Consider the following 72,089-nt stretch of genomic DNA (forward strand, 5'->3'; position numbering starts at 1 on the left):
TATAGAGCTGTTGTGAATTAACTGAGCTAAAGTATATACTGCACTTAGCATAATACTTAATGCTTAGATGACACTCAACTGTTATTAAAAAGTGTCTAAAATACAGGCCGGTCCGCAAGATTATTTGAAGTGTAAGACAGCTGACCTTGTATTATAATGGCAGTGATAGCAATTATCTTAGTGCCATTTGTTGGGCACCTACCGTGTACCAGTCACTATTCCGAGCTCTCTTCATGTATTAACTGAATTAATTGTACTGATAACATTACTAAATCCAACCAATCTTAATAACTTATTTCTAGGAAAAATGGCTTCTGAAATTTTAGATTTACAAGAAAAGAAAGAGGAGAGTCCAGTGTAAGTAAATTCATGAGAATAGGGTAGAAATGTAAGTCAGCATATTGATGGAAGCTGAGGGAAATGAACAGAGCAGAGGTCTGGGTGTGGGTTTTAAACAGAGGTATCTTGGAGCAGGGTTTTCAACCATCCTTGAATTTATGATAAAATTTTCCGTATCTTCTTTCTGAGGACTTGCTAGCCAGGCTTGGGGGGTGGGGAAGGGGCAGGATTTGAGGCCTGTCCTAATGCTCAAATATATATATATATATATTTTAATGTTATTTATTTATTTGACAGAGAGAGATCACAAGTAGACGGAGAGGCAGGCAGAGAGAGAGAGGGAAGCAGGCTTCCTGCCAAGCAGAGAGCCCGATGTGGGACTCGATCCCAGGACCCCGAGATCACGACCTGAGCCGAAGGCAGTGGCTTAACCCACTGAGCCACCCAGGCGCCCCAAATATACTTTTTTTAATAAAAGATTTTATTTATTTGGCAGAGAGAGATCACAAGTAGAGAGAGACAGAGAGGAGGAAGCAGGCTCACTGCCTAGCAGAGCTAATGCTCAAATATTTGGTGTGGGTGAAAACTTACTATCAAAGAGTATGGAAAATGCTCTCACTTCTCAGGGTGCCAGTGGCTTAGAAGAAATGGAAACCTGGCCTCACTGGTTCCATGATTCCTTCCCAAATACCCAGAGACAAATGTGCATGTGACTTACTAATTAGGTGGAACCACCCTAATGATTTGATTGCTGTTGTGGCTTCTACGAAGAGAGTGTTTGATTCATGTAAAGCAATCAGAACTATAATCCAGTACTAGCAAGTGAAGACTGGCAAGAGTGTCAGTCCCAGGGAGTACATCCCCTTTGCTCACTATGTACAGGGGTGACCGGGATAGGAAGAAGGGTCTGTTTGCCAAAAGACTGCTTAGAATTACTGTCTATTATCGTGGGCAAATGTTTCATAAAGTAAAACAGTGACTTCCTCCCAGGATAGCTTTGAGAGCTGAGGACAGAGGAGGAAATTATTGAAAAGAGTTCCCTTGATGGTGCTTAAGCTGATCCAGGCTTCCCTAGGGGCTGTTGTTATTTTCCTTGTGGATGCTCTTCAGGAGGAAATTGAGAGAATAGGCAAGCATGTTTGTTTAAACAACAACAAACAAAAACAACAACAACAAAAGCTGCAATGCTGCAAAATCCCATACTTAATGTCAACAGCAGCCTCAAATTAGTGGCTATCAGCAAAGTGCTGGGTGTAATTACTTTTTAAAAATTCTTAAATAGACAAAATGTTAGATATAATGATTTTCATATTAGAGATGAAATTGAGGCTGAGGGAGGTAAAGCAACCTGCCCAAAGTTCAGCAATGGGATGTGAACCCATTTCTGTCATTTCTACAGTCTGTGATTAGAGCCATTGTGCTATAGCTCTGTGTCCTGAATACCATGACAGACCCAAGCAGTGTCGAGTACATTCTGTGTGGAAAGGCCTGGCCATCCCAGTGACAGCTTCCTGACTTAGAAGAGACTGTAGAGACTCCATAGGTTCTCAGTCAGCCTGCACAGTGAAATCACCTGGAGACTTGAAAACATACTGATGCCTGAACCCCACTCTCAGAACCTCTGATTTCACTGGGCCAATGTGGCATTGTTGTGGAGACGGGAGGTATTTATAAGGTCCCCCAGTGGTTCCAGGACGATCCGAGGCTGAGAACCACTGACCTAGACCAGCCTTCTCTGACTGCCTACTCTTGTGACCCACAGACTGTCCAGGCTCAGCATCCCCTGGGAGTTTGTTAGAAATGTAGACTGCTAGGACCCACCGCCCATGATCTGTCTGCATACTAAGGTTTAAGAGTGGCAGTGCCCAGCTGAAGGATGGAGGAGTTACACAGCAAACAAAAGAAGGGAAGGGTATTCTGGATAGATGTGTTAATATGCAAATGCTCAGAAGAGAATTGTTCAGGAACTAGAAATAGGTCTTTGTGGCTGAAGCACAGATTACTGAAGGATTATAGGATCCAACTTCGCATGCAGGCTAGACATGCTTCTGCCCCAGGACTTCGCACTGCTTACTCCCTCTGTCTGCAGGGTTCCTCCTCTGTCACCTCAAATGGTATCTTCTCGATAAGGTCCTACCCTGATGACCTCCTTTAAATTGTAAACTTTCCTCCAAATCTTCACTCCCAGATTCCATTATTTGCTCAGTTTTACACAAAACTTGTTACCTTCTAACATGCTAAATGATGTAACATTTCGTCTTCATCGTCGTTTTTTTGTTTTGTTTTGTTTTTTGTCTCTGCGTGTCTCGGAGGGAAGCTCAGCGAACGCTCAGATTTGGTTTGTTTTCCTTGCATGCAGTCTCCAGCGCTGAGAGCAGTACCTGGCATTTAGAAAGGATGCTTCCTATATATTCGTTGCGTTAATGAATTAAGTTACGAAGAGCTAAGGAGGAGGTCATGCTTACTTTACCTAGAACTTGATTGTGAAGTCCTTCAAGAGCCTCTTCAGGACTTCAAGTGGATAAAGAACAAGATGAGATTTGCATTTGATTTTAGGAAGTCCGTCTGGCTGCGGTTTAGCTAGTGGACTTCAGGTGTGGGCAAATTAAGAGACAGACAAAAGGCAGGAAAGCCTGCTCGGTGACAGTAGCAGCCCCAGGTAAGGGGCTGGAAAAGCTGCGATGCAGTAGGGGCCCCTTAGGGGGCAGCATCAGTGGGGGCTAGGGAGGGGAGTGAAGAGGAGAGAAAAGTCATCCAGGGTTTCTGCTTTAGGCAACTAGAGGGATGGAAAGCCATCACTGAGCTAAAGAGGGTTGAGGAAGAACGGATATGTGGAGAGGAAAAGTAAAGCTACTTCCATGTGTGAAACTCTAAACAGATAGAACCTGAAGGGAACTTGAATTTCACATTCCTTAAACAACGATATATATTTAACTGCTGATGCTGTGGTAAGTCCCAATGAGTAAGTGATATTCGTTCTGAAAAGTACCTACTATGGGCTAGAGATACAGTGTGAACAGGGCAGGTAGGGAGCCATTGGTCTGCACTTGCAGAATTCATAAAGAGAAATCAAATGTTGTGGGAATCAGAGCAAGAATGAAAGACCAAAAGAGAGATTACTTTTAGTTGGGAGTCAAGGAAATGAAAACTTTCTGGTAATGGTAGCATTTACATGGCAGCTTCAAAGAAATGTCAGGTTTAGAAACATTGAAAAGACAGAGGAATCAAGGGCATGGAGGCCAAAAAAAATCTAAATCATACGTCAGGAATAGCAAGTAACCTAGTGTGTCAGGAATTTAGACGTGGGGTAAGGGTGTGCAATGAGAGGCAAACACAGAGATTCCAGAAAGCCAGGTACAAAATTGTCAACTATAAGATTCTCTAAAAAATTAGCCCCAAACCTAATAAGTGATCAGTAGGTGTCCATTTAGTAGGTCTGTGGATCATTTTTTAATGGGGGTGTGGTTACAAAGTGCTGTTTTTGGAAGATAAAAAGATTTCAGTAAAGATGGACTCATCATTAAGTTAAGGCAAAAAGCTGGGAAACAAGGCTATTTTAGTGGTATACTAGTCAGATAGGCTATCTACTGTCAAATAATCCTTCTATTTTAGTGTCAACACCATAAAAGTATCCCTCTGGCTTTTCCAGCAGTCCACTGCAGGGGTTCCTGGTCGGGCGTCTCATAGAGACAGCAGCTCTCCTCCAAATTGCAACTCAAGCCTCAGCCTCCTTATATGTTTGGCTTAGTCATCCTTTAGTTCTATGGAGTCTACTCCACTCAGCTCATAGAATGCAGAGGAGAAAGAGAAGGTGAGCAAACACGCACACCCATTCCATTAGCTAGATTGCAGTCACATGGCTTCGGCTGGGTGTGAGGGAGGCTGGGACATCATCTAGCTGTGTGCTCAGAGAAAAAAGGGAACCGGTAGTGTGTAACTAGTCAGGCTCCGCGACAGTCATGAAGGTGAAAGATAATGAAAATGAACTGAGGGAATAGAGAAGAACATACTTGTTCAGTAAATATGGGGAAAGTAGAATTGACAGTAATTTGCTACTGAATAATTGGGCATGAGCTGGGAGGGTGGGCAAATGACACTGTTTCCAAATGTAATTCCCATCAAAAAGAGATATTTACATCACAGGCCATTGAAATTATAGGTAAATATTTCCCAGATACTTTCTACTTGAGAGAGTGACAATATTGTAGCAACTCACGGGAAGATTCCCAGGGAAGTTTACAAGCTTTTTCGTCAACATGAAAGCTTTTAATTCTATGTTTGTTTGTTTGTTTGTTTTTAAAAGAAAGTTACTTCACTGTTCATGTGTTCTATTAGTTAAAAGTTTAAGAAAGCATGAATCCACATTTGTGAGGCTTAGGAATACTTATTGCTTTGCTAAGGGATAAACAATGAATGAACACAATGGGAAAAACCTGGTATTTGCTTTATGTATCTACCTTGACGGATTGTTCTGAGGATTGTGCAGACAATATAGGTAACATAACTAGCATAATGTTTAGCTCCTAGAAAATAAAAAGTAGCTACTATTATTGTGTGAATATAACAAAGACAATTATGGAGGAATGGGTCTAGGTTAGGTGAGCTAGCCACGAAGTCATAAATCATGGCATGTTTACGTAGCATGCTGATACTTTAAAAGTCTAATTTTGCTGGGTTATTTCTCAAAGGAACGTCCAATTCAATAGCAGCTCCCCAATACAGAGTTCTCAGCTGAAATTTGTTTTGCAGCAGCTCTATTGCACAAATTGAGGCAGCTGTGCACAGCATGTGTTTCATTTCAATGACTATATCGTGAAGGGTGTTATGCAAAAGGCCACTAATCAGGGAAAAGGCTCTCTTCAATTGGCAACTTCTCAGGGCCACATGCAAAGGGAAATTTGCATGTTTCATTAAGAAAGAACCATCCTATTGGTTTGTGTACAACGTGGATCATTTACATTTTCTGTTTTTAAAAAAATGCTTAGATGGTTATTTCCAATCCCATGCCTTCCCTCAGTTCATTAGCCTGAATAAACTAAGTTCCCTTGGCGGAGAAATTGATTGTAGAACCGTGGGTTTCTTGGGGCTGGTTTTTGCTGCATACCCAGATAACCTTAATAAGATTAGCCTTATCTTTTCCTATGGGCTTTGATGATGGCAATCTACCATATTCTCCAATTAAAATCTTTGTCACACTTGACTTTTGTTTTGCTTAATTTTTACAATGTGTTCAGCTTGAAGAATAAAAGTAGATTGATCTGTTTTACTTCTTCTGAGTTAAGTGGTTCCTTGCACAGATTTCCATACCCTGGCTCATGTTTGTGAATCTGCACTGAAGCAGACGGTGCTAATCTATATGAATCTATTTTATGGAGAAAGAGGATGAAACCATGAATATTAATATCCTATTATCATGTGATGATATTCTAAACACATACAACCGTAAAAAATCTCAAAATATGAAAGGAAAGGATCATGGGGTCACCTGTATAATTTCTGTCCCAAAGAAACAAAGCTAGGAAAGAACATGAAAACAAAATATGATTCCAGGCCTTGCCATAGTAACAAACTCGTTCTGAGGCTTCAATTCTTAGTTAAAGGGTGAAGTCCTAGGTGGTGCCAGAAAAGTAAACATGGCATCCTATGTGTTTTTGGATCAATAAGATGCAAGACATTCACTTGATGAGTTTGTGAATGTTCACATATATTTTAGTTTAGGTGATAAGCTATTATAGAAATCAAGTATGGGGTTGGGATGTAGCATTTTTTCTTTTTCCTGGGAGGAGTTATTAGAAATGGATCCAGTATTTGAGCATGGAATTTTGGATCTCGTTAATCATCTTAACTCCCTAATTTTTCTCCAAAAGAAAGGTCCAGAGAGAGGAAACTGCTTACCTAAGAAACTGCTTCGCCCCATCATAGGATAGGCCATATTTGTAATAATAGGACCACACATGCTCCTCTCTTTGAATAAACATCAAGGCTCTGCTTATTCTTAGAGAAAATATTTTCTCAGAGGTCATGGGGCAGTACAGACCATGGTACAAACAGGTTTCCTTTCTTTAGATGTGACTTCATCTCCTGATCTCTTTGTTTGCTATACTGGTCATTCATTCACTGCTGAATGAATGAACCTATGTGGTAGGTTTTCTGCCAGATTTAACAGGACAGCAAAATGGGTGAGGGAGGCTCACCGAGTATTGGGCTAATTACCAAGTGATTTTTCCCGGAAAACAGTCTGTATAGTAGAAATGCATTTGGTACAATGACTGTGTGGGTGGAGAATTATAGATACAAGTTTATGAAGTGCCATTAAAAACCCCCAGCAGTGATCTGATTCTAACATGCAGTGTTTACTTCCCTTCCCAACCCAAAGAAATTAAGGAGATCACTTACTGTGAGCCACAGAATATGAACCAAACATTAAGCATTTCCTGAAAATAAACTCTCTTGGCCAACAATTGTGAGAAACTGCTCAAATGAATACTGAGGGAAAATGAAGATTTTTGTAAGAGCTGGAGAACAGACAGTTGTTAAATAACCCAGTGTCTAAGAGAAGTGATTTTTAAACGTTGACGTTTAGTTTCAAAACCAAGTTATTTAAAGGGCTCTAATAGCGCATTAAAAAAATCTTGAAAATCAGCATTTTCTTTTACAGATTTGCAGTTTTGGTGCTTTATCAAGGGCAGATGCCCGAGATCATAGATGGGATCACAACTTCACATCAAAATAAATCTGCTTAATTTTGAAATAGTTTGCTTACAACATCAATCCCCCTCTTTTTTTTTTTTTTAAATAAAATAGCTTGATTTTCTTTGTTAGAACAGGCTAATATTACTCTACCGCTGCGTAGCAGAACTGACATTCCACCAACTTTGTACGAAATTATACCTCCTGGTTTAATTTTCTAATTACAAGTGACATGTGGAATAAATTTTCTAATTACAGATGACATGGGGAACAAAAAGTTCTTGGATGAGAGTCCGGGAAAGAGACCAGTTAATGTAGAGCTGCTAGGTGCCTGTCTGGCTAGCGATGGAAGTCCTCTCGTGACTAGAAAACTCAAGCCACAGATCTGGTCTCCACAGAGTTGTTTGTTCATCCAGAAATTATTTATGATTTGCCTCCCAGGACTACAAATAAACCAGAGAGGCAGAGGAAGTCCCTGCGAAGGGAAGTTACTCTCTGTAGGGGAGACAAGGAATGAGCAAATCATTACAGCGTACCTTCAGATAGAGTAAATGCTGGTGATAGGAAAATTACATAGGACAATGGTATAGCCTGGAAGTGGTACAGAGTCCCCTTAGTGAGGGTGGTTAAGAAGGCCTTCTGAGAAATTGAAGATCAAGGCGAGAACAGATTTAGGCAGAGGGAATCATAAATGCAAAGCCTGACTTGGAGCAAGCATGAGGCACGGAGGGTCAGAAAGAAGGCCAGTGTGGTGAAGTATATTGAGTAAGAAGGTAAGTGTTAGGATATGAAGCTAGAGATTTGATAGGGGCCTGAGCAGGAAGAGCAGGAATTCTCCAAGAGGGGTCCCTAGACCAGCAGAGGCAGCAGCAGCATCCCTAGGGAATATGTAAATGATGTAAATTCTCAGGCCCCATCCCAGACCCACTGAATCAGAGGCTCAGGAGAGTGGCCTGGCAGTCTAAATTTTAACCAGCCCTCCCAGTGGTGTGTGCCTTGAGACCCACTGAGCTACATATAGACTTGTTTGCCATGATAGGGAATTTGAGTTTTAGTCTTCACTGGAGAGTTGTAAGCAGAAAAGTGAAAAAATGTGATTTAGAGATCGAGAAGGTAACTTTGGCCTTTGTGAGAAGACTGGACAGATTGGCACTTCCTCTTTTATGTATGTATTCTGACTAAAAATTATAGCTCAGTAGGAAAGAACAATCAGCAGATTCATGCTGAGCTCTGTTTACTTTTATTGTGAGGGATAATTGTGTTCAATCTCATGCCTGAATTCCAGATGTCAGTACCTGAAAATGCAAATAATAATTCCCTACTGTGCCATGTCAGATAACTGAAATTCAAACACACTTGTGGAAATGCAAACCCATTATCAATTAGTTTTGGGTACTAATGTCTTAAGTGAGGCAGATTTTCTAACTGAAACAAACAATTGACTTTAGCAATGAAATGTAATTTAGGACAGTTATAAATTAATAAGTTAGTTGTCCATTTTAATCTGAATATCAGCCCAAATTTGGAAGGGTGTGTGTGTGTGTGTGTGTGAGAGAGAGAGAGAGAGAGAGAGAGTGTGTGTGTGTGTAAAATGTGCTTCCTAGACTGGAACTTACCTTCCTACCATAAAATTCCTCTGGATATTTATGCAGTCTCCAAGGGATGATACAAGAGTGTTCTAGAACAGATCTTCTCAACCACCTCTTATTATCTGCCATTTTCCCTTTGCTTCTTCTCCACTTCCTTCACTTCCTGTAATATGCCTAGTAAGGTTAAATCAGGATATGTTATTTGTGCCTTAACTACCACAGGTATACCTATAGCACCTCCCATTACTAGAAGTGCTGCCTTTTGTTTTATGTCCTCTACCTCTGTGCCAAAATCCCAGTAAGCTAATGCTAAGGCATTGAAGAGGCAAATCCTGCACACTCTGCTGGTGCCACAGAAAGATGAAGCCCAAGGAAGTGCTGCCTCTGCTTCTCCAGATCTTACATTGTGAGACAGACCTACTCTTTCTATTCCTGCCTGTGCCCCTGTTCTCCATGGGACTCCAACAGGATGCCTGCCACTTCTACTTCCTCAAAGGCATCCACTTTTTGTGCTTTGGAGTAAATTTCCTTTCAGAACTTTCTCATTCGGCAAGCTTTACATCTTATGCTCTTGTAAAATCTAGTGTCTTGTGACCTACTGCAGTCTGGTTTGGTGACTGTGTAGGCAGATATTTTATCCCACTGCCACTGCTCATTCTCATCCTGAGTATTCTCTTCTCTGTTTCCTTTGTAAGATCTTCTGTTTCCTGAATTTCAGGAGACTTGAAGTTTGGCCACTCCTTGCTTTTGGGGGTGGGGAGTTGAATTTGAAAGGACAGCACTGATACAATGCATACAGTCCTTATTTTGGCCAGGGCTTTCTAATCCTGTGTTTCTAGAGGCAGTGTTCACAGGAGTAAAGAGTATGAGAGTGAGACACACCTGGGGCCACATGTGTGTGAGTGACTTTGATCGAGTTGTTCTCTCTCTAGCTTTACTCCTTTGTTTTGCTGGAGCACATCCTTCATTTCCCAAGAAATAGTGCGTGAGAGGTAAGGTTAATTTTTTTAGAATTTTTTTAGAATTTTCATGTCTGAAATTATCTTTCTTTTATCCTCACATTCAATAATGATATTTGGAAATATAAAGCCCTTCAGATTAAAAACCACATTTTCCTTAACATATTTAAGGCATTGCTCCATTGTCTTTTTTTTTTTTTAAAGATTTTGTTTATTTATTTGACAGACAAAGATCACAGTAGGCAGAGAGGTAGGCAGAGAAGCAGGCTCCCTGCTGAGCAGAGAGCCGGATGCGGGGGCTCAATCCCAGGACCCTTGGTATCATGACCTGAGCCGAAGGCAGAGGCTTTAACCACTGAGCCACCCAGGCGCCCCTCTCCATTGTCTTTTCATTTCCAGTGCCATTCAGATTCTTCATTCTTTGTGTGAAAGCATTCTCCCCACTCTGGAAGTCTCTTGCAGCTTTCCTTTCTCCCTAGGATTCTGAGATTTCACTGTGAAATGCCTTGGTGTGGGTTTATTTTTACCCATTATGTCAAACCATCATGCTGGTCAGACTTGAAATCTGAGATTCATCTTTCATGTATAGGAAATTTTCTCTAATTATTTTATGGATGGTTCCTTCTCTGTTTTCTTTATCTTGTTGCTCAAAAAAAATTTTAATGTGACACAATTTGGAATCTCTGGGTACTAGAGGTTTGTTGACTCTGGTCTTCTCTGTAGGGTGATTGGATGGATTCTGTTCTTGGGAAACTTATGGCATCAATATCCTTGGAATTTTCTTTTTGTTTACAGTCCCCAGATAAGACTCTTCTGTCTGCTTGACTGCCAACTTCTGGAAGCTGAATGGCTGTGGAAAAGGGCTGAGGTCTGAACATTCAGTCTATAAATGCTCTATAATTACATTGTTCTCAGTGTGGGGCCCGACTCACAACTGTGCCTGGTGTCTCCCAGTTCAGAGATCCTCTGTTTCCTTTCCCCCAAATAAAGCTCCAAGCTCCTGCCAAGATGGAGCAAGAATAAGGGGAAAAGACTTTGTGGGAGCCAACTGCTTCTTAAGCATTCCTTCTACAGATCTTGCAATTGTGAGCTGCATCTTCTCTACCCCTTCTAGAAGTATTTGGTGCCATTGATTTTTGAGCCTGCTGGGAGTTCTGCAACATAAAGCAGATTGCTTCTTGCCTTTCCCTGCTGCTGGTTTAGAAGTTTGCCTTCTGAGCCTACTAAGTTACTCACTACCCATCCATCCACTTTCTAGCCTGCAACCTTTTCGTTTATTGTGTTCCTCTCCCATTTTGCCCTGTAAGTTCATGCAATTAAAAAAAATAGCTTACTTGAAATTTAATGGGGTTTGAGAGAGAACAGGATTAAATGCATGTGTTTAATTCACCCTTTGAAATCAGAAGTGCTTTCGAACTTATTTCCTCCCCTCTAGTCTCTGAATTGGGTTGGAAGGAATGGAGAGTTTTACGAATTATGGCATCTCTATCCCTACGCTTCCCCATTAGAAAGCAGAAATAGCTACAGTAAGTTTTGATTTAATTTTTTCCCCTCTGTGTTAACATATGGGCATGGTCCAATTCTATTTCTGTGTAAGATAAGATGAACAGGATGTATTTAAATTTAAGAAAGAGGAATGGAGATTAGGTAATGGCAGAAATCTCCTGACTGTGGGATGTTGAAGTGCGTTATCAGGGGAATCCGCTGAAGCTTGTGAGTAGCTGAACTGACAAAGAGCTCAGAGCAGAAGCAGGGATTTTAACTTGGCTGGCGTTGCCTTTTAAGTGAGGCGCGGCAATTAGCACAGGAGCAGGGATACTCACTCTTCTCTTTGTCTGGATTAAGAAATATCTGCAGTTTTAAGCAAATGCAATGCTCATTGATGGCTGTTTGCATATTGCAGAGTTGTCTCCAAGATCAAGTCCCTTATATCCAATTAGGGCCTGGGCATCATTTCCGAGAGTGGTGGGACTAGTGCTGGCAGATGGGCAGTGACTCCGTGAGGGTGGTGGAGGGATGGAGGGGGGTCCAGCAGCTGCTATGAAAAACACTGAGCACGTAACAACCTACCCATTACTAATATACCTTCCAATTTCTTGTCAGAGAAGTGGCGGCTGATTACTCCTCTGCTTCTACAGAGTCCTTATGTTTACCTGCTCTCCCTTCTATTTTTCTTCTCTGTTATTTGTCATGTCTAGTTGCAACATAATTTCATCTGGAGGTGTTTTTTGTTGTGGTGGGTTTTTTTTTTTTTTTTTTGGTGGCTTTTTTCTTTTTTATGTCGAGGGCTGGGGTGTTGGGGTGAGCAGGAAAGCTTTTGTTTTTTTCAAGGAGGGGATTACGATTCTTTTAGTGTGATTCACCCATGAGCTTCCTTTAATTGTGTGTGTGCTCCCTCCTATCGTGAGGCAGGTGCTGCAGGGAGAGCGCTGTCCTTGCTGTGCCAGGAAATCAGGTTGGATTTATGGTTAACTGCAAAATCAAACTCAAGGAAATAAAATCGGCGTTGACTTCTCTGCACCCGAAGCCTGGACACTCCTTCCTTGCCTTTTTGGGTTTTGATTTGGAAAGACAGCACACTTATTTCTTCATCGTCTTCATCATCATCATCAACAACAAACAGGCAGTTTCTTCCTTCTGTATATGCAGCCTTGTCAAATGGGTGCCACACTCTGCCTACGGTACAAAGCGTATACATACAGTGTACCAAGTACAAAATGGGAGCCATTGAAAAGAGCTTAATAACCACTTCTAGGAGAGAATCAAGTCTGGAGTATTGATGGATCTATGAAGAGATTTAGAAACAACACACAAACTCAAACGTAGTAAAATGTTTTACTTGGGAAGGTCAAACAGGGAACTTTTTATGTGCTACTAAAGGGTTTTCTAAGTTGCTTCAAGGTTACTTTCTGCTATTATCTTTAAATATTGCAAAGTATTGTGACAGGTAGGTCTCACAGACATAGGTGTAAGATAAAATGCTTACTTGGGATACCTGGGTGGCTCAGTTGTTAAGCATCTGCCTTTGGCGCAGGTCATGATCCCAGGGTCTTGGGATCGAGCCCTGCATGGAGCCCTGCATTGAGCCCTGCATTGGGCTCTCTGCTCAGCAGGAAGCCTGCTTCTCCCTCTCTCACTCCCTCTGCTTGTGTTCCCTCTCTCTTTACCACATAAATAAATAAAATCTTTAAAAGAATAAAAATTAAAATGCTTATTTATTTGGCCAGGGTTTTCAAATCCCACTAGAGGCAATGTGGCACCGGACTACAGAGCATGGGTTTTGGAGGGAGATAGGCGTGGGGCCAAATGCGTGTGAACGATTTTGATCAAACTATGAAACTCTTCAAATTTCAGGTTCCTTTTTTGTAGACTGGGAATGCTGTTAGTGCTTCTCTAAGGATTGTGGTGAAGCTGAAATGAACAAATATAAGGAAACTGCCCAGGACATATCAATGTGGGGCAGCTACTGTCATCACTGTGACTGGTAGTGGAGTTATTATTATTCAAACAGCAGGATTGTCGGGATAGCAAAAAGGAGGGAGGAGGCACTTGAGAAGTGGTTTGGGTATGAGCAAAGATGAGTGAGCCCAGCCTGCTTCTCCTGTAGGATCTGGTGGAATATCTGTGTAAACTTGGTCCCAAGGCACAGACTAGAAAACGATGGAATTTATACTAGTTCTCCCTAGAATTTCTTGTATTACATGCCAGACCTCCTTGATAGGTGTAGCTGTTAATTTCATTCACAAGAGCATGTCTTCCTTACCTGTATCTAATCTCAACTGGTCTGCAGACTCAACCGGCAGTGAACGTTGATACTGTGGAGAGAGTTCCAACAGAACAATAAAAAGCATGAAACATATTGTTTTAAACTAAACTATTTTATTTATTTTTTTAAAAATTTTATTTATTTTTGCTAGAGAGAGAGACAGAGAGCAAGCACAAGCATGAACAGGGGGAGGGACAGAGGGAGAAGCAGGCTCCCCACTGAGCAGGGAGCCCAATGCAGGGCTCAATTCCAAGACCCTGGGATCATGACCTGAGCCAAACATAGCTGCTTAACTGACTGAGCCACCCAGACACCCTAATTAAACTATTTAAAAATATCCCAATATTCAGAAGAGTAGTTGGAGAAAGTTATAAGGACAAGGAAAATTATCAGAATTTTCATACTTTCTAGCTGATAACATTTTTTAAACCTGGAGAGACTATTTAAAAAAAAAAAAAGTTAAGCTAAGAAAATAAACAGGATTTAAAGGATCGGTGATTCACAACTGGGTTTCTGGTATTTAAAATGGGAAAAAAAAAAAAGGTAATGCACAATCGGCGGTGAAGAGAATTAACACTTAGTAAATGAAGCCTTTTCTTTTTCCTGTGTGTCAAATCAAATGCATTTCATAAAGGAGCAGAACCTCTTCAAATAGATGCAATGAAGCCTCCTATAAGCATTTCCTCCAGGGACTAACAAAAATCAATTGCCTACTCAAGGTAGATCTTTAATAAAAGATTGAATCAAAATGGTATTGAAAACTGCATCTGCTATAAAGGAGTGCCCCTTAAGACAGGTGATTTCCCACCATACAGACTCTTCTGGACAGGTTCCATTATCTACTTAAAAGGAGAAAGTTTGATTGAGGAATGCCATGTTGAATACAAAGATCTATTCTTTCATCTGTTTACTGATGGTCAGATACATTATCTTAAATAACAAAGAAAGGATATCTCTAAGCCTTGTAATAAGAGTGAATATATTTATGTGTATATCTCAAGAGAATTCCACTTGGCTGATGATGCCTAATTAATCTTTATAGTTTGTTTGTAAGGAGGATGCAGTTTTAATGTCCTCCAATCTGTAGATCTAATAACTGAGGAGCATAGAAGATAAATTGTGTCTGCCTTGACTGGATGGCTTTAAAGGGGTTCTCTACTGTCAGAATAATGGAGCCCATGCTAAGCTTTGTTCATGAGGAGATTTTGACTCATGACTTCATGTGTGGTCAGACCAGAAGCTGCTTAAATAGGGAAAAATCTATGAGAAATGTTCAGGTGGTCCCACTTCTTGGAGGAACAAACAATTTGTGCTATGCCTTTGGGACCTACTATTTGGGTCCTATCCTCTTTTCTAAATCCTAGGATCTGGATGGGTTGGGGATGCTGTACCCAGCAAGGCACATGGTGACAATTCTTCCCAATGGGACAGAGGACTAAAATTTGTTATACATCACTAGATCCCATGTGGTTGGGGTGTATGAAGAGTGGAAGCAGAGTGGCAATGATGATGATGACAATGGTGACTTATTTTATTGACTGTCACTCTGTGCCAAGTGTTCTATTTGCTTTATTTAATCAACATAGTAATCTGTTAGGTTAGTGTCTTTACTATACCCAGTTTAAAGGGCAGTAAGTAAAGCATATGACTTTTATTAGTAAAGAAAAAAGTGGAAAATCAGAGGTTCAGAGGGAGTTATTTTTTTCTAATGCAGGATAAGGCAGTTCATTCTACAAGGCTCCTTTGGCCTTCTTACAATTCAATTTTTGACTCAAGGATTTCTTTGAAACACTGCATGCAGGTATTAGACTAGGTAATGCAGGGAAATGAAAATGGCCAGGTGTCTTTAAGAAATTCAGTCTGGATTGGGCTACAAACTCAGATACCTTCAGGGACAGCCATGAAGCACAACATCAGTGAGCATGAGAGGGCGAGGGCTGAATGGAGAAGGCATATCCTATCTAAGATGGTCTGATTAAACAGCATTAACACCAAGAATCCCTACCACATAGGCAGAACTCTCTGGGCTAGATTAGGTCTGGAATTACTCTGCATTTCATGCAGATTAGGTATTATGATTTCTTGGCCAATAAGATGTTTTCTCTGTGATTTTTCATATTAAAATAAAAATGTAGGATTTTTATTTCTGTGATATGGAAACCTTGATATGGAGGCTTAGGAACTCCCGATGGCCATCAACTCCTGCTTTGAAGGAAGCCCCTGTAAGTGAGAATGGAATAGGCTCATGGAGAGAAGCAGAGATAAGAGATGGGGTGAGCAAAAGTCGAAATGGCATTCATAGCCCCGGTCCCAGTTGTTGTTAAGGCTCAATAGTACCTTTCCTACAGTAGCTCTTCAACTATTTCTTTAGTAACAGAAAATAATACTCTAGAATATCCTTCTAGGATATTTCTCTTTCTCTTTTATTTCAGCCAGAACTAGTTTAAATTGCATTTCTGCCACTTGTAAAATGGCTTGATTAATTCCCAGGGCTGTCTGTGAGTCCAGTTAAGAAGATGAAGGACATAGAGGAGAGGATGGGATCCGTCCACAAAGCAGAGGGCCATATGGAGCCATCTATATCTATAAACCTAAATAGACATGTGTGCTCAAAACCAAACAGTTGGGGTCAAAATGAGAAGACAAAAGGAGACTTCAATTCCTGTTGGAAGTGAAACCAAAACCATAAATAATGAACCTTTGTCAGAAAGCTGCTAGGAACGGGATTCTGATATGCTGCAGTAGATCAAAGACAGGACCCTTAAAGGAGGGGGTGCTGGGACTACTTTTCAGAAGGAGAAGGTGATACTGGGGTACTGGGACAGTATGTAAGGTGGACTCACTCCTTTGGATTGCCCTCAGGACTTACTCTGGTCTCTTAGGATCCTCTTCTCTTACTATAGGTGGACCAGGATAGTTCCCCTGGTCCATCTTAATCTGGATATGAACTCTGAAAGTATCACTACTTTTCTTGGTGTCTGGGAACATATAATGCATCCTACACATATTTTGTGAACATATTCCATGCTTTACAGAACCAGCTCTGTTTAAAAAACAAACAAAAACAGCTATATTGTGATATAATTCAGATGCCAGACGTATAAAGTATATAAAAAGTGACTTTTAGTGTATTCACAGAGTTGTGCAGCCATCACAATATATCGTAGAACATTATCACCAACCCCAAAAGTAACCATGTCCCCTTGAGCAGTTACTTCTTGTGTTTTCCCCAATTGTCCCACTCAGCCCCGGAAAGCTCTGATCTGGTTCTCTTTTGAATTGCCTCTTCTGGTCATTTCACACAAATGACATCATATAATATGTGTCTTGTGTGACTGGCTTTCACTTAGGAAAATGTTTTCAAGGACCACTTATATTGTAGATATATGAACACTTCATTTCTCTTTATTGCCCAATAATAGGCATTATGTGGATATACCACATTTTATTTTTCCATTCACTGAGTGATGGACATTTGGATTATTTTTACTTTTTTGGCTATTATGAATAATGGTGCTATGAACATTCATGTACAAGTTTTTGTGTAAATATGATTTCATTTCTTTTGCATATATACTTACAAATGGGATTGTTGGGTCACATGGAAACTTTTTATTCAGCCTTTTGAGGAATCGTCAATGTGTTTTCCAAAGAAGTCACACCACTTTACATTTCCAGTAGCAAAGTAGGAAGATTCCAATTTCTCCGTATCCTCACTAATACTTGTTTTATTAAATGTTTTGTGACTGTAGGCATCTAATGCTTATGAAGGTGTATCTTATTTGGGTTGTAATTGGCATTTCCTTAATGGCTAATAATGTTTTGTATCTTTTCTTGTGCTTATTGGCCATTTGTTTATCTTTTTTGTGGTGACATCTATTCAGATCATTTGTCTGTTTTTAAATTAGGTAGTATTTTTATTAAATGTTTTTATATGCTCTAAGTGCAAGTTCCTTGTAAGTTATATGATTTATAAATATTTTCTCCCATTCGCTGAGTTGTCTTTTCATTTTCTCATTCTTGAAAGGACAGACTTATAATTTTGGAGGTGCCCAATTTATTTTTTCTTCTGATGCTTGTGTTTTTGGTGTTTTATCTAAGAAAAGATTGCCAAATCCAAGATCATGAAGATGAATAATACTCCATATTCTCTTCTAAAAAGTTTTAGAAATTCATCTCTTGCATTTAGGTCTATGATTCATCTTCATGAATTAATTAATTTTTGGTATTATGTGAAGAAGAGCGCTAACTTGTCTTTGTGTGTGGATTTTGAGTTGCCCCAGCACCATTTGTTGAAAACACTATTCTGTTTTCATTGAACAGTCTTAGCACCCTTGTTCATAATCAACTGACCATAAATGTAAGGGCTTATTATCTGGACTCTTCATTTTATTCTTCTGATCTATGGGTTCATCCTTATGCCATTACCATGCTATCTTGATTTCTGTATCTTTGTAGTAAGTTTTAAAATCAGGAAGTCTGTGTATCCTCCAACATATTTTTTTTCCTTTCTCAAGATTGTTTTGGATAATTCTCTGTGTCCTTTACATTTTTTATTTGAATCTTAAGATCAGCTTGTACATTTCTGTGAAGAAGCCACCTGGGATTTTGGGAGTGATTGCATTGAATTATTTTGCTTAGTGATTAAATTTTGATAGTATTTGATAAAGACTGCATTAAATCAGTTTGGGGAGTATTGCCATCTTAACGATATCAAGTCTTCTGGTTGATAAATATGGGAATAAATATGGGAATATCTTTCCATTCATTTAGGTCTTCCTTAATTTCTTTCAACAATTTTTTTTTTAGTTTCCAGAGTATAAATTTCTCACTTACTTTGTTAAATATATTCTTTTTTTTTTAAAGATTTATTTTACAGAAAGTGCATGTACAAGTGGGGGTAGGGGCAAAGGGAGAGGAAGAAAGAATCTTAAGCAGACTTCCCGTTGACCGCAGAACCCAACATGGGGCTCGATTTCACAACCCTGAGATCATGACTTGAACTAAAATCAAGAGTTGGACACTTAACAACTGAGCCACCCATGTGCCCCTTAAATTTATTCTTAAATATATTATTGATTCTACTAAAAATTGAATTGTTTTCTTAATTATAATTTTGGATAGTTCATTTCTAATATATAGAAACAGTATATTTTTGTATATTGATCTTGTACTCTGCAACCTTGTTGAATTTATTGATTAGTAGTTACAATAGTATTTTTGTGGATCCCTTAGGATTTTCTGTGTACAAGACCCTGTCGTCTGCCCATAGAGTTTTACTTCTTTTTTTCTAACTTCAGTGCCTTTATTTCATTTTCTTTTCTTTTTTCTTTTTTTTCAGATTTATTTATTTATTTGAGAGAGAGAAAGAGTGTGTGTGAGCAGGGGGAGGGGCAGAGGGAGAGGGAGAGAGAAAATCTCCAGCAGACTCCCTGCTGAGAGCACAGTCTGACTGGGGGCTCTATCTCACCATCCAGAGATCACACTTGAGCTGAAATCAAGACTTGGATGCTCAACTGACTGAGCCACCCAGGTGCCCCTTCATTTTCTTTTCTAATTGTCCTGGCTAGAACCTTCCAATACAATGTTAAATAAAAGCAGTTGGACTGGACATCTTTGTCTTGTTCCTGATCTTAGGGAGAAAACTTCGTCACCATTGAGTATGATGTCACTCAGTGATTGAGTTAAGGAAATTCATTTCTATTTCTGTTTTGTTGAGTGTGTTTATTACAAAACGGTTGGTTTTTTGGAAAATCTGATCATGTAGCTTTTGTGTTTTAATCAATTAATATGATATATTAATTTGTCTACTTTTTTATTAGAGCTTTCTTGCATATCTTGAGAATCTACTCAACCTATGTCATCACTTAGGTTCTGTGGAAACAGACATTAAGAAAGATTGGGAGCAAAAAATAAATAAAGAAAGAAAAAGAAAAAAAAAAAAAGAAAGAAAGATTGGGAGCCACCAAATTGTTCCCTGTATTTATGTGTCACTTTCTGTTTTATGGTTTTTGGTGGTTGCCAGAGGGTTGTGGGGCAGGCCAGTGGGTGAAATAGGTGAAGAGGATTATGAGGTACAAATTTCTAATTATAAAATAAGTAAGTCTTGGGGATGAAAAGTACAGAATAGCAAATATAGCCAATAATATTGTAATAACTTCTTATGGTGACAGATGGTAATTACATTTATTGTGGTGAACATTTTGTAATGTATCTAATTGCTGGATCACTATGTTATACACCTAAAGCTAATATAATATTGTATGTCAACTATATTTCAATTTAAAAAGATAGAATTTGAGGTATAAGATGTTTATTAGGGATCAACACCTACGAAAGTGTTGAGAGAAAGCAAGATTGGGCAGAAGAGGAAACTCAGACTGCCATATATATCTGACAAAGTCTTAACCAATCCTGTAGGGAGTTCTTAAACAGGTATGTCTCATCAAGTCATCCTGTGGCAGGTCAAAATAGCCAGGCCTTTTTGCCCTATCTTGGTCAGTATCCAGATGTGGGCTACTTCATGAAAGGTATACCTCAGAGCCAGGTAGCTCTCTATAGCTAAAGCAACCCTAGAGATGCTCACATCTGAAGATTGCCTGCAGATCCCTTGGGCAATAAACCCACCCCTTGAAGGGTGATCTGGGCCATGCATCAGCCTGTCAGCCACACTGTCTCTTACAGAAATCTTGACTCTGATTCAGGGTTTGCTGCTGTTATCTAAAGGTTGAGTTACAGAGTAGAACAGAAGTGTGTGGTTAGCCCTCATACTCTTTGTTCAGAGTCACACACACAAGGCCAATAGCCACAAAACCACAATCAGAGTACTATACTCTTTCTTGGACTACTTAGCATCTCAAAAAAGTCTAACCTATAGTGTTCAGGAGATTTGGTGACTCATCTAAATATTATCTCATGAGAAATAGGGCTTCCTCAAATCAAAAGCCATTCAAGAATAGGTTCTGATTATTTATGATGATAAATAATACCTATAAACTATGAAGTTTCACTGATACTTCTTTCATTTGAGAACAGGAAGTTGTTTGCGAAGGTGTTTTAATATGCCTGTTCTGTGTTTATTCATTCTGCTAGTCTTTTCTCATCCTTGTGTCCATTTTCCTACCAAAAGTCTCCATACATGTAAGTCAGGAGGTCCAATAACCATAGAAACCATGAGAAAGAAAGAAAAAGAGATTTTAAAAAGTCACATCTATTTCTATCAAAAGAAGTGCTGCTTGTAAATCTAGAATATATATTTGTTTTAATCCAGGTTTCTCTTTTTATTTACTCTGGTTTTGTTACCCTTGTCTCACTTCAGTGGCCCTCTTAAATCAGCTTAGACTGGGTTGAACTGAATTGTTTTTTGTTTTGAGAAAATGTGGTATAACGAACAGGAAACCATATTTATCCTCATGTGGAGTGTCAATACATTTTATGTAAATAATTCTCTCCGGTCTTACATCTAGATTATCTGGGAAGTGGGGAGGAGAAAATTAACTCATTCAATGTTCCAAAACATTGACTCTGATCTATTCTGAAGGTGAGAGTAACCACTTGATACTATTTTCATCAGAACTATCTAGTTATTGTTCTTTGAGGCAAATGGTTCTTCCATAAATGAAATAACTTGTCACTCCTGTAATCTGGAATTTGAGTCATCAATAACATGTGTCTGATTCATCTCTGTCTCTCTGAAATGCCAGCACTAAGAAGAGAGAACAGTGCATGTCAGAGGCTTTGTCAACCCTGAATGAATAAAATGCTTACGCTTTTTCAAGGAAAAATTAGAAGAGGACCCTTACTAATAAAATTTGGAATGTGAGTAGAAACATCCAAGTTTCCTCTACCTTCTGTCCTACCATCCCAATCCCCATGGAAATGACTAAGAGATTTTAGGGACAGCAAGGAACTTCAAAGACTTTGTGCTAGAATACCATGTGCAGCCAGTTCAAGAAGATGACTTTGAGGAACAGTGAAGTGTTTATTTGCTTGTTAAATTACTGTCTGCTCTCTACTTGCAGGAGTCAGGCCACAGTTTAGGCAAGTGAAATGACCAGAAGGATAGAGTAGAAGTGAAAATAACCCAAATATCCACTCCTTTATCCCTCCTCCCCCTTTTTATTAAAACATCGCATTTTGGTCTAAAACATTGAACGACTGCTAATTTTCACAATGATTGTATCAGACCATCTTAAGTAATCAGCAATACAATTTACCATCATTGAGCTCTATATGAAAAGAAGACATTTTGCATTGCACTCACCCTGTAAAATGCTTTGAGGAAATTAGAGCCAGGGTTACAATGGGAAATGGTTGCAATGATATTTCTGCTGTCATTTATCTTACTGTAATCAAATAATTTTAACCTGCTTAGCCTTTTATTATTCTTTCTCTAGGAATTTCTTTATACTGAAATTATAACTTTTATAGAAAATCATAGTAGGAACACAAAAGAGCTGCTCGAATTTGCTGTGCTGGATCACTGATCCCTGAATGTTAGCACTCGGATAATTAAATAAATATTTTGACACCTTACAGTAATTCCAAATGGTGAACATGTAAAACCCACAGGGATCTGCCTTTCCTAGCAAGCTGGCATGGATCTCTGATTCCTCATACACTAATCTTAAGAGACAAACATGTAACTTTTATTGACTGTTTAGTATTTGCCAAGCATTGTGCTAATATGCATGATATCAAAGATCTCTTCAATCCTCACAACACCCAAATGAGAAAGGTTTGTTTTTTTTTTTTTTTTTTTTTTTTAAGTTTTATTTAAGTTCTTATTATATAACATACAGTGCATTATTGGTTCAGGAGTAAAATTCATTGATTCTTCGTATCCAGAGCTCATCAAAACAAGTGCCCTCAGAAAATTCTTAGTCCTATTTTATAGATCATTTTATAGAGGCTTAAAAAGGCTTGCCCAAGAACACATAGTAAGTCATGGAGCTGAAAGACAGATAGAAGGAATATTATTACTAACCAAATTGTTATTAATGAAGTTAGCTTAATTATATATATGTATTTTGAAAGTTAGTATTTTCATGATTATGTTTACTGCAGAATAATCAGAAAAACAAACACTAAAATGAAAACAAAAATCACCAATGTTCTTGTAGGGGAGGAAAAATATTTTCTCTCTACTTTTCTAAGTTGTTGGCTGAGACTCCCTACCCTCCTACCCCATAATACAAGACAGATTAACAGTAGAGAAAGCAAACGGAAATTGAGTGAGCGATAACCCAGGAAAACTGAGTAACTCCCTGAAATGGTCCAAACCACCACCATAAATACCATCTTCAGCTAATGACAAAAGAAAACTGTTGGGGTGGAGGAAGGCCTGCTAATGGGAGGTTACCAGGAAAAGCACACTAACCAAGGGAAGGTTGCTATGCAGATCAAAGTCATTGTCTTTTCCATTGAGAAGAGTTTCCAGAGACTTAGTCATCCTGCTCTTCCTGGTACAGAGAGGGACACATCCTTACAAATGGAAATTTTCCTTATAGATGGAAGAGTGTCTTCCAAAAGGGTAACTTCTACTCAGTTTTCTTAACTTTCCGAGCTGTTTCTTAAAAATAACCAGTCTATCGAATGGATAAAGAAGATGTGGTATATATACACAATGGAATACTATGCAGCCATCAAAAGAAATGAAATCTTGCCATTTGCGATGACGTGGATGGAACTAGAGGGTATCATGCTTAGCGAAATAAGTCAATCGGAGAAAGACAACTATCATATGATCTCCCTGATATGAGGGAGAGGAGATGCAACATGGGGGGTTAAGGGTGTAGGAGAAGAATAAATGAAACAAGATGGGATTGGGAGGGAGACAAACCATAAGTGACTCTTAATCTCACAAAACAAACTGAGGGTTAATGGGGGGAGGGGGTTGGGGGGGTGGGATTATGGACATTGGGGAGGGTATGTGCTATGGTGAGTGCTGTGAAGTGTGTAAACCTGGCGATTCACAGACCTGTACCCCTGGGGATAAAAAGATATTATATGTTTTAAAAAAATAAAACTTAAATAAAAAAAAAAAATAACCAGTCTAAAATAATCCTCATGTGGAGAAGGCACATATCAGGGTGAAAAAGTCTGCTCCCCTTCACTGTCCTCTAATCCTTGCCCAGATCATTCATACACATGAAGTACCAAGTTGGAATCATATTGTACCAAATGTAACCTAATTTTTCACATAAAAATGTAGTGTGAACATTATTTCCACATCATTAGTTTCCTTCTAAAAGATCACTTTAATAGTGTTTAATCCATGGCCTCCTATTCCACATTATAAACCCATGCTTTAGTCAGCCAAGTTCTTATTTTTGATTAATTTGTTGTTAATTTTCCCTGATTAATGTCTATTGCAATGAACTTTCCTGTTTAAACAGTCTCTTGTTATTTTATTAGTAAAACTACTGGCAACTGAGTCAAAAATCAGTATTTTTAAGGTATTTGACATATATTTCTAAAGTACCCTTGGAGAAGGTTGTTGCAAATGTATTAGTTTGCTAGAGATACTATAACTAAGTACAAGAAACTTTTTTTAGAACAGGAGAAATGTATCATCATAGTTCTGGAGGCTAATCAGGGTGTTGGCAGGGCCATGCTCCCTCTGAAACCTGTAGAAGAAGGATCCTTCCTTGACTCTTTTGGCTTCTAGTACCCCAAGACATTCCTTCGTTTGTACCTGCCTAATTCCAGTCCGTACATGGCGTTCTCCCATAGTCTTCCTGTATGTCTGTGTGTAGACTTCCTCTTTTCATAAGGACACCAGTCATTGGATTAGAGCCCATCCTAATGCCTTCATATTAACTTGGTGAAATCTGCGAAGACCCTGTTACTAGATAAGATCAAATTCTGAGGAACTGGGGGTTAGGATCTCAACTTATCTTTTTTTTGTAGAGGGCACAACTCAACACATAATGCAGGGTGTACGATCTTCTAAACCACTTCCAAACTTCTTTCATCCTCCTTCAACACAAGGTACTCTCTCTTACCTCTGAGCCTGCATACCTGCTCCTTAAAACTAGAATGTACTTTGTTTCAATGTTAGTTACAGTTTACTTCTCTTTCAGGTCTCACTTTAAATGTCACTTTCTTTTGGAAGACTTTGCTGATCCCCAACCTCTAGGATGTTAGATGTCCCTCTGTCCCTACGTTAGCACTTAGTATTTTGCACTGTGATTTGTTTAACTGTTTTTCTAATTCTCTTGACTCTAAATTCCATGAACACCAAGAGTCCTGTCTGTCTTCCTTACCATCCATGGTATATTTTTGGTGCCTAGCTGGTGCTTGAGTAAATTCTCAGTATAAATTTGTTGAATAAGAGAAAGGATCTTTACAGTTGAAACCCTTTATCAAATAAAGTGGCCCAGCATGGTACAACCCTGCTTACTCTTGAGTTTCACCCTACCTCTGTGTCACTTTTCTCCTCTGTGCTCTGGATACACTGGCCTCTCAGTGCTGCCAAGAACCCCTTCTCCCTCATGCTCCAGGAGCATTGTCCATGTTGCACCCTCTCTCTGGAATGAATTTCTGTGCTCATACCTATCCTCCAGATCTCAGCTCAGAATTCACGTCTTCTTCTTTTTTTTTTTTTTAAGATTTTATTTATTTATTTGACAGAGAGAAAGAGGGAGAGAGAACACAAGCAGGGAGAGTGGGAAGCAGAGGGAGAGGGAGAAGCAGGCTCTCCATTGAGCAGAAAGCCCAGTGTGGGGGCTCAAACCCAGGACCCTGGGATCATGACCTGAGCTGAAGGCAGATGCTTAACTGACTGAGCCACCCAGGCAACCCCCAGGGCTCACTTCTTTCAGGAAACTTTCCTTGGCTCTCCCCCTGTTATGGGATGAAAGTTTGTGGCATCCACCACCCAACCCCATCCTACCCCCACTCCACTGCTGCAAAATTCCTGTGTTGAAGCCCTAAACTATAATGTGATGATACATGAAGATTGGGACTTTGGGAGGTAATTAGGTTTGGGTGAGTTCATGAGGGTGGAGCCCCATGATGGCATTTAGTGACCTTATAGGAAACGGAAGAGATCAGAGCCCTCAATCTCTTTCTCCATGTGAAGACAGAGAAAGCAGCCATCTGCAACTAGGAAGAGGGCTCCACCAGACAGTGAATTGGCTGGTACTTTGATCTTGGACTTCCCAGGCTCTAGGACGGTGAGAAATAAATGTCTGTTGTTTGAGCCATCTAGTCTATGGTACTTTATTATGGCAGCCTGAGGTGACTAAGACACACCCCATCCCCTTTCCCAGTCAAGCTCTCTTGTTATATATTTTTCAGAAACACTTGTCTCAGGGCCATTATCTCAGTTGGCATTTATGCATTCATTAAAGGGGATATTAATTAATATTTGTCTCACTAATAGATGGTAAGTTCCATGAGAACAAAACTATCTAATTTGACCACAAGTAAGTAGTTGTTGAATTTAAAAAAAAGGAATGAGAAATAAATGAATTAGTTTCCTTTTATCCTGTCCCCCCCGCCTTTCTATCCCTTCTTCCTTTCCTCCACTTTCCACTGTGCTAGCTAGAGCAACTCATCAAAAACACATGAGCACAGGAAGCTGGAGGGGGTGTCTACAGTGGAATAGTTATGGTAAGGATCATGAGATCTTCTGGGCCAATCTCCATACCAGGCAGAAGTTCATTCAACAGTCCTGAGGCTTGAGCAGACAACTTAGGAACTTTTTCAGTCACTGGAAGCTCATGATATGCCAACTCATTACTCTTTTGAGAGTTCCAATTGTTTGAAAACTCCATTTACCAGACCAACAACCATCTCCTTAAATACCTTCTATTTACCTGGTCCCTCAAAACTAACAACTGTCAGCCCTCTGTAGCAGTACAAGCTAGAAGTATTTTCTCTTTTACAGGACCCCCTTTTAGTATTTAAAGTTGTTATTAGCGACCTTTCTTCCTTGAACAAGATTCTGTTCCTAGTTCCATTCCTTTCAATAATTACTATCCTCTTTGTGCTTTGTGGTTCATTTCTTGCTCTTCTACCTATCTCCTTCCCTCTTTCCCTCCTTCTTCCCTCTTCTCATTTTCTATCTTCTTTCTTTCCTCCCTTTCTCTTCCTTCCTGTTCACATCATTTTTTTTTGTTTCCCTCTGCCCTTTCCTTCCCACCTCCCCTTCCCTTTCCCTGATTAGTTTCCCCAAGACTATAAAGCAACTAGAGGACCTTTAGCTCTTATTTTCTTTTTAAAGATCAGACCCGCCCTGAACATCACAGAAGACGGGGAAGGAGGAAGAGAAGGATATCACCAGCTTTGAGTCATTTGGATTTTAGAATGACAGTTGTACTTATCCAAACCTTAGACAAAAGTGCTGAACAGGATCAAGCTGTTTACAGAAACCTGGGAATGCTACTAAAACTCCCCATCAAGTTAATACTGATCCATTAATCAACATGCTCAGTTATTAATATGCCATCACCAAACTCCTGTGGAAAAGGTGAACGATAATGGAATCACCAGGGAATCATGAAAACTAGATTTAGTATTTCAGAGAAACCCATTCATTTATTCACTCAATTGAGTGCCCACTTAATATGTAACCCTGACATTTTTAACTGAATATTTTGGTTGAGGCAGCTGTAATAGAGCTTTGAATTTCAGAATGTCAAACTTCTGTCCATTCAGAAGTCATATAATTAGTTTCCTGTCTATTTTGATGCATCCAGCAAATATACCATAGCTGCTGACCAAATTTGCATTCAATCAGTCCTTCTGTTTTAACTTTAGAATTCCCATTCATTGACTCAGCTGACACAGAAGTGCATCACTATGGCAGCTGCTTCTGCCTTCTTTGCTAAATGAAATGGATATTGTGACTATCTCTTTTTATTAGATCAGCTACACGGCTTTATCATTCCAGAAGAAGCAGTCAAGTCCCCAGAATGCATGACTGACCAGTATCCGTGAATCACTGCCAGGATTCTTGGGTCCTTCACCAAGGGGGTGGCCCTGTATGAGTGCCAGATATCAGAGCAAATCATGGTTCCCAGCTCTGCTGGGATACATGGCTTAAAATGTGCAGTTTTTCTGAAGGTAGGGTAGAAAATACTTCTCTCTCTTTCTCCAACCCCTTGTTCAAGTGATCAACAAATCCTGTCATTTCTACCTCTCACCTCTCTCTGGAGTTTTTCCTCCCATCTTCATTTTTTCCTGCAACTACTTCATCCAGACCATCATCATCTTCCATCTGAATTATAGCCAGAATGCCATTCTAGCAGGGCTCCTGTTTTCCTGCCTTGCCTTTCTCCAGATACTATTCACACTGTAGCCAGAGTGATGTTCCTAAAAGATAAATCAACTCAAGTCATTTCCTGCTCAGAAAACTTTGGTGGCTCCCTTTTGCCTATAGATATAGGCCTATGAGGATATTTAAGGCCATTTGTGATTTTTTTTTTTCTAACCTTCCTCCATAGCCTGACCCATCCCATTCCCTGTGTATTACCCTTGGTTCCCTCCATTTCCCTGAATGTATTACCTTGTTATGTCTTTGTCCTTGCTGGTTGTCTGAATAACCCCCTTTCTCTGTCTTCTTGCCAAATATTCCAGTCCATTCGAATACATCAGAGAAGCTCTCTGGGATACCCTTGCCTCACCACACCCAGGAAGAAATAGACATTCTTTTCTTATGTTGTTGTGATTATTTGAATTAGGGTATAGAAACATGTTATTGATCCCTTGAGGTTAGGGATTTTGATTTTACTTTTCTTTATTCCTGACTACTAAAACATAGCAGGTGCAGATTATATAGTTGCCAAATTAATTCATAAATATGGTTACACTAGGAAACATTTGGTCCTTATTCTATGTTAGGGCACTGTTCTAAGCACTCCACATGTGTTACCTATCTAACATACAGCCAGATGACCCTTCTAGTCAGTAGGCACTGCCCTGTGCCTTCAATGTCCCAGAAACGTGAAACCGACTCTAACAGTCACTCTGTCACCAACCCACACCTCTATTTCCTTGCTTCTACATTTTTCGTTTACTAATGACATCCCTGCAGGCTTCAGTCTATCTCAGTTCTACACACAACATTCTCTTAAGGAGTTTCAGGAAGCCTCGGCCCTTCTCCCCGGTTAGTGGTGGTGTCAAGTGCAAGTGCTGACCACAGGTTCCAGTCTCTGTTGTTAGCGGCCGGGCAGCCTGTCAGACAGGGAGTGTAGTGTCTGAGCAGTGACCCTATATTTTGTGTTTAGCTAGTTCTCCATCCTTTTCTTAGACCTTAAAATCACCCATTCATGAATTGTCTACTTGTGCCCAGTTTTCTGAGCCCAATATTCCTTCTTCCTCTCTCCTCATGCACTTCGATCAATAGTACTGGACTTCAGGCATAAGCCCCATTCCAAGATTTTATTTAGTAACACTTGAGATTTTGGGGACTCTTGCATTTCCCACTGTTCCTCTGTCCCTACTGGAGGTTGCCTAATACCTATGGATGGATTCGTAGTAGCTGATGGTTTGCTTGGATGCTGGGACCTCAGAGCATTGTCTTGACTTGTACCCTGCAGGTCCTTGGTCTGGATCTTTCCTGAGGCTGTGATGGGTTTGCCTGTGTAGTAGAGCTTGCCTCTCAATCCCAACCTTACTTACATGTGTTATGGTAGCTCCAATGTGAGAAAAAATAATTCTTGCCTTTATTTGGCTTATAATACAGTCTTTCTAATTTTTTAAAAAGATTTTTTATTTACTTATTTGACAGAGAGAGATCACAAGTAGGCAGAGAGGCAGGCAGAGAGAGGAGGAAGCAGGCTTCCCGCTGAGCAGAGAGCCCGATGCGGGGCTCGATCTCAGGACCCTGAGATCATGAGCTGAGCCGAAGGCAGAGGCTTTAACCCACTGAGCCACCCAGGCGCCCCTAATACAGTCTTTCTAAAAGCAAGCTTACCCTGATCACATGCTGTGTGCCAGACATAAAACTTTCACATAAAAGCTGCAGGGTGAACGTCATTATTCCCATTATACAGTTGAGGAAACTATGCCTATGAAATAGTAAATGATTCTCTCAAGATCATCTGGCCAGTAAGTGGTAAAACCAAGATTCAAATTAGTATCAGTCTGACTCCAAAAACCTAGCTTCTTCTCTGCAAATTACAGGAGGAAACAACTGGGACAAGCAGAAAGTATTTCTGGCCCCTGAAGGAGGTTGAGTTCATAATAAGTGCTCAGTCAATACTCTTTGCTTTGATGTTAACCCAGTATCACTGTACAAGTGTCTTTTATTGATTGTGGCCAAGGCAATTGTAGAATTATGAAGTAGAGCCAATCAAAAGTGTCCCTGAAATGAATGAATATGGAGTGCCTCAGAGGTATATAACTGTGGGTTGCCAAAGATGACAGAAGATGTGGTTAAAAGCACATTCAGATACAGTGAAAGGCTTATAGTTGCTGCAACAACTTTCCCCAAGCAGATGAGGGTATTTTAATTTGGCAAACTGATATAAATTCTGTGTAAACAATGGCATTCTTGGGCTCCCCCAAAGATCACAAAAAGCAGTGAGGCAGCTGGTGGGCCAGCACATTCTGCAAAAGGAGTGACACACCAACAGCATCCGGAGAGGCCAGGTGCCATAGAAGACCAAACAGAGAGAGACCTTTCTAAAGAGAACACCATAGTCAAGATGGGAAATAGCCAGACCAGTAGATGCCCCTTCATCTTTAGCATCGGTTGGTTAACAGTGCATATAGGGTATGGAAGGCCACATCTGAGCGAGGAGCATGCAGCAGACTAATCCCAAGGACGTCTAGTTCAGGGTGTGTGATCTGGATAAGCACACGTAACATCAGAGTAGGTTTGTGAAACACCTGTGGGCACTCTGAGACACATACGAACATGTGAAGATCCAAGTGAGCATGAGCATTTTCTGAAAAAGGATGTGTCACGTCTAACACACGTGGCTGTGGAAGAGCAGAGTGAATGGTTAGCATACATAAGATTTAAGTAAACATTTTCAACGACCCGGTGAATGTGTGTCATCTCAGCGTGCATGTGTATTGTCTGATGAGGGTTTGTGATGTCTCAGGTGCGACTCTTGAATAAGCACAAGCACACCTAAATATCAGTGTGTAATGTTTGAACTGTTTACTATCTAAGTGAATACATTTTTTCAAAAAAGTGAATATGTGTCACATTTTAGTGAACATGTGTATCACCTGCATTAGGAAGGATGTGATGATCTGAGCCAACAGGTAAAACATCTGAATGAGTATGTGTAACATTTAAGTCAGTCGATCTCAAACTTGACCATGTATCATAATCACCCACAGGATTTGTTAAAACACAGATTGTTGGGAGCTTACCCCAGAGTTTCTGAATCAGAAGATCTGGGGTCAAGCTCAAGAATATGGCATTCTCATGATATTGAAGTTACTACACCACATTTTGAGAACCACTGTTTTAAGTATGAGTAACAACTATGTGTAACAGTTAAGTGCCCCTTAAATGTTACATGTGTTCACTTAGAGATCACATATGTGTTCATGTATATGTTAATCAGGGCACTTAACATCAACCGAATAAATATTATGACCTCTACACAAGTATATATAACATTGAATGATGTGTGTAGGATGTCAGTGAATCAGATCTTTGTGAAAATAACTGAACAAGCATGCATAAAATCTGAGGGTATGTGGAATTGCTGAATGAGTGTGAGCGCCACCTAAATAGATAAAACATCTAGAAGGTGTGTATGTGTTTTATACTTAAAGGGATTCATTGTCTATAGGACTAGATAGACATCTATACAAATAATTACCATACATTGTGGGAAATGAAGAAATGAGTGGATAAGGAACAAGGATGCACAAGCAATAATAGTATATCAGGAACAGAAGAAATGATCCCAGAGGAGGACATGTGGGTGGAAGAGATGACATGTGAGGTCTGTTTGAAAAGCTGTTGAGGAACATTCTGAGATGACAGGAAGAGGTCAATGGAGGATGTATTTCTATAAGAGGATCCAGAATAGGCAAAAGCATAAAATATTAAATGGCTTGACGTGTTTGGAGAACCACAAGTAGTTTGGGATTTCTAGAATAGAATATGAAGTGGGAGCAGAGGGTTGAGGCTGGAGTGTTCTGAGAGAGCAAGATCGTGGCGATGCTTCTGGGCCATGATATAGAACATGGTGTTTTGGACAGAGTAGGTAGTCAAACAAACAGAAAACCTTTTTTTTTCCTCTCTCTCTCCCAGTCAGGATAGAGAATCAATACATGGTTTAAAGCAGGGAATGAATGTGATCAGTTTATATTTAGAAATATCACTCTGGAGCCTGAGTGGAAGATAGATCACAAATGGAGAAGTCTACTGCAGCATCTATGCATGACCGATGGTAAGGTCTTACACCGTAACAAATGCAGTGGAAAGTAAGGGACAAACAGGAGCTATTTGAGGGGATAAATACCGACAGGACTTATGGACCTGTGCACTGGTAGGTCATGAGTATCAGATGGAACGACTGCGAGAGACCGGGTAGGAGAGGAGGAAGGATTAAGAGGAAGTACTTGGTATTGGACACCATCCGTTTAGGCGCTTCCTAAACATTCAGAAGGGGATTGTTGTATTTGGGTCTGGAGCTCTAGGGACAGTTCAAGCCACAGACAGAAATTTGGAGATGACTGGTCAGTGATAACTACACTCAAGGTAATGAGGCAGATTTTGGTGAGAAGAGGGATGAGCACAGAGGTTAAGGAAGAAGAACCCCAGGGATCAACAATTGAGGAATGGGCAAAAGAAGAGACTCAAATGAAGGGCAGTTAGGTGGAACCATCAGAAAGGGAGGGGGATACAGAAGTGTGAGACCTCAGGAAGCAGTTAGTCCCTTCTAAAGTAGGGGAAAATCCACTTAATTTGAATGATTAACAAATGGTCCTGAATTCCATCCTGGCTGTGCCACTGGGTACTTCTGTGGCCTTGGCTCATTAATTTGAGTCTCTGGGCAATTTTAAAATATGAGACATGAGAAGGCAATCTTGATGATGAGACAACAGAAGTTTGGTAGTTTCTGTTTTGCCTGAATGAGGGTTTAAAAACCTTCTTGACCATACTTGCTCCAAGGCAGAACCTGCATTTCTCGGCCATGGGTTAAAACCCTAAAGGCATTGTTCACTAGTTCTTTGGCCCTGGGCAAATTACTTAATTTCTCCAAGCCTCAGTTTCCTATAAAATGAGTCTAACAGTAGTAGCTTTGGGATTTCTTGTAAGTATTAAAAGAGACAAGCCGTAGAGTGCTTAGCATAATGCCTAGGACAGAGTAGGTAGTCAAACAAACAGAAAACCTTTAACAGCAACAATCAAACCCCTGTGAAAACTATCATGAGGAGGAAGTTGAATTAGATCCTCTAAAGTCCCTTCCAGCCTGATGTCCTTTGCATTTGCTTCTCTTTTTGTCTGTGACATTGTGATGGGCTGCTAGGTAGACATTTATGGCCTAAATATTGACTAGGAATAAGGATTTGGTTTCTGATTTCTGACATATATTACACAGTCAAGAGAAAGTAGTTCTGATGGGGGAAAAAAATGAAGCAGCAATAAATGCAAATAGACTAAAAAAAATATGCTCGCCAGAAAGTACCCCCCTCCCCCCATTTCCCTTGACACAGTTACAGAGCCTAGGTGCACAGAATAGAACGAGCATCTCCCACTAATGACCCATAATAAATTGTTTCTTTGACCCAGTCACTGGGACTGGTGATTATTTCTTTCTCAGAACAGTGCAGGAAAATAAGAGAGTTATGTTGGGGAAAATGTGGCTGATGACTCCTTTCCCTGTTACCACACCTGGGCAGAGGGTCTCTTTCCTTCCTTTACAAGAGTCACGTTGTAGGTATTTTTCATATGTGCAATATCTAAAAATAGATTTGCAAAAACTGGGTTATTAAATGGATCGTTGAAGAAATTTAGGACCCAGCAAGGTAGAAAGGTAAAGAAATCCAGCTTAATGCATGGTGCGCATGGAAAGTGAGATGAGATCTCACCTTTGTGGTGACAATGACCGTTTTTGCAGTGCAAAACCATTCTCACCTCCAGACCATGGCAAGCTAAGGGGACCTAAGCTTGACCTAAGATGAAGGCTAGACCTAAGAAAGGAATAAGAATTATGTTTACCTTTTAATCACTTATTTTCTTTTTATTTGTGAAAAAAAACCCAGGATGGCATTTTCTAGGTAGTATTTGAACGGCTCACCCTGTATAAATTTTGCACTCTCAACTCTTCACACTCCACTCAGCTCATCTGGTTAAAATACATCATTGCTTTCAACCACCAGAAATACTAATACTACGATTATTATGGGAATGAATTTGGAGGATGCATTTTTATATGCTAGCATTAAGGAATTTTAAGGAGTTACATTCCGATAATCTATGGGATAAATGCTAAGACAGTTTGTTAGAAATAATTTACTCTGTTCTCTCTCTCTCTCTCTCTCTCTCTGTGTGTGTGTGTGTGTGTGTGTGTGTGTGGTTGTAATGGTAGCTCACATTTATTGAGCACTTTGAATAGTAGATGCTTTCCTAAGTTCTTTATCATTTAACCCTTAGAATTAGAATCACACTATTAGGACTATAGGGACATGGCTAGAGCCCACAGTAAAGACTATTATTTCCCCATTTTATAGGCAAGAGTATTGTGTTTAGTGATGCAAAGTAATTCACCCGAAGTCACATGGCTAAATAGTGGTAAAGGAAGATTTAAACACAGGTCTGCCTGACCCTCAAACCTGTGTTTTGAGGCCCTATGCAATACTTGTGTGTACAAAAAAATACATCGAAGTAAGTGAAACCTTAAGAAATACACATTCTTTATCCATCACCACTTGTGCTTTGCCTTGCTTGCAGCTGGAACTTTGTGCATTCCTTTGTTATAAGAGTTGCTGATTTGTGTTATAGTTGTGTGTGTGTGTGTGTTTAATTCTTTACCAATGGTTCTTGACTTTTTTTTTTTTTTTTTTTGTATGGTGTGAGATGGTGATGGCAGTCATGAACTCCTTTGAGGATTTATCCAAGTTAAGACTTTTGAGAAAAATGTGCATGCATTTAGATTGGGTTAATGCTTCAGTGATTACTTATATAATGTCATGCATCTCCCCCATCAAAATATAATTTGAGGGGCACCTGGGTAGCTTAGTTGGTTAGGTGTCCTACCCTTGATTTTGGCTCAGGTCATGATTTCAGAGTCCTGGGAGAAAGCCCCACGATGGGTTCTGCATTCATCAAGGAGTCTACTTGGGAGTCTCTCTTTCTCTGCCCATCCTCTCTCTCTCTGTCTCAAATAAATAAACAAATCATATATATATAATTAATATATATAATCAGCATATAATTAATACTCATTATAATATAATAATATTTCATATGTATTTCTAAAATTTGAGTGTCCTTAGATTTTTCAGACCTGTGAGGTCACTCTTTTATGTAGTATCTTAATACTAAGTATTTCCTAAAGGAAACTCAGGGCCCCTCTGCAAACATCTGACTGCTATAAATATTTCTGAGTCTATGTTGCCATATGTTACCTCTTAGTCCAGATGCAGATTCAAACCCAGCCCTGAATAGTGGTTGACATACTTAGTGAGGATCTGAGGATAACTTGATGTAATTCAAGAGGGAGAAAGGGGAAAAAAAACCCACTAAAGTTGGGCATCAGATGTAACTTTCCTGTTAGACATTTTACCCAGTGTGTGACTATCTTGTTGAATAAACAGATGAATGAAAGAATAAATCTATAGACCCTTTAGGTATTCATCAACCAGGTAGCTTAATCCCTACACAAGACTGTAAGCTCATTATGGGCAAAGATTTCTTTTTGCACCCTTCACCATTCTATACCTAGAAGCTGATGCTCAATGACCATTTCTTTGAATATATTTAAAGAATAAATCCATGAACCCAAGAAAGACAACCCTTATACAAAGGTACACTACAAAAAAGAATAGCTCCTCTTTTTTAAAACTTCCATTAAAGCCAGGCTAGAATCCCTATAAAAAGTATTTCTAGGGGTGCCTGGGTGGCTCAGTGGGTTAAAGCCTCTGCCTTTGGCTCAGGTCATGGTCCCAGGGTCCTGGGATCGAGCCCCGCATGGGGCTCTCTGCTCAGTCAGGGAGCCTGCTTCCTCCTCTCTCTCTGCCTGCCTCTCTGCTACTTGTGATCTCTGTCTGTCAAATGAATAAATAAAATCTTTAAAGAAAAAAAGTATTTCTAAATATAACAGCAATATTCTCCCAAAAGAGAATTCTACCATCACCTCTTCAGGGCTGTTTATAGAATAGTATGCTTTCCCATTTACCACATTTCTAGTTATTTTCATGTAATTGTCTATCTTTTCCATTAGTCTCGAAACTTCTAAACTTCATGAAGGTAGGAACCGTTTTCATCTGCATAGCACTGTATTCCCAGGTTTTAGGTGAAGATAATAAACTTTGTTAAAGAAGACCAGTTGCTTCAATGAATGAATGATTAATTCAATTGATTGTTCCATTCATGGATTATGGGTTGTCTTGGATTGTAAATATCTTGCAAAGGCCTTTTCCACTTTGTAATCCTGACCTATAACATAGATTCTGGTACACGGTAGGTGTTCAATAGGTGGTTGTTGAGTGACATAAATACACATGTAAATGGTGGTCTTGGATAAATAGTGTGATTAATTTATTGTCCAATTTGGGCCTCTTTGACTGTGAAGGCAGGCACGATTAGTAATTATGGCAGGATAGCAGGAATAGAGCAGAACTGCCCAGGACAGAGTAGGAAATTTGATCACCCTTCAGATAAAGATGACACCAAAAGAAGTAGTTCTTTGTTTAGGGAAAATAAAAGCCAGGGTCATTGTAATGCAGTTCCCCCTAACTTTTTTTTTTAATCCTACCCATGCTATAAATTAACTCTAAATAATTAAGCATACCTGTTATTTACTTTGGAAACCCCAAGGTCCTTTCTGTCTCTGAGAGAGCCTAAAATCTGGGAGGCAGGCTCAAAATATCCCAGAGACAATTGCACATTTGTCTGGTAGCCTGAGAAATAAACTGTTGTAATGATATGCGTTTCTGTTTCTTTGACACAGGGAAAGGGAATCAAGACCTCCTGGGAATACTGCCCTAACACTCATGCTTACTGAAAATGTTCCCAGATGGCTTTGGTCTAAAGATTGTTCTCAGGGCTTCTCTGGATCAGAGTGCAGCCTTCCCCCCTGTGCACCGCAGGACTAGATCTGTGTACTTAGCTCTGATGAGAACTAGTGGGTCTCCTGAGCCAGTGGTGTTGGAAGAGAACTGGGACTGTCATTGCTTCCAGTGTAAGGGCCTCATCCCCTATTTGTGGATGGCAAATCCCTTTGTCAAACTAAGATTCTGGCAGCTTAGTAGAGGGGACTTCAGAGTTAGAAGACAGAGTCTGAAGGATACTCAGCCCCTCAGATGGCTGTGTGAGCTTGATTCATGTCACATTTCTAGCCTGTTAGTCATCTGTAAAGAGGTATGATGCTGTGAAGATCACTTCATGTAAAGGTACTTTATAAACTGTAAGGGACCATACAGAAACTATGAAGAACTAAACAGACAAGCATCTTGTAGCTGTTCTGGACATCATTAATGATGGCTAACATTAGGATGCTACCAGGTTTAAGCCACTGTTTGTCCTTTCTTTAGAAAAGGATTAATGTCAGTGAAGTCCAATAGCCATAAATTAATTTCACCTGTGTTTGAACTTGATATAAATGGAATTATATTCTACATATTCTTAGATTTTATTTCTTCTGACTGTGGTGTTCCTGTAATTTTCTTATGCTCCATATTGCTCTGTAGAGCTAACATTCACCCCATCTTCAATGTTATTTATTATTCTATTGCTTTGTTTTCGTTTCTTTTTTTTAAAGATTTTATTTATTTATTTGAGAGAGAGAAAGAGAGAGAGAGAGAGCACACAAGCAGGGGGAGCAGCAGGCAGAGGGAGAGAGAGAAGCAGGCTCCCTGCTCATCAGGGAGCCCGATGTGGGACTCAGTCCCAGGACCCTGGGATCATGACCTGAGCCAAAGGCAGACGCTTAACCAACTGAGCCACCCAGGCACCCCTGTTTTCATTTCTTTGTTATTATAAACATTTCTGTGAACACTTTTGTATGTGTGTTCTTATGTAAATGTGAAAGAGTTTAAGGGAAGATTTTGAGTTATAAGTAATTTGTATCTTCAGTTTTACTATCTTTTGTCTATTGTCTTCAATGGGTAAAATGAATTTATATACCCACTAGGAGCATGTGAGTTTTCTGATTGCATTTCCTGACCAACATTTGATATGGTTAAAGTTTTTAATATTTGCCAATCTGGTGGTTGTAAAATGGTATTATGCTGTGGTTTAGATTTGAGTTTTCCCATATTTACAAAAGATTAAATTATTATTTAATATACTTTCCTACTATTTGGATTCCCCACTCTGAAGTGCCCAGTCATGTCTTTTGCCTATTTTTCTACTTGATTGTTTTTTTTTTCTTATTGATTTGTTAGTATTCTTTAAAGTGTCTGGATACTAATGAATTGTGTTATATATGTGGCAAATATCCTCTCCCAAGTTACAATCTGAGTTTCTGTGTTTGTTTATGTTGGAAGAAGTTTTTGTTTTTACTGTGGGCAAATGTAATAATTTCCTTTGATGGTTAACTGTTTTTGTGTTTTGTTTTTACTGTGGGCAAATGTAGTAATTTCCTTTGATAGTTAACTGTTTTTGTGTCTTGTTTAAGAAGTAATTTACTACCCTGGGCTCACAAAATATCCTCCTATATTGTCTTCTAAAAGCTATAGAATGTTGCCATTTGTGTTTTAGTTTGTAATCTACTTGAAATTTGTTTTGGTGTATGAGAGGAGATGGACCAAATTTGTTTTTTCTATGGAGAATCAGCTGTCCCAATGCCAGTTTGGGGGAAGGCCATCCTTTCCTGTTGATCTGTAGTGTTAGCTCAGTTATGCATCAAATTGCCTTGTATCTCTGTGGCTCTGTATTCCAAGAAACATTTTAAGATGAGAACCATCATTATCATCCTTGCAACATTCATTTATAGAGAACTTAGTTTGGGCTAGGAACTATGCTCAAAAATTTTTATGTATTGTTTAATTAACCCTCAAATAGTTCTGTTGAGGTTGGTGGGTGCTATTCATTTTATCCCCATTTTACTGATAAGTAAACTGAATCAAATATATAAATTAGATAAAGTAAGTATTCAGTTTTTCCTAATAAAAAGTGGAGACTGGCAATGAACTCTATGTCAAAGATGTGTTTATTCTGCAAGACATCATTTTGGCTTAAGAAATCAAAATGTACGAGGAGGAGTCAAGATGGTGGAGAAGTAGCAGGCTGAGACTACTTCAGGTAGCAAGAGATCAGCTAGATAGCTTATCTAAAGATTGCAAACACCTACAAATCCAACGGGAGATCGAAGAGAAGAACAGCATTTCTAGAAACAGAAAATCAACCACTTTCTGAAAGGTAGGACTGGAGGAGAAGTGAATCCAAAGCGACGGGAAGATAGACTGTGGGGGGAGGGGCCAGCTCCTGGCAAGCGGCGGAGCAACGGAGCACAAAATCAGGACTTTTAAAAGTCTGTTCCGCTGAGGGACATCGCTCCAGAGGCTAAACCAGGGTGAAGCCCACGCGGGATCAGCGTGGCCTCAGGTCCCGCAGGGTCACAGAAGGATTGGGGGTGTCTGAGTGTCGCAGAGCTTACAGGTATTAGAATGGGGAAGCCAGCTACAGAGACAGAGCCAAGGAATGAGCTCTCAACTCGGGGTTACCTTGAAACGGTCGCAGGCTCGGTGAGCTTGGAGCACGGCCGGAGGCCAGGGTGACAGGAGTAATTGGGCGCTGTTCTCTGAGGGCGCACTGAGGAGTGGGACCCTGAGCTCTTGGTTCCTCCAGGCTGGAGACTGGGAGGCCGCCATTTTCATTTCCGTCCTCTGGAACTCTACGGAAAGCGCTCAGGGAACAAAAGCTCCTGAAAGCAAACCCGATCGGATTACTCAGACCTGCCCCGGGTAAGGGCGGTGCAATTCTGCCTGGGGCAAAGACACTTGAGAATCACTACAACAGGCCCCTCCCCCAGAAGATCAACAAGAAATCCAGCCAGGACCAAGTTCACCTAAGAAGGAGTGCAGTTTCAATACCAAGGAAAGCAGAGGAATTCCAGTGGAGGAAAAAGCAAAGCACGGAACTCATGGCTTTCTCCCCATGATTCTTTAGTCTTGCAGTTAATTTTTTTTCTTTCTTTTTCAATTTTTTTTCTCTCTTCTTCTGCTAAATTTTTTTAACTTTTACCCTTTTCTGTTTTTTTTAGCATTTTTAACTAGTTTTTCTAATATATATATATATATTTTTTTTCTTTTTTATATTTTTTCTTTATTTGTTTTTTTTTGAATTGTATCTTTCTTTTTTTTTTTTCTTTCTGAACCTCTTTTTATCCCCTTTCTCCCCCCTCACAATTTGGGATCTCTTCTGATTTGGTTAAAGCATATTTTCCTTGGGTCTTTGCCACCCTTTTAGTATTTTACTTGCTCCTTCATCTACTCTTATCTGGACAAAATGACAAGGCGGAAAAATTCACCACAAAAAAAAAGAACAAGAGGCAGTACCAAAGGCTAGGGACCTAATCAATACAGACATTGGTAATATGTCAGATCTAGAGTTCAGAATGACAATTCTCAAGGTTCTAGCCGGGCTCAAAAAAGACATGGAAGATATTAGAGAAACCCTCTCGGGAGATATAAAAGCCCTTTCTGGAGAAATAAAAGAACTAAAATCTAACCAAGTCGAAATAAAAAATGCTATTAATGAGATGAGATAAAAAATGGAGGCTCTGACTGCTAGGATAAATGAGGCAGAAGAAAGAATTAGCGATATAGAAGACCAAATGACAGAGAATAAAGAAGCTGAGCAAAAGAGGGACAAACAGCTACTGGACCAAGAGGGGAGAATTCGAGAGATAAGTGACACCATAAGACGAAACAACATTAGAATAATTGGGATTCCAGAAGAAGAGGAAACATAGAGGGGAGCAGAAGTTATATTGGAGAGAATTATTGGAGAGAATTTCCCCAATATGGCAAAGGAAACAAGCATCAAAATCCAGGAGGTGCAGAGAACCCCCCTCAAAATCAATAAGAATAGGTCCACACCCAGTCACCTAATAGTAAAATTTACAAGTCTTAGTGACAAAGAGAAGATCCTGAAAGCAGCCCGGGAAAAGAAGTCTGTAACGTACAATGGTAAAAATATTAGATTGGCAGCAGACTTATCCACAGAGACCTGGCAGGCCAGAAAGAGCTGGCATGATATATTCAGAGCACTAAACGAGAAAAACATGCAGCCAAGAATACTATATCCAGCTAGGCTATCATTGAAACTAGAAGGAGAGATTAAAAGCTTCCAGGACAAACAAAAACTGAAAGAATTTGCAAATACCAAACCAGCTCTACAGGAAATATTGAAAGGGGTCCTCTAAGCAAAGAGAGACCCTAAAAGTAGTAGATCAGAAAGGAACAGAGACAATATACAATAACAGTCACCTTACAGGCAAGACAATGGCACTAAATTCATATCTCTCAATACTTACCCTGAATGTTAATGGCTAAATGCCCCAATCAAAAGACACAGGGTATCAGAATGGATAAAAAAACAAAACCCATCTATATGTTGCCTACAAGAAACTCATCTTAAACATGAAGACACCTCCAGATTTAAAGTGAGGGGGTGGAAAAGAATTTACCATGCTAATGGACATCAGAAGAAAGCAGGAGTGGCAATCCTTATATCAGATCAATTAGATTTTTTTTAAAGATTTTACTTATTTTTTTGAGAGAGAGACAGTGAGAGACAACATGAGTGAGGAGAAGGTCAGAGAGAGACACAGACTCCCCATGGAGCTGGGAGCCTGATGCGGGACTCGAACCCGGGACTCCAGGATCATGACCTGAGCTGAAGGCAGTCGCTTAACCAACTGAGCCACCCAGGTGCCCTCACATCAATTAGATTTTAAGCCAAAGACTATAATAAGAGATGAGGAAGGACACTATATCATACTCAAAGGATCTGTCCAACAAGAAGATCTAACAATTTTAAATATCTATGCCCCTAACGTGGGAGCAGCCAACTATATAAACCAATTAATAACAAAATCAAAGAAACACATCGACAATAATACAATAATAGTAGGGGACTTTAACACTCCCCTCTCTGAAATGGACAGATCATCCAAGCAAAAGATCAATAAGGAAATAAGGCCTTAAATGACACACTAGACCAGATGGACATCACAGATATATTCAGAACATTTCATCCCAAAGCAACAGAATACACATTCTTCTCTAGTGCACATGGAACATTCTCCAGAATAGATCACATTCTTGGTCCTAAATCAGGTCTCAACCGTTATCAAAAGATTGGGATCATTCCCTGCATATTTTCAGACCACAATGCTCTGAAGCTAGAACTCAATCACAAGAGGAAATTTGGAAAGAACCCAAATACATGGAGACTAAACAGCATCCTTCTAAAGAATGAATGGGTCAACCAGGAAATTAAAGAAGAATTGAAAAAATTCATGGAAACAAATGAGAATGAAAACACAACGGTTCAAAATCTGTGGGACACAACAAAGGCAGTCCTGAGAGGAAAATATATAGCGGTACAAGCCTTTCTCAAGAAACAAGAAAGGTCTCAGGTACACAACCTAACCCTACACCTAAAGGAGCTGGAGAAAGAACAAGAAAGAAACCCTAAACCCAGCAGGAGAAGAGAAATCATAAAGATCAGAGCAGAAATCAATGAAATAGAAACCAAAAAAACAATAGAACAAATCAACAAAACTAGGAGCTGGTTCTTTGAAAGAATTAATAAGATCGATAAACCCCTGGCCAGACTTATCAAAAAGAAAAGAGAAAGGACCCAAATAAATAAAATCATGAATGAAAGAGGAGAGATCACAACTAACACCAAAGAAATACAGTCAATTATAAGAACATACTATGAGCAACTCTACGCCAACAAATTTGACAATCTGGAAGAAATGGATGCATTCCTAGAGACATATAAACTACCACAACTGAACCAGGAAGAAATAGAAAGCCTGAACAGACCCATAACCAGTAAGGAGATTGAAACAGTCATCAAAAATCTCCAAACAAACAAAAGCCCAGGGCCAGATGGCTTCCCGGGGGAATTCTACCAAACATTTAAAGAAGAACTAATTCCTATTCTCCTGAAACTGTTCCAAAAAATAGAAATGGAAGGAAAACTTCCAAACTCATTTTATGAGGCCAGCATCACCTTGATCCCAAAACCAGACAAGGATCCCATCAAAAAAGAGAACTACAGACCAATATCCTTGATGAACACAGATGCAAAAATTCTCACCAAAATACTAGCCAATAGGATTCAACAGTACATTAAAAGGATTATTCACCACGACCAAGTGGGATTTATTCCAGGGCTGCAAGGTTGGTTCAACATCCGCAAATCAATCAATGTGATACAACACATTAATAAAAGAAAGAACAAGAACCATATGATACTCTCCATAGATGCTGAAAAAGCATTTGACAAAGTACAGCATCCCTTCCTGATCAAAACTCTTCAAAGTGTAGGGATAGAGGGCACATACCTCAATATTATCAAAGCCATCTATGAAAAACCCACCGCAAATATCATTCTCAATGGAGAAAAACTGAAAGCTTTTCCGCTAAGGTCAGGAACACGGCAGGGATGTCCATTAGCACCACTGCTATTCAACATAGTACTAGAAGTCCTAGCCTCAGCAATCAGACAACAAAAGGAAATGAAAGGCATCCAAATCAGCAAAGAAGAAGTCAAACTATCACTCTTTGCAGATGATATGATACTATATGTGGAAAACCCAAAAGACTCCACTCCAAAACTGCTAGAACTTGTACAGGAATTCAGTAAAGTGTCAGGATATAAAATCAATGCACAGAAATCAGTTGCATTTCTCTACACCAACAACAAGACAGAAGAAAGAGAAATTAAGGAGTCAATCCCATTTACAGTTGCACCCAATACTATAAGATATCTAGGAATAAACCTAACCAAAGAGACTAAGAATCTATACACAGAAAACTTATAAAGTACTCATGAAAGAAATTGAGGAAGACACAAAGAAATGGAAAAATGTTCCATGCTCCTGGATTGGAAGAATAAATATTGTGAAAATGTCTATGCTACCTAAAGCAATCTACACATTTAATGCAATTCCTATCAAAGTACCATCCATTTTTTTCAAAGAAATGGAACAAATAATCCTAAAATTTATATGGAACCAGAAAAGACCTCGGATAGCCAAAGCAATATTGAAAAAGAAAGCCAAAGTTGGTGGCATCACAATTCCGGACTTAAAGCTCTATTACAAAGCTGTCATCATCAAGACAGCATGGTACTGGCACAAAAACAGACACATAGATCAATGGAACAGAATAGAGAGCCCAGAAATAGACCCTCAACTCTATGGTCAACTAATCTTCGACAAAGCAGGAAAGAATGTCCGATGGAAAAAAGACAGCCTCTTCAATAAATGGTGTTGGGAAAATAGGACAGCCACACGCAGAAAAATGAAATTGGACCATTTCCTTACACCACACACGAAAATAGACTCAAAATGGATCAAGGATCTCAATGTGAGAAAGGAATCCATCAAAATCCTTGAAGAGAACACAGGCAGCAACCTCTTCGACCTCAGCCGCAGCAACATCTTCCTAGGAACATCGCCAAAGGCAACGGAAGCAAGGGCAAAAATGAACTATTGGGATTTTATCAAGATCAAAAGCTTTTGCACAGCAAAGGAAACAGTTAACAAAACCAAAGACAACTGACAGAATGGGAGAAGATATTTGCAAACGACATATCAGATAAAGGGCTAGTGTCCAAAATCTATAAAGAACTTATCAAACTCAACACCCAAAGAACAAATAATCCAATCAAGAAATGGGCAGAAGACATGAACAGACATTTCTGCAAAGAAGACATCCAGATGGCCAAGAGACACATGAAAAAGTGTTCCACATCACTCGGCATCAGGGAAATACAAATCAAAACCACAATGAGGTATCACCTCACACCAGTCAGAATGGCTAAAATTAACAAGTCAGGAAATGACAGATGCTGGCGAGGATGCGGAGAAAGGGGAACCCTCCTACACTGTTGGTGGGAATGCAAGCTGGTGCAACCACTCTGGAAAACAGCATGGAGGTTCCTCAAAATGTTGAAAATAGAGCTACCCTATGACCCAGCAATTGCACTGCTGGGTATTTACCCTAAAGATACAAACGTAGTGATCCAAAGGGGCACGTGCACCCGAATGTTTATAGAAGCAATGTCTACAATAGCCAAACTATGGAAAGAACCTAGATGTCCATCAACAGACGAATGGATAAAGAAGAAGTGGTATATATACACAATGGAATACTATGCAGCCATCAAAAGAAATGAAATCTTGCCATTTGCGACGACGTGGATGGAACTAGAGGGTATCATGCTTAGCGAAATAAGTCAATCAGAGAAAGACAACTATCATATGATCTCCCTGATATGAGGGAGAAGAGATGCAACATGGGGGGTTAACGGGGTAGGAGAAGAGTAAATGAAACAAGATGGGATGGGAGGGAGACAAACCATAAGTGACTCTTAATCTCACAAAACAAACTGAGAGGGTTGATGGGGGGAGGGGGGTTGGGAGGGGGGGAGTGGGATTATGGACATTGGGGAGGGTATGTGCTATGATGAGTGCTGTGAAGTGTGTAAACCTGGCGATTCACAGACCTGTACCCCTGGGGATAAAAATATTTATATGTTTATAAAAAATAAAATTAAAAATAAAAAGAATGCAATATGGTAATATCTAACAAAATTAAAAGGCATATATCCATTTACTTAGCATATTCCCTTTATACCAATATGTTTATGCAAGTTTGAAAAACATGTAGAACATTATATCATTGTTTATAATAGCAAAAATGGGTGAAACCTACAATCCAGCAATAGTAGGCCATTTGCATAAGTTCTGTTATATGCACACAATCGAATCTAATTAAGTAATTTAAAACATTGGGGTAGAGATAGATGTACTGATGTTGAAGAATCTCCAAGATATATTGTTGAGATATAGCATGCTGGCACTTGTATAAATGTGCAGGATACATGTATAAATTGCATATATGCCTGTCTATGCATAGAAAACTTCCAGAAGAATAAATAAGGTATTGTTAACAGGGGTTACATCTGAAGAGTGGACTTTAAGCTGAGGTAGGAGTAGAAGGAAAAAGAGACTTACTTTTATAAAAATTTTTAATTAATCATTTTTATTAACATATAATGATTCACTTGCCCTTTTTGATAGACTATGCTCATGAGTGACTTCTGTGATTAAAATTGTTTTATTAATTTTTTTTTGTTATAATTTTATTATTATGTTATGTTAGTCACCATACAGTACCTCATTAGTTTTTGATGTAGTGTTGCATGATTCCTTGTTTGCACATAATACCCAGTGCTCCATGCAATCTGTCTCCTCCTTAATACCCATCACTGGACTCACCCATCACTCCCCAAAACCCTCAGTTTGATGCCCAGAGCCCATAGTCTCAGTTTGTCTCCCCATCTGATTTCTCCCCGTTCATTTTCCCCTTCCTTTCCTAAAAAACAAAAAACAAACAAAAAATAAAAACCTTTAAAATTCATATGCTTTTTGATCCAGCAATAAAGCTGAATTAATTTTATGGAAATAATTATGTATATCTGAAAAGCCCTGGACTTAAGATGTTCCTTTGGTATTGTTAACAATTGTGAAGATCTAAACGTGATATATAAGTGATCAGCCTCAGAAGGTGGGATAGACGAATTCCAGTGCACTAGTAAAAATCACGTGATGAGAGAATATTCATGTATATTGTTAAGTGGTGCCCCCCAAAAAGTGTGTATAGCGTGACTCAAATATCTGAAGTGTGCTATAATGAATGATGGGATATAGATGAATTTTATTTTCTCCTTTTTAAAATCTGTATTTCCTGAATGCTCTTCAAAGAACAGGTATCGTTGTTACTTAAAATGAATGAATGAGGGGTACCTGGGTGGCTCAGTCAGTTAAGCGACTACCTCTAGGTTTCAACTCAGGTTATGATCTCAGCCTCGTGGAAACAGCCCTGTGCCAGGCTCTGTGCTTGGAGTCTGCTTCAGATTCTCTTTCCCTCTCTCTCTGCTGCTCATATTCTCTCTCTCTTTCTCTCTCTCAAATAAAAAAAATAATAAAATAAAATCTTCTTTAAAAAAGAACATCTGATACCATAGTTTTGTAACTCAATTTTTCTGTTTTCTATTTTCTTGGTTCAGTAATGCTATTTCTTGGCTTATACATAATAGAACTCCTGTATAATTGATGCATTTGTAAGACCCTGTATGGAGCAGTCAGTGCTTTTAATAAAACTATTTTTGAGATTGTGTGAAAATTTGGAGGACAATATTTTTCTGCTAATACCTGTATTTATACCCAAATAATGATAAATGATCAATGTAATTTGATAAAGTTTGACAATATTCTGTTGGTGCTAGTCTGGCATTTTGTAGATTTTACTTATTTTGATAAAATAGATGAAACTGAAGCAATGTCAATTATTTAGTGAAACTTTCAGATATCAGGTGGTAAAACCTTAATCGCACAATTGTAAAGACTGTACATTATGGTTTTCTGACTCTCACCACAGAGCAGTGCTGACGTATGAGCTTCTCTCTGCATGACCTGATCAAACCATGTCATTGAAGGTCTTCACCACCCTGACCCACCACTGATAAGGAGACATTTAGAAGGGCATCCAAATATTAGGAAGTCTTTATAGTAGAGAAATTGAATTTATTCTCTCACCAATACTTCAAAATAAATACAGCTTGGCTTCATAGCTTCTCCCTCCCCAGCTCCCAAATGTGTACTTTATTTAAACAGATTTGAGCTCACAGGATCATTTAGCATTTCTCTTCCCTACACATGCTATCAGCAGGCATGCATGTTGATGGATAACCGCACTTGAAGACAATGCAGTTTTCCAGTCCTATTTCAACCCCCTTTCTGTTTGTTAAGCTTAATGCCGAGTTTATCCATCATACCCCAGAAGCTTTTAGGGTGATAAAGACAACTTTTCAGATGCTGTCATTTTTGTATTATGTTGTGAAGCATACACATAAATGTCTTTATATATATTTAACTCCACACTTAGACTTAACTCCACACACAGACTTCAAAAGGGAGTAGACACTGAAGTAAAAGCCTGCTTTCATCAATAACACATGTAGCCGTGATTGCTCATTTATACAGTTCTTTTTTTAAAGATTTTATTTATTTATTTGACAGAGAGAGACACAGCGAGAGAGGGAACACAAGCAGGGGGAGTGGGAGACAGAGAGGGAGAAGCAGGCTCCCTGCTGAGCAGAAAGCCCAATGCGGGGCTCTATCCCAAGACCCTGGCATCATGACCTGAGCCAAAGGCAGACACTTAACCGACTGAGCCACTCAGGCGCCCCGTTTATGCTGCTCTTACCCACTTCGTATTGGGTTCATATTCCCAGAGATGCGATCTTGGTTTTAGAGTCTGGCTGCTGTTCCCATCTAAAAATAGCCCAGATCAACAGCTTCAAATGCGAACAGTGTCGTTAGCAGCGATTTGAGTGCATTTGGACAGTTACCCTCTTCTTGCCCGGAATCATTGCCTCTGCCTGGTGTGTGGAACGTGCGAATCACTACCTGGCCCCTGAGCAGTGCAGAGTTTCCCTAGGGTGCTGCACACTGGGGGAGAAAGTGGGAACAAGGAATGTCGAGGCTGCACTTCTCTTCTTCCTCATGGAGGCAGGAAGGGGTGCCAGCAGCTGCCTGACGGCGGAACATCTGAGTGGGAGTGTGAACACTTCCTCCTCTCCCTGTTCCATGCCAGGTGCTGGTGCATGCTTATTTATTTATCTTTCTTGTTGAAATAAACTCAGCAGAAACAAGTCCGTGTCGGTTCACACGGGATGATGCAGACAACTGACCTTGCCATTCAGACGTCTGCCTCAAATATTTAGATGTCTGCAGTGAACCCAGTTTGGGGCTTGGAAGATGGATCATTTTCTCTAGATTTTTTCTTCTTCTTTTGGGAGCTGACAAATCCAGAGAGTGAAGACTAAATATTTGTTGGGACAGTTATGTATGTCTGGGAACCTCAAGCTTGACTGTCTTTTAGATAGAGACATTCAAGTTTAGGAGATGCTAGAGTGATAGTCCGAAGTAGGAAAGGAGGTGATAAGGATTTTATTCTTTTGCTGAATCTGTAAGCATTTTAATGCTCCTTTCTGTGGAGGATATTTTAATAGCCTCCAGTGAGAATCCTGAGTATTGGTTCTGATTTACTCAAAACTGTACTAAACCAAACCTGAACAAAACATAAAGAAATGAGGCCACTGTTTTTGTACATTTTTGCCTCCGTATTCTAGAAGTGATGTTGGGTCTTTAGAGAAGCAACAAGAAAGTGAATGAGTAAGGGATGCGTGACTATTATTAATGTTTTTAATTTTTCTGTAGGAAATGGATCACTCACTTTCCTATAAGATGAACTAGTAAATTTATTATCCCAAGATCTTTACAAATCAGAATTCAAATGTATCTATGGGACCCCAATTTGCATTCCTCGAGGGAATTTTTTATAACTTCTCATATATGCCAGTATTCAGTATGCTTGGGGGGAAATTTGGTGCTGTTAAGAAAGAACAGCAAAAAATCAGACTCCTACTTTATGCTGACACCAAAGCTTTTTTTATAGGCAAAAAAAGAAAAGAAAACCAGTCAAAACTTGTTGACAGACAAATGCATTTTTTAAAAAAAACTTTTATAAAAATAATTTGCATATTTCTGCAGAAACTCCAGCGTCTCTGGCCCTTTGTTTCTGTGGCAGAATTGCAGAGAGGTCTCTGCCCAGCGACAGTAGAAGGCAGACACAGAGGGATGAGCTTCTGAGGCTTTGGAGGAGAGCAGGTCCTGGAACCTGGGGGAGATCTCTTAAGAAGGGGGGACGAAGCCCAGCTGGAGGAGAAGGGAGAGGTAGGCGGCCGGGGAGGGAAGAGAAATGACAGACATAGGGGGCTGTTTGGGTGGCCGCCACAGGGGGTCAGATAAGGAGCAATGGAGGTGTCCTAAGAAGTGGACAGGTGTCTGAAAATAGGAATTTTGATAAAATCAGCATGGCAAACAGCAGCATCGAAACCCAGGGTTCAGAATCTGACAATGGCTTTCTATGCACACATGATAAAATCCAAATCCTTACCAAGGCCTACAGAATCCTGCAAAATCTGGCTCTAGCTTTCTTTCCCCTTTTGCCCCATCCCTCTTTAAACCTCCCATTGCTTGCTACACTCCAGCAAATTCACCTGCCTCTGGTTCTTCCAATATTTCAAACTTTTTTCTGACTCAGAGCCCTTTTATATGCTGTTTCCTCTGCCTGGAATCCTATCTTCCCACCCCTGATCCCCGCTACCTCCCATCCACTGGCCCCAGATTCTAATTCCCCTTCAAGTTTCAGCTCTAATGTAAACTTCAGAGGGGCTTTTCTTGGCTTTCTAATGCATCTGAGTGTAACCTCTGGCCAGTTACACTTTTCATAGTCTTCTTGAACCCTCTGTGCCCATGTGACCTCGTTCCCACCACCCCCCCCCCAACATAAACAGCAGTCTGAGGCCCAGAAAGGTAAAGTAACTGGCCCAGATCACACATGAATAAAGGGTGTATTGGTTGGGATATATAAACAGGGACCAATAGTGTGCTTGGCTTTAAACCCGAAGATCCAGGAACTAGACAGGGTTTGTGGAGAGGGACACCTGTAAAAGACTGAAACCTTTGGGTAAGGCATGTAGCTGGACCACGATGACCCAGTGAGAGGGACCAGACCACACTCTCCTTTCTCCCTCAGTCTCCTGCTAGTGCTCCCCATCAGAAAGCAGGAAGGGAAGGGAGACAGTTGATGTGGTCTGCACAGATCAGCCCAAAGGGCACCGAGCAGGGTAAGACAGGTAGATCTGGGGCAAGCCGCAGTGGAACAGGCATTTGAACTTAATTTGGTTCTGGCACAGAATATTAACAAGGACACATGTCTGCCTCTCTAGTACAAAGTGCTTAGCTAGGGCTGGTTCCTATTTAATGAAGAGCTGATGGCCAGTGAGGGGTTACGGTTTCTCCTGTGCTCGCTAGAAAGCCTCGCAGGCGGCAGGTGCTAAACATGTTTCTCTATAGAAGAGCGCTAAGGACGATTTATTAACTTACTCAATACTTTCGAGAGGTGGTAGAGAAGTCTTTTTATTTTACTACCTATTGTAACTAATTATGTTTTCCAGAATAGTCTGAGCCTTGCAGCTGCTGGAGGTGACTCCCCAGGGAACTTAGCATCACATGCGGGGCCAGCCTGTGTTGTATCCTGCTGCCTTGTCATGTTCTGTCCAATTTCAGCAGCACAGGAAGGCCCTTGCCTGAGACAGGACACCTCAGTGCATCCTTAGACCAGAGTCCCAGTGAAATGAAGTGCCCTATGCACTCCTAGAAGGTGGTTTTCTTCTTCCCAAATGAAGCTTCAGGAGCCTAAACATTTACATATATCCAGGCTGCAAGGCTGATTCACACAGAGAATCAGCAATCCGCATACATTTAGCCTACGAGGGCGGGTGTGACAGTTGTGGGAACGGTGACTGATTTCACTTATGCAGTTATTTATCAAGCACTTTTCCATGGGCCAAGCACTTGGGGCTACAGTGATAAACAAAATAGAAATGGTCTCATCCTACTTGCACATTTTACTGTTAAAACAAATTGTCCATTGAGGTTGAAGGATGTATCTTTTCCTCCCTTAGGAATAAAAGACAGGGCAAAGAATCCAAATTAGAAAAATCATAGATGCAAGAGACATAGAAAAAAATATTGCATAAGAGCCTTTTTAACAACCCTCGCTTAAGACCCAATGGTGAGATATGCATTTATGCCGTATGGTATGCGTACATTACGCTTCTTATCATAGATGGTGGATGTACACTTAGCTGCATCTCATCTTAATGAGAGGGATTTCTTGCTTCCTTCATGCTTGTAGAATTCCCTTAGATTTAGCTAGGAGAGGTAATAACAGTGACAATAACAGTAAGTCATTCTGGTAAGGATGTTCACTTTTTGCTGAGTTCCTCTTACTACTTACCAGAGACTCTTGGACTTTATTCAAGTCCTTCCAGTCTTCCAGAGAACAAGAAGGAAGTTTCTGCAGAAGCATTCAACTTTGAAGATTCTTGAGGAATGAGCACAAACCCCAATGTGGCTTTGTGGCTATATGTCGGTATTATCTAGAGGATCCAATAGATAGCTCTGGAACACTTCCTATCTGTAAGGCAGGCAGGCAAGAAGAAACGTGTTTAAGAGTGCAGGCTCTGAAAGGAGATGCGTGAAAACATTAGGCAGGTTATTTAATCTCTAAAGCGTCAGTTTCCTTTTCTTTAAGTGGAGATGATATGAACACCCAGTTCCATAGTTTGTTGTGAGGATCAAAAGGCGTCACGTACCTGCACGGAACCTCGTCCATCATGAGCACTCAATAAACATGACCTCATCTTACCAGAATTCTCACTCTCATATTAGTAGTGTCTGAGTCCCTCTTCTTAAGTAAGTGGGGCCCTAGAATATTGGGGTTTTCCTGCTCAACGACTGTTTGTCCTCTGCTGTCGAGACCAATGTTATGTCAGCAGTGGTTTCCACGAGGAATTTTCGAGAAGCAATCTAGATGGCAGCCAACGGGCAAAAGATCAAATGTTCAGAATACAAGGTAGAAGCTCATCCAGAGAAATTACCTAAGTAATTTCACAATGTAGCTCTAACAGTTTTGATCTGTTACTAATATTGTAGGACATAGATGGGCAAGAAGCCAGGAAAGGCAAGCACGACCTGCCCTGGGCACTAGCATTCAAGAATCTCAACTGTTGCTTCAAAGATGGGACAGAGGTGCTCCTGGTTGGGTTCTGGGGATCCAGGTTTAGTGGGGCTGATATGAAGATGCTAAAGAGGAAGAATATAACTGTCTGAGATAGAATGTGGCTGATGTCACACTTTAGAGGCCAAATTGGTTTTCCTGGAAGCAGGGTTGAAAGGGGAAGCTGACTAAATGGTACAAGAGATGAAGAAAATTTGAAGAGAGCAAAGCACAGCCCATGAACTGGGAAGGGATGCCTGGAACTGTCTCCTCTGGATTCTGCCTATACAGTCTTTGAGATAAAGATGCTCCTTCAGCTGGACCAGCGGATGACCAAGAGCAATGAGCGAGGCTGTGAGGAAGGTAAGGGAAAGGCCACGAAGCCTGCTCCAGACCAGGTAAAGGGATTCAAGCCTACAGACAATGGAAAGCCGTAAAACTCTTATTCTCTTTTTCTTTTTAAGTAAGCAAGCAGCATGGTGAGACTTCTGTCTCAAGAAGACCACCCTTCAATGCTGTTTTTTATCCCCCCAGTCTTAATTAATTTCTTCCCCCTCATCCCCACACAACTTGGCTCTCGTCACATCACTATTTATATTATTTTTTTCTGTTACTGTCTTCACCTCCCAATTGTGAAATCCCTTGAAGACAGACCCTGTGTCTTGGACTTTGCCTTCAAAAAAAAAAAAAAAAAAAACAGAGGATAAGGACATGAATATAAAGTGCAGATTTGGATGACATCCCATGAAAAGTTTGTTTCCAGAAACTCCTGAAGGGCTGGGGGCTCAGGTAGAGAGTTACTTCTCTTCGTCTGCATTAGAATGGTGCCCCCCCCCACCCCGCACCCGGGAAAGGGTCAGCTGTAATTTGCCATGAAGTACCAGAAGCCTCCTGAGAGTCCTTTTTTCTGACCTTTCTCATCTCTGTCTTTCCAGGCTTGCCGTGTGCTTGTACATAACACCTAGCATGCGTTTAGTTTAAAAAAAAAGTCTGGTACCTCTTCTTGAAGGACGACCTAAGGTGGGGCATTCAGAGTGGTGCTTTCCTCCGTATTATGGTATCTTTGGTGGTATGGGCTTTGGCAATGTGGAAATCCACCTGGTCTCCAGGGAGATGTTTATAGTAAAACTGTTTCCTATTGCACTGCCCAGAGCTGAAGAGCAAGCCCTGGCCAGCAGAGGGTAGCAGAGGGCTGCAGAGCCAGGTCAGCTTCTCCTAAAGGAACTTCCTTCTGGAGGTCATTGAGCTACCAGATGTTTCTGGAAGGAGAACTTAAGAGTACAGGGTTGACAGGGAGAGTTCATAGGCAACCAAGAAGAGCCAGTAGCCCCTTGGGGAAAGGTTGGGCTGTAGAGAAATTGAGGAGCTGCCCCCCAGACAGGACTGAAATAGTTTGGGGACCACCAGTAGGAAACTAGGAACTTTGGCTGAGGGTGTGGAGAAAGGACCAGCCTAGCACCATTACACAATCCCTTTGCCTTCTGCAGAACACCAGAGTTTTTGGTGAGCTGGATGAGACATGGTTTCTAGAGGACCTCAAGGTGAACCCCAGACAGTCTTTAAGACTTTTACTTGCTAGAGAATATGGTGGCTCTGGGTTCTGGAAAAAGCCCTTGTCCATCCTCTTTTCCACATCCGTTTCCACATAAATCAACCATTTTTGTCTCAGCTGTTTGTTCTACAGTCAGCTGTGGAGGTAAAAACTCAGGTTGTCACTGATGACACAGCAGCCTCACTGTGGCCATCCAGCCTCATTTTACTGTCACGACTAACAGAATTTAAGAGTTATCCCTCCCTACTTTGAGCCTTTGCTTTATTGAGTTTTCACTTAGTGGCTAAGAGAGCTCTCTGAGGTCTTTCTGGTGACAAATTTAAGTCCCACCTCTTCACATCTAAGGTAGTAGTCCAGCCTCCTCTTATATGGCTTCCCAGGACAAAAGGATATCATTACACATATGATAGTAAAAATAATCGTTTGCAAAGTATGAGAAAGAGATGTGGAATGAGATGTACTCAATCTCTCACAGTTTCTTTTTTTTTTTTTTCCACCTTACCTGTAATAACCAATGGAATCAATTGTTGTGAGTTCCTAGTGTTGGCCTTGGTGGTTAGGATTACTGGCAGAATTTGTGACTTATTTAAAAGAGAGAATGTTTGGATGTTCTATTTATTTTTCCCCAAGTTAATTGACTAGTGTATCTTATCAATGTCTTTGTGTTTTTATCATCGAAGTGTACTGTTCCTCAAAGAAACACCATGAATATCCTTATTGGCTAGAACCTCATTGTCTGGCAAGTTGTCTTCCTAAATGACTTACCCTTGACCTTCTTTCCAAAGTCAGTCAGCAGCACGTGCTAATAAATGAAGGGAGGGGCGAATGCCTATTACATAATCAGCACCATTTCTTCTTTTATCCTAGGACCACTCCATTTCTTCAGCTGAACCAAGGAAATAGTTACCATCCTATTCCCTCTTACTAGTTGTAAGTGTGGGATCATCACCAAAGGAAAGGTTTGAGGATCAATTAGCTCAACAACCAACCCACGTGGCTTCAGAGTCTCTGAGCCCTGGAAGAGACTATGACCCAATGAGGCCCTCCCTGTTCTGTCATATACGGGACTTAGTGACTCTTTCATCTCATCATCCCAATCACATCCCTGGTGTTGGGCACACTGGAATTATTCTTGGTGGCTTAGAGGACAGAATCAGAATCCCTCCGTTGGTGATTATTACGGGGGGACACCATTTGGGCTCCGTTTAAAGAGGCATTTTCTAAGACAGATGAGGTGCATTCACAAGGGGGAGAACTCCAGTCACTGAGGTTTAGGGAGAGGCTGGAAAGCCACTTGTCAACACTGGTTCTCTCTGATACTCAGGTTGTTTTTAAAGTCTTATATAGCATTCGGGACATGATGATTGTGACCTTCTAGAATGGGATTCTTACAAGTCCTGGGTGATGTCTGAGCTTTAGCCAGAGGAATAGTGCAATACATCTTAGAAACAGTATTTAGCTTCGTTTTATCTGACGAAGAATAAATTTGCATTTACTGAACTCCTGTATGCCAGATTCTGGGCCAGGCATCCTGTGTCTTTTAATTTTCACAACAAACCCACCAGGCAAAGTGTATTCTTCTTATTCCACAGGTAAGGCAGCTGAGACTCAGAGGGTTTGAGTCACCTAAGTTCACATCATAGCTAAGCCCAAATTTAGAGCCAGATCTGTCTGAAGGTCTGTCTTTTCAACATACCAGGCCGCCTTCAATAAAGAATTGAAAGCTGTGCTTACCAGGGTTCTGGCCTTCTGACTATACCATGGATTTCAGTCACAAGTAACAACACTTACAACAGTAATTTGTGATCAAAGAACAGTTTGTCATTTTTTTTTAAATGCATGACGACAGGGTACACATAGCTCAGCTTCATTTTCCATTCACCTCGGAACATGTGTCCAGCCTGTGTCAGCAAGTGGAATGAACGGGGTGCTCAGGGAAGGTGAAATATAATTGAGTATCTCAGATTTATGGGAGTCACAAGATTTGTATAACTGGTTAGGCTGTGAGGATCGAGTGTGGGCCAATGCAAACAGTCAATTCTTCTAGTAGGTAGCAGCTCATACCCTTGCTGATACTAGCAAAGTCTATCTCTTCTTTAGATACAGGATAATACATACTAGGCAAGCTATTTGAAGAATGATCGCAAATGGGACCATCACAGTGTGGCTAAGTAATTCCACTAATTTGTACTTTGAAGAGCCAAGAGCCCAGAGTTATCCCAAGGAACATGGACGTAGTATTTCCCAGTGCTATCTGGAAAGCTGGGGTGAATCCAAACAGTCAGCCTTTTGATATTTATTGCCTTTATATAAAAACAGACATTGGAACTTGCTTTATATTCATTTGTTTTCCAGGTTAGCTCTTGCAATTTAGTTTGAATGTGCATGGAGGGATTTTTCAGAAGTAGCATCTGAGCCATAACGAGGAATCTTATCTGGCAGTCTTCCCTGATCTGTCACCAAAGGCTAATCTCACCCCAGGAACACTGTCGTACATCATAAAGATGTACACCCTTTCCAGGCATTTTAAAACCTGTTCATCTTCCCTTTGTTGTACAAACACCGACATTGTCTACAACTGTTAGTTTTCATAATATTACTAGCAATCAGTTAATTGCACTCGCTATATGCCCAGCACTGTTCTAAGAGCTTTTCATCTCAAAACAACTTTGCAATGATTCTCATTTCACAGAGGTAGAAACTACATCAAGCTCATTTTTTCTTCCTTTATAGGCTAGGGAAAAAATGACAAGTCGAAATAAATATCCCTGCAAGCTTGAAAGTGAATATTCAATTTAAAAACACAACACAAACAGGGGTACCTGGGTGGCTCAGTCAGTTAAGCATCTGACTCTTGATTTCAGCTCAGGTCATGATCTCACGGTCATGAGATCAAGCTCTGTACTGGGTGTGAGGTCTGCTTCGGATTCTCTCTCTCTCCCTCTCCCTCAGTTCCTACTCCTTCCCCTATTCATGTGTGCCTGCCAGCTCTCTCTCTAAAAAAATTAAATAAATAAAAAAGCACAACACAACAAAAACAGTTTCAAGGAAATATATTCTAGAAGTTATTTGTAGGGTCCTATCTTCTGTTCACCATAGTTTCAGTCTTGTTTAATAATTTCTGTAGCTAATCAGAACGAACAGATCCAGGGCACCTGTGTGGCTCAGTGGGTTAAGTATCTGCCTTTGAGTCAGGTCATCATCCTGGGATGGAGCCCCGCATCGGGCTGTCTGCCAGGCAGGGAGTCTGCTTCCCCCCCCTCTCTCTGCCTGCCTCTCTGCCTACTTGTGATATCCATCTGTCAAATAAATAAATAAAATCTTAAAAAAAAAAGAAGAAGAACGAACAGATCCTCTTAATTAAATATATTATGAGACAGTCAGTGTCCCCATGAAAAAATAGCCTGTTTGAGAACTGACTGAGGGTAAAGTCTGAATTGGAGTTATTGCCTTTTGTGTGCTCCTTCCATCCCCGTGAACCCCTAATCCCTCTTCATTTTAATACCTAGTTAGCACATGGTTACCCTCAAAGATTACTGGCTTTCAGGTCTGTCTGTAGATGCTGCACCAGTATTTCCTATATCTGTTTCTAGAATTGCAGATAGTGACATTTAATATAATTGGCTTTGTCTTAAGTGCAGTGTTTTAGGGCGTCGTAATAGCATTCTTTCCCTTAAACCTGAATTTAGCTTCAGTATGGTAGATTCACCTGGGCTTATGTCAAGGAATTGGTGTTCTTGAAGCCCCTCAAAGACTATGTCACAGCTGGTTCCCTCTGTAAGCCCTATAAGCAAAATCAATGTATCTGTATATTTCCAAAACTCCAAACAGGTTTCCATGCTCTAAAATTGAGGCCAAACTTTATAAATCTGAAAGTCCTTCCAATGAGGAATGCTTAAGTCGGTTGGTTCTAAGACCCTAAGAAGTAGAACATCTTTACAGTGAGGCTTCCAAGCTTTGAGATCAGACAGCCTCGGTCTAGTATTGCTAATGAGGGCAGTTGTGGTTTGCCATCAATGTTGCATGTCCAGTGACGGCCGGGTGCTCAGGTAATAGCAGGGAGTCCTCGGGGAGGGGTGGGTATGAGTGAAGTGATCACAAGTCGATAGTTGAAGGATCATTTCAAGAGGGTCAGCAAAAAGTAGGAGAGAAAGAAGAATGGAACCACATCAGACATGCTGCAGGGGATCCTGTGCTGGGGTGCAGATGGTGATTAAGGTTGGCAGAATGTCTAGAAAGAGTAGTTCAGGGATTTTTATAGGGATCTAGAAAAGATAAGCACTTCAGGATAGTGAGACGTTTCTTTGAGAACCTGGGGGCTGTGTCAGGAGATACATTTACAGAAAACCTGGGACTTCTAGTATTGAAGAACAGAAAGGTCTGTGGCTTACATGGAGCAACAATCAGAATATCCAGTTGTAGAGAAAGTCCAAAGAAGAAAAACCTCGCTGGAATCACAATTCTTTCCAGCCTATCCTTACAGCTTTTTGTTTATAAAGTCAGAGAAGCTCTTTTTTTTTTTTTTTGAATGCTTTAAGTGAATAGAAATCATTTTTCCTTTGAGATGTAATTACAATCTTATCTACTCTTTCCAAATCTTTGTATCATCTGAGTCAATCTGTGGCAGACAGTTTACCAAGTGCCAAACTCTGTTTCCAGAAATTGCAGCTCTGAAGGCACGGTAAACCTACACGTCCTTAAAAGCAGCCATTGGATATTGCATTTGGCACTCAGCGGAGTCCAAGGCTGGCATTTGCTCTGTTGATGTGCCCAAATTAGTAAGGGGCTAGTCTTCAAAATATGTAGGTAATTATTCATTTCTTTAACTCAATCCATGCCATTTGCAGTGTTGATATACTTCTCTGATGAAAACCTGGGGAGGAGATTTCATGGAACTCTACCTTATGGTTGGATGTGGCCATTGACATTATCATCCCCTTATGAGGAACAGAGAGGCTACACAACTGACCCAAGTCAACCCAATCAAGAGAAGGCTCTGAAACACCATCTCTTTTCTTCTAACAACACAGATCTTCTTGTTCTCTCAAGGTTGCTACAAAATTTATCTGTTCCCAGAAGCTAAGTCTGACTATACTTAATAATGCTATATTCTTATAGTCCCCCCTTAACTATTTTTATCCTACTTAGGTATCTTAGCCTATCTTACCACATGAATCCTTCTTATATTTTCCTATTTCATAGGTACAGATCTGCAGCTGTACTGGGGTAACTACTGTACTAAGCCATAACTACTTCACTGGTTTCCACAGGGAAACTTAGATCTCTGCAGGCTAGAAACCCTCATCCTCCAACTCTTCAATGTCCCATGCCCTTTTGCACAGTGTACAACATGCTGTAGGGGCCCAAGAAATCTTTGTTGGAAATTAAAAAGACTGACTATACTAAATGTTGGCCAAGACGTGGAGCAGCTGGAACTCTCATTTGCTGCTGGCGAGAATGTAAAATGGTACAAGCCACTGAAGAAAACAGTTTGGAAGTTTAAAAAAAATTTTTTTTAAGTTAAACGTACATCTAGCATTTGATCCAACCATTCCATTCCTAGTTCTTTATCCAAGAGAAATGAAAGCATATATTCACACAAAGACTTATACACAAATATTCATAGCAGCTGTATTTGTAATAGCCCAGAACTTTGAAACAACCCAAATATTTTCAGGCAAATTGATAAGTAAATCATGGTATAGCCATATAATGGAATACCACTTGCCATTAAAAAGAACAAAATATGGATAAAGGCAATGAATAAATTTCAAAATAATTATACTGAATGCAAAGCCTGACCAGAAAAGGAGTACCTACTGTATAATTCCATTTATATAAAATTCTAGGAAATAAAAACTCATGTATAGTGACAACATATCATGTAGCTGCCTAGGGATGAGAAGGCAAGAGAGGTAGGTTTTAAAAGCCCTGAGGAAACTGTTTGGAGTGATGGAGATGCTCATTATTTTGATTATGGTGATGGTTTCATGGGTATATACATGTCTAAAGTCATCAAATTTGCATTTTAAATATGTTCCATTTATTGTCGATTATACATCACAAAGCTAAAAAAATAACCAAAAAAAAAAAAAAAACAAATTATTCTACTGTTAGGTCTGTTACTAAACGAAACGAGACTGAGACAAAGTGAAAGTTATTTAAAGCTTTATTCTATGATAAGTATTAGAAGATAGACTGATCGGCCAGGGGAACGAGACTGAGACAAGGTGAAAATTATGCAAAGCTCTATGCTATGCTAAGCATTAGAAGTCAGACTGACCGGCCAGGGCCATCTCCGAAGAGAGCGACCACTCCCAGCTTACAGGCTACCTTTTATTGGGTGAAACTGCAACCCGTATCTTGGTATCTCGACCCACCGGGTTTGTTGATTGGCTAGTTTCATCCGGTCTGGTAACGTATTATGCAAGATTACTCCATACTAGGACAGTTACAAACAGTACTTTCTGGGAAGGCTTAGTCAGTTAACATACTCAGTGTGAATAATAAGATCGTCGTTCTTCCCAGGATGGAGTCATTTAGGTTTGGGCAAGACCTTCTCACTGTTACCAACAGTACTTCATACTGATTAGATGTCTCCATGTGGCCCGACTCGTCCTTGTATTCTGGGCTCTGTTACCGGGAACTAGCCAACTACATATTACTGGTTTCCCGGACTTGTTTCTAAGTCTCTTGGGGGGACGGGAGAGTCAATTTAAGTTTACTGCACAAACAACAAAGTGGCTATTTACCCAAGATGGAGTCACTCTGGCTAAACAGGTCCTTACACTACATACACCATTTTCCCTTCAGTATCCCACTGCCTCCATGTTTCCATGGCAAGAAGCTTCCTCTCTGAGATCAGCATGCAGGACCCTGAGCAGACAGGGAGCACTTACATCAGGCAGAGCTGATGTGATCCAAGATTTGCTACTTAGCAGCTAGATAACCCTTGGGCACATTCCTCTGTGTCCCTATACCTTAGTTTCCTCTTCTATAAAATGGAACTAATAATATACCAACCTCACGGGACTGTTATAAAAATTAAATTAGATAAAAGATTGGCATAATTGTAGCCGTTATAGGTTCTATATTGTTAAGGACCTTTTGTTTTGCTTTGTTTTAATGAGATGGGCACACATTTATTTAGAATTTTCTGGGCTTGGTTTAATTCTTGCTAATTCTCAACCAATTACTGAGAATAAAGCAATTAGCAAAGAGAGAGCAGACTATGCTTGAAAATATAAATAATACAAAATCACTTCTGGGCACCTATCCATTTAATTCTCCATCATTTGTGCTCAACTGAATTAACAGCATATGTGTGTGTTCAGATGTTCTAAGTGGAGAATAGGATAATACAGAGCACGTGTATTGGGGGCAAAGTGGGAATTGATACTGACCAGCACTGAAAAGTACTTGCAAGTGTGAGTTTCAGTTTAGACAGTCTGACTTTAAATGGGAGTTCAGCCACCTACTGTTTATACGTGAAGCCCTGGATGGGTTAAACTTCTAAGGTCCTCTGTTTACATATCTGCAAAATGTAGGTGCCTGAGTGGCTCAGTGGGTTAAAGCCTCTGCCTTCAGCTCAGGTCATGATCTCAGGGTCCTAGGATCCAGCCCTACATCGGGCTCTCTGCTCAGCGGGGAGCCTGCTTCCTCCTCTCTCTCTCTCTGCCTGCCTCTGTGCATACTTGTGATCTCTGTCAAATAAATAAATTTTTTAAAATGTAAATAACACTTCACACATCATAAATTTATTGTGACACATATTCATATTAATTTTGGAAACAATTTCAAGGATTACTACACAGGTAATGGTTCCCATTCCCCTTCTTATCTTGGGTAAGGCCAACTGTGTGTGTGCTAATGATAAACACATTATTTAACCAGAACCTCATGGTATTAAAAACCAAACAAACAAACAAACAAAAACGATTGAAATGCTCTTGTAAACTCATTCTGGAATAACTGTGTGTTGCTGTATGTGAGACCATCTGATCTCTCCAGTCCTTCCACTGGTATTTCAAGGAGAATATTTTGTCACATTGAAAACTAAGTGCAGGAAGACAGTTAAAGCAATAACCTTGCTTCAGAGCAATGAAGGCAGGTGTGGAAACCCAGCTTCTAATTCCTAAGGCAAGCACTGTCCCCTGGCCCCGGTGTATCTATTCAGGGCCACAAGCTTTAAAGGGACCACCTGAAGGGTACCGGACTCAGAAGCTCTGGTAGAGAGGGAAGGGCAGAGGGCCTGTTAGAAGGAGCAAGGCTGGGGCCTCTTCTCTAGACAAGAAGCCACTTCACCAGTTCTGTTGAATGTTCTTTCTGTTTCTCTCTCTCTGACACTGCCATCAGCTCATGGCTATGAAAGTTTTGCTGCTGCTTGCCTTCTTTTGCTTTGTTCACTTTCCATGGAGTCTTGCAAGTCTGAGAAAGGCACACATTCCAAGCTGATTTTGTAGATGGGGAACTGAGCCCTAGAGAAACAGGTAGTGAAGAACTTGGCTTTGAAAGAAACTTTTAGCAAAGAGACTAAAGCTATGGACTCAATACTCAGATTACCCGGGCTGCCACTTACTAGCTGTGTGATCTGGGACACTTAACCTCACTTTGTGTTAGTTTCCCCATCTGTAAAATGCTGATAAGAACAGTACCTACTGGGGCGCCTGGGTGGCTCAGTGGGTTAAGCTTCTGCCTTCGGCTCAGGTCATGATCTCAGGGTCCTGGGATCGAGCCCCACATCGGGCTCTCTGCTCAGCAGGAAGCCTGCTTCCCCACCTCCCCATCTCTCTCTCTGCCTGCCTCTCTGCCTACTTGTGATCTCCATCAAGTATGTATGTATGTATGTAAATAAATACATACATACATACATACATACAGTACCTACCTCATAGGGTTGTTGACAGAATGCTGAGTTAAAGCAAAGAGCTCAGAACAGAACCTTGCTGATAAGAAGTACTATGCCTATGTCGATTATTGGTTTTGAACCTTTACCTGGGAGGTTTCATAAGAAAATATTTAGCATAATGAGATTATTCTGGCTCTCCATAACCATATTCCTTCTAGACTATTTGGCTAGTAGTGTCTTATGCTCTTGTAATGGCTTTTAAAACAGATAAAGGTTAATCAACACTGCCCTAAATGTGACCAGGACACAAGTTTCTAAAGGATGCACCAGAGAATTCTAGTACTTAGAGGTGGTTTGAGGTCCCCCCCCCAAAGTCTGTAACTCTCTTAGGTCTTGAATGATTAAGCAAGGATTATGGTACATGTTACCTCCTGTCTCTAAGTTTGGCCACCAGGTAGATGCAAACATACTACAAATTATACAGCTGAACTCGAGTTCAGCTGGGTTGTAAATCCCTTGGGGTCAGGCCTCAATTAGAAAACCTCTAGAAAGATAAGCTTGAGTTACAGTCTTAGCAGTGACAAGAGTTTTTCTTTCTTATCAGTTTTTCTTCGGTTCATGCTTTGATCCACTTCTGAACTCCCTTTGCTGCACATGGAAACTGTCCCCTTATACATGCTTTTGAAATCTCTCCTACGCTTTAATACCATTGTCCTTTTAATAAGTATAGTATTCAACTGCTGGATAGAACAGACTTAGTTCTTTCCCCCTGAGTTTTTCCATTATAAAAGAGCATTTGCTAATAATTAAATCATATAAGCACTATAATAGTATGAGAAGGCAGGATAGCGTGTATGTTGAGTGTGGCTTCCAGTATAAGATGAAACCGAATTTAAATTCTAGCTTCACCACTTAAAAACTTTTCACTTTGGATAAATTATTTAACTTAAGCTCCAATCGCTTTATCTGTTTTTGTTTTTGTTTTTTAAGAAATAACTGGTATGAGGGGCACCTGGGTGGCTCAGTGGGTTAAAGCCTCTGCCTTCGGCTGAGATCATGATCCCAGGGTCCTGGGATCGAGCCCCGTATCAGGCTCTCTGTTCCGCAGGGAGCCTGCTTCCTCCTCTCTCTCTCTCTTCCTGTCTCTCTGCCTACTTGTGATCTCTGTCTGTCAAATAAAAAAAAAAAGAAATAACTGGTATGTATATGATATTTACATGACTAATTTTAGGCAGTCATGAGGATGAAATGCTCTAACATATGCAGATGCTTACATTAGTGCCGGACATAGGGTGACCACTAAATAAATATCACTCTTGTTTAATGTTTCTGCTTAAAAATTATGGAATTTTTATACTAGAAGAAGGATGCCTGTGTTGTATGACCGCTTTCTTAACCTAATCCCTGTAGGGAAGTGAAAGAAACCACAGCAAAGTTAGGCCATATAACCATACTTAACCCTGATAGTAGGATCGTATGATAGTTATAACCGAGGCTCTGAATTTGGACAACCTGAGTTCAAGTCCCAGCTCTCCCCTTTACTCTGCGAGTTTGGATAAGCTGTGAACCTGACTGGGCCTCATTTTCTACATCTGCAACATTGGGTCAATGATACCATCCACTGGGTAGCGGTGAGAATTAAGAGAGCTCATACTTCTAAGGCACCTGGAACATAAAATGGCACATTAAAAGCATTCAAGTATTTGAATTGCTAATAGGCAAAAACAGTCAAGGAAATTGCAGATTATAAACAACAATTTAACTCAAGTTTAGGTTTTGAGTTCTAGGAAATGCATCATTTTGTTCTCTATATAAATGAAGTCAACATCCTTAATAGTTTCTACTTGTCCTCAAACCAAATAGACTACATTTCTATGTATTAAGCCTTTAGTGACTGTTGATGCACCATACAGAATATACATGTTTAAGACTTAAGGGTTTGCTTTTAAGTTAAAGAGACCAGCCTTAGTCATAGAAAATAATTTGACTGGGGCGCCTGGGTGGCTCAGCGGGTTAAGCCTCTACCTTCGGCTCAGGTCATGATCTCAGGGTCCTGGGATGGAGCCCCACATCGGGCTCTCTGCTCAGCAGGGAACCTGCTTCCCCCCTCTCTCTCTCCCTCTCTCTGCCTGCCTCTCTGCCTACTTGTAATCTCTGTCAAATAAAGAAATAAAATTTAAAAAAAATAATTTGACAACAGGATTAGTTCATATGGTCAAGTTCTAAGGGATATGTTGTGGTCTGTAAGAAAAGAAATGGCAAAAAAATGATGGGTATCATGAGCTGGTAGTAACTTATAGACAGTATAGGATACAACTAAGTTTTTGGAGGGAGCAAGAGTGGATTCAAGCTCTGGTTCAAGAGACCAAAAAAAGCAAAGGGGAGGTAGTAGGACTAGACATAGTGTTTGTGGAGGAAAGAAGCAGAGGAATGATAAACCCCAGGATTCATTAGAGGGTATTTTGAGCTGATAGTGGGAATTGAGACTCTGAATGGCACAAAAGGTAACAGAAGACCTCTGAGGAATCAAGTTTATGGCTTGACTCACAAGGCTTAACTCACATTTCATTTTATAGATGAGGGGATAAGCATAAAGAATTATTTCCAAGTCGCACTTACACTGCAAGACCCTATCAGCCCTGACTCCTTGGCCAGTGAATTTTGTGGGGTCAAATCACAGAGAACACGGATTAGAAAAATTCCTTTGCCTCCCACATGGTCATGATTTAAATCTTATAGATCACTCAATGCTCTTTTTTATCCATATTGAAATAAACAAATATTGATTCATAGGCTACTCAGAGAAGGGCCTCATCAGCCCCCACTTGGGAGTACCCAGCCCCTAGTAGGTAGCTTGATTACTGGAGCACTGGCTTAGAACCCAGCCTTCCCACTGCGGTACACCACCCCCACTTATTTACTGTGATATGAAACTCTTCCCTGAAGGATCTTCCATCTCTCCCTGCCAGGCCCACGGACTCCGGCTTTTCCCCCCCTACAGTGTGTGTTTCTTCTTATCTCTCACTTTTACCAACTCCCTCAAGATCAATGAAAGGGTATCGTCCGCTTAAATGCAGCTTCCAGGATTGCTCTCCCTGTCCCTCCCAAAGATCTGTCAATCTGGAGTTTTTGTCTGATTCTGTCAGATTGTGCTCCGGAATCAACGGAAGTCCTTAGATGACAAAGGTCTATCTGTCCTTCCTACCCTGAGTCCCCTCTGGCTTACAGGTCACAGACCCTGTGGCCCGAGCCCTTTCTTGATAAAAGTCGGACCCTCGCATGTCTGGAGATCCCCGTGTGCCCTTAACATTCTGGGGCAGTTGTTCTCACCTTCACGTTTTTCCGTTTTCCCCTCCTGCCGCTGTGTGCCAAAAGGAAAGGAGCAGCAGGGGAGTCTGGAAAAGCCTGTGCATTAGCACAGCCGTGGGTCATTTCAGACAGCTGTGCTGGGAAGAGCAGGCAGGCCAGAAACCGCTGCGAAAAGTGTGAAAGCACACAGCAGGCGCTGTGACTGAGGTGACAGGGATTTCTTGACGGTTCTCTGTTTTATCCCATCAGCTTTGACTCCTCTCCTTCACCCGTGAGTGGGTGTCAGTGACTCCAGCGTTCTTTCGCCACCCTCGCCTCCTCCTCCTCTTCCCCTTCCCTCCGTTTCCCCTCACAGCCCTCAGTGGCAGCTGAATCAGAATTAGGGGGGCAGTAATGATCCAATGATCCTACCTTTCCCTCTTCACCATTTATCACCAGCCCACTTCCCTTTCAAACCTGAGACACTGCTTGTGTATGGCGAGGTGCCCAGCAGACCCCGAAGAAACCTTGCTGCCAGGGCCAGCAGCGTTCAGGTTGAGAGAATTAGCACAGGGTCGTCATCCGACCAGAGACGGTGTGTTGGATGGGTTGAACTCCGGTAACAAAATAGACTTCTGCATTCTCCTTTGTTTGATGTCGTTCAGCACGTGGTTTGCAGGACAATGTTCCCTTTTCCTCCAACTTAAGCTGTTTCCATTTCATGACCTTTACTTGTTATAACCGAATCCTTCATGAATCTTGTCCTCCTCCTTCAATGTCCCATCATCAAGGCGTATGTGTCTTTACAAATCGCACTTATTCTGTTATGCTGCTTGCTTTTAAGGGCCTTATGTGATTTTTGTGTCAAAATACGTTGCACGGTGACTCGAAACCATTCCTGCGTGGTGGGCACTTGCTTGCCGTTCCCTGGTTTGTCAGTGACAGCACCTGGCTCCTCCGACCTACGGTCCAGATGCTCTCCTCGCAGCAGGAGCTTTGGGACATAAGGGCAACCTGAGAGGTGACCTTCCTTGGCAGACTGGGTTGCAGATCTGGATGGAAGGATGTTCTGCACATCGAGCTTGGGAAGTACACACAAGCAAGAAAAGAGGCAGCGGGCAGGGAGAGGCACCATGTTGGTTTGAACAGGCTGTTGGAAGAACTGTCAGGTGAGAAAAATCAAGGAGAGGCAAGAGGAGAACAAGCCAGAAGGAATGGAAGTGTAAGAGATAAGAAACAAGAATGAGGGGCGCCTGGGTGGTTCAGTCGGTTAAGCGTCTGCCTTCGGCTCAGGTCAGGATTTCCAGGTCCTGAGATCGAGCCCCATGTTGGGCTCCCAGCTCAGGGGACAGTCTGTTTCTCCCTGTGCCTCTCCCTCTGCTTGTGCTCTGTCTCTCTCTCTCAAATGAATAAATAAAATCTTTAAAAAAAGAAGACTTAACTAGACAGAAATAGATGGTCGCACAAAGTATAATTAGGGACATTGCTAGCCCGTACTCTGCCTTTGGACAAATTAGAAAACATGCCAGTTTCTCTGGGGGGGTGTGTGATGTGGGGAGGTGGTCCTGTGTTTGGGTGCACAGCTTGGTGCACAGGAAGTAGGCTCCTGTCTGCTTCCCTGGCTGGTGCCCTTCCATGAGGCCCAGCCTGCGTGCGGTGCATGTTGGCTGTGTGTGTACCGACCAAGAATATGCTCTGAAGAGCAGTGCCCCAACTTTTAGTATGTCTTACCTCTGGGAAAAAAACCTGCCTCCGAAATGTTCATATGATAGCATTCCTTTCCATAATGTAGTAGGCTTTACAGAGTTCCTAAGTGTCCGGGCCCATTTGATTCCCCAAGAAGCCCTGTGAGTGCACTGTTATGCCCACTGTGTAGATGAACAGACAAGTTCAAGAGATCAAGTTGTTCACAGAGGACACAGGAGATCAACTGAGTGGCAGGCGTGATTTAAATCTAGATCCTCCGGCTGGAAGCCCTAAGCTTTTCTGCTCTATCAGTCTACCCACAGTGACAGTACACAGATAGAATAAATGAGGCTGTGTTTGTGAATTGCCATTACCACTCCTCATGCATATGCATAATTAAGTTATGCAAATGTGATAATTAAGACAACTGTGTCATCTTGTCTGTACCAGCATAACGGGTGGGTTTCTGCCACCAAGGCCATTTGGAGAAAGGAATTTCTGCGCCTCTTCCTCCCAGGTAAACGGCGGCCAGTGATATCGTCCTCATAACTCATTGGTAATAATCATCCTATTTCTGAATATTAAACTCCACAGGACAGGGCTTCTGTTTTCTATATCACAGCTCCAAAAACAAGAACAATACTTGGCACAAGCAGCGGCTCATACATATTTGTCAAAAGAAGGAATGGATTCGAATGTTTACTGCACGCTGAGTGTCAGGCTAAGAACTTTACACACGTTATTGCATTTATTCCTCACCACAGAGCTGCAGGCTGGGTGCAAGAGCCTCCATTTTAAGGTTGAGGAAATCAAGAGCCAGAGAGGGAAGTAACTCAGCAGAGGTCACACAGCTAGTAGGAGGCAGGGATGGCGTTCAAATGCAAGGTGGGTCCTAAAGCTTATTCTCTTAGGATCTAGAATGGTCGCAAGGGTTAAATAAAATGAAGTACAGGGCCCAGCACTGCATGTAGCACAGAGATGTTTGATTAATGAGGATCTCTCTGCCCATAAATCCAAAATTCATGATCACTTTTAAAATGCCATAAGATTAAACAAATACAGATGTCTTTGCTGATAAATAACTAGAAGCCCGATTTCTGAACACGGAGTAGCCAGATTTTTCTCTCCCCATCAGGCTTCCTACAATGACAATTTCTTGGCGTACCAAGTGATGACTTCTTCTCCTTTAAACACATACCCCTCATTAGCTCCAACAATGCGTGTTCTCACGGGTCTCACAACCCAGGCGGCAATGACACTGGCTTCTGTCCAGGGATGTAGAGGAAAAGCCAAAAGTGACTAACGTCCCATATGGTGATAAACACAGTCCTGTCTTTATAATGTATTCATCTCCAGAGGCCTCACGGCAAAGCAATTAATACTGCAATTGGGAGGGGTCCCCCCCTCCCGCATCTATTTGTTGTGAAATAAACTATATTTCTTCATCTTTTGAAAACAGAGGAAAAAATGACACTTAGAAAACATTCAGTAAATAGTTACGGTGAAGTCTGATAAAAACAGTTGCTGGAGCATACCTCCCCTCCCCCACCTTAATATGCAAGACGACCCAGTACAGGGTGACAGAATGGGCCCACAGAAGGGACTGCTGTTCCTCGAGAGCAACTGGATCTTACCAAACTCCATCTACGGAGATAGCCTGGGAAATAGGAACTTTGAAATCAAAATAAATACTTGGGTTTGGATCCTAGTTCTGCCACCTCCTAGTTTTGCCATTCTAAATGAGGTCTTCTCCTGTGCTGTAGCCGCCCTCTCTCTTATGAGGATGATCATGGCTGCTTCGAAGCCACTCTGCCAGGACTCTGATGTAGCCGACCTAGGGAGCCCCTGGCCCCAGGGAAGCTCCCTGTGCCTGTTTCCTTCAGGGCTGACAGTGTGGCAGGCTGAGCCATAAGGGGCAGGAGGAGGCTGAGCGATAAGGGGCAGGAGGTGACTGCAAAGAGAATGCACAGTCCATGTGTTGCACTCCTGGCAGGAGTAGGGTCATTTTGACAGGAAATGTAAGACAACAGTTACATACAATTCTAATTGGTCAATAGATTGGCCATTTTGAAGGAAAAGATGCAAACGGGTGTGGGGCCAGCATCAAGGGCTGAGGGCCCAGAATCGATCCACACTGCTTCAGAGCTTTTCCCTACTCTGTGCCTCAACTGCTCCCCGAAAATGTAAACCTCTACCACACATGTGCCACTTGATAGGATTAGTGAGACGAAACTTGTAAATCTGTAGTATCTTCAAAAGAGGAGATGATGGAAGTTCTAAAGCAGCTAGGAAGGCTCAGCCATCCCCGTCTCCCACCCCCCTCCTTTTATTACTTGAAGGGCTATGGCTGTGCCAATGTTCTCCTAAAAATGACTGTTGATGAATGGGTTTGGCTTTTCCTGGAGACACAGAAAACAAATTAAATAAGTAAGAAAAAATACATTTCCTTCATGGACTGAAGCAAAGTTTAAGTTTCATTTATTCAAGTGTTTGTTGAGGTCTACTCTCCCTTTCTCTCTCTCTCTCTCTCCGTATATATATTATATATTACATATATTATATATATAATCTTATAATCTGTGATTGGTATTGCCCAGGAAAGAACGCCCTACATATTTACCAAATAGCCTCTTTCTCAAGGGACTTTCTGCATTTAAATAGCTCCCCATCCTCTCATCTGTGGTACAAGGATGAATGGCCCCTTCTAGAGGGTACAATATGGCAGCTGTTTAAGACACATAATAACATGATGTAATAGAAGAAGCCAACAAGACCCCTTAGAAACAGTGAGGGAGAAGGGGGTAAGAAGTTAGTAGCCAATTGCCTGTCGTAGAATTTGCCTGTTGTGTTGGGGGGGAGGATTGTTTTGGTGGAATGTGTAGTAAGACTTCTAGAACTCCCACCATTTGTGATATGTACTCTGCCTAGCTAACAAGAATAACAACACAGTTTAGGACGAAAGACAAATAAGTAACAGCAAGAAGACACAAGGCAGAAGTGAGAAAGAGGTGGAGAGTGTGCTCCACAGATGAATGACCTCAAGGTCGTAGGTAACACTGTCTGCTTAGCAGTATCACAGGGACACCTGGCAGGAATCTCATGAGAAAAGGATCCAGATATGCAAGTTTCAGTCTGAAAGAAAATGACATTCCTGTATCCCTGCATAGGAAGGTCATGAGGAATGAAGAATTCTTTGAATAGAAAATAAGCATTACCAACTACAAAAGACATGGCATTCTCTTAGATATTGTGAAGAAAGATGGGTCTCCTAGGAAAACCTATGGGAATTCACTCAAGCAACAGATTCTAGTCTGAAAGTGTTGGCTCTTCTGTCTCATGTTATTGAAATTATTAGCATCATCAGTTCTTAGGCACTGTGGGGGTTGATATAACCAATACAGCCATCATGTATTGATGATCTACTCTATGCCAATCACTGGGGTAAACCTTTTGTGTGAGTTACATTATTTAATTCTCATGATTTATGAAGTAGATATTAACGCCAGTTTTCAGATTAGAAAATTGAGGATCAGAGAGATTAAGTACCTGCCAAAAATGACACTCAGTGACAAATCTCACTACTTCTTGTTAGACAGAACTGAACTCAGGTCAAAGTCAAAGTTCTTAACCATGATGGGTTTTTCATAGCACAGAGTGAGCAAGAGGATTGCAGGTTGCATATGGATGAACATTTCTTTAAAGATTTTATTTTGGAGAGCGATAGAGAGTGTCCATGAGCAGTGGTTGGGGCGGTGGTGGCGGGGGGGAGAGGGAGAGGCAGACTCCCAGCTGAGCAGGGAGCCTGATGAGGGCACTTGATCCCAGGATGCTGAGATCAAGACCTGAGCCAGAAGCAGATATTTAACTGACTGAGCCACCCAGGCAACCCCATGGATGAGCATTTTAAAACTTATATCTATTGAATGAGGATTAGACAAGAATAAAGAACTTTGTAGCAATGGGACGGAAGTGGGACAGCCACAAATAAGTATGTAAATACCCGAAATTGGGAAATTACATCAGGACACATATGCTTACATGATTCTTGAGCTTCTGTCACCAGCACGCTCTGTTGCTATGCTCTCTGGAATTTTAGTCCCTTTGCCCACTTAGTGATGCCCCACACAAAATCAGTCCCATTGTTGACTTTCTCTGTCGCTGTTCCTTTGATGCCTAGTAGTGTGGGGGAAGGAGCACAATCTGCTAATTGGCCACGTTGCTACACATTGATTATTCCCAGCTCTAATTTGGTTCTCCCTATTGGTCAACATTTCTATTCCCTATCCCACAGTGGCTGTTCTAAACCCTTACCATTCTCTCAATCTGACTCTATCCGAAC

The sequence above is a fragment of the Enhydra lutris genome, unplaced genomic scaffold, assembly GCF_002288905.1.
Source record: "Enhydra lutris kenyoni isolate GAN:26980312 unplaced genomic scaffold, ASM228890v2 scaffoldscaffold13, whole genome shotgun sequence".
Taxonomy (NCBI): Eukaryota; Metazoa; Chordata; class Mammalia; order Carnivora; family Mustelidae; genus Enhydra; species Enhydra lutris.